General features: G+C 28.7%; 2 protein-coding genes across 2 annotated transcripts; both read right to left on the bottom strand.

Annotated features, from left to right (window-relative positions):
- Positions 1–25,667: 25,667 nt before the first annotated feature.
- LOC129974476 (uncharacterized) lies at positions 25,668–36,651 on the bottom strand. Its single transcript, XM_056087559.1, has 3 exons — positions 36,627–36,651; positions 27,157–27,291; positions 25,668–26,213 (listed from the first exon to the last, which is right to left on the bottom strand). The coding sequence occupies exons 2-3, from the start codon at positions 27,263–27,265 to the stop codon at positions 25,669–25,671; spliced, it is 654 nt and encodes a 217-aa protein (XP_055943534.1). The 5' UTR covers positions 27,266–27,291; positions 36,627–36,651; the 3' UTR covers position 25,668.
- Positions 36,652–43,543: 6,892 nt separating this feature from the next.
- LOC129980708 (uncharacterized) lies at positions 43,544–49,194 on the bottom strand. Its single transcript, XM_056091092.1, has 4 exons — positions 49,065–49,194; positions 48,604–48,855; positions 48,351–48,452; positions 43,544–43,792 (listed from the first exon to the last, which is right to left on the bottom strand). The coding sequence occupies exons 2-4, from the start codon at positions 48,846–48,848 to the stop codon at positions 43,546–43,548; spliced, it is 594 nt and encodes a 197-aa protein (XP_055947067.1). The 5' UTR covers positions 48,849–48,855; positions 49,065–49,194; the 3' UTR covers positions 43,544–43,545.
- Positions 49,195–72,089: the final 22,895 nt, after the last annotated feature.

The raw sequence follows: 72,089 nt of genomic DNA on the forward strand, positions 1-72,089 counted from the left end.
GCCTATATTGTTTGAAATACTTAATGAAAATTATTATTACGACGAAGCAAGTATTTGTAGCGCACTTCACGGTGAGATAGTAACAAAAAGAAGTAAAAATTAACAACAAATGAATTTAATACAGCGGTTCTTAACCGCTGTATTAAATGGGGTAATTATGGTAATGGTATTAATTATGGGTCGCGAAGTATATTTCTTGGGTCGCGCTGATTCGAACCAAAAAAGTTAGTAATACACCAAATTTCAGACATTTTAGAAATGACGACTTGAATAAATATCAACAATCGAATTATTTTCAAAAAGTTATAAATATATTTTAATTTGGTCAATAAAAATTATTAAAAACACTTGATTATTAATTAAATTTTCCTTGGATCGAAAAGTACTTTTGTTTATCTTTATTATTAAAAAAATAAATAAAAAATTTGTAAGTTAAAAAAAATCATCATCGTAGGATTGAAGATTTTTTAAAAATACGATCTAAAATAAAGCAATGAAAAAATTTTGACTTTTTTTGGGGGCCCGACATGAACATATTTCTCAAATTTGGGTCGCGGCTTAAAAAGGTTAAGAACCACTGATTTAATACAATATTATTTGTTGATTCTACTTTTAAACATGCCGTTTGTAGCAACATTAAAGAAAAGTTTTCCGATTTGTTTATCTTTCTTGAGTAAAGGGAATATTTCGTCACTCGGCTAGTAATTATCTGAATACCTATGCACATACTAACCCTGCATTAATTTTTTTTCAACGGTGATGAGACATTTGATGGAGAAAAAAAAATGCTAAGAATAAGAGCCAGAATCTGCTAATTTGAAAAGAAAAATTGATCCTGAAACTGCTAAATTGGCGACTAAACATGAAAAATGAATCTATATTTAGATATTGGTTATATAATCAAAGAAGGTTCTCATTGTGGAGTTTTGAGTTCTGAATCGTAAATAGGCCGATCAGCAAATGTATGTTGTCATCATGGAAAGTTTAAGCTTCCAATGTTGAATGAATGATCTGTGGTGTTTAAAAACTTGTTAACTGGAACTGAAGAACGTCGGGTATGGTATCAGACAGCTTAGAGAATCTATGATATATATAATTTAAAGTAATAGTTGTGGAACTTTATTCTTAATAATTTCAAAGAAATAGTCCAATTTTTATATCAAAATTATTTGTTCAAGCCCTGGCGATCACATTGTAGCGTAAGAATAAATAAACAGAAACTAGGAAAGAGAGGGCGTGAGAAAATATTCTGATTTTATACAGTTTTAGAAAAGAATTTGCTGACGGAGATTTTAATTTGGTAAAATAAAGAGTCCTTGAAAATCTAAAATTAAAAATGCGAGTATATATTCCCGTACAAAGTGAAGTCAGAACATGACTAACTAAGGAATTATTTTTAGACCATAGATTAACCCATTAGCAGCAATCATTTGGGGATTTTGGAATTTTGCGTACACCACTCGGTATCAAAAATATATTTGGTACGCCTTTGTTTCTGTCGTACAAATTTGAAATTCATCTGTAAGTTGAATGGGGCAGAATTACCATATTTGAAAGATTATATTTTTATACTACAATAAAATAGCATACATGAATATTTCATTTAGATATTATATTGTAATGATCTTTTATTTACTCAGTCTTTTGTTTTTTAGTGAAATTGTTTCATTGATAACTTTATAACGGCTGCCTGTTTCGAAAATATCAAATTTGTGTGTAGCAGATGATGTGTTTTCTGTAATTTGTTTCTTTCGTACAAATTTGAAATTCATCTGTAAGTTGAATGGAGCAGAATTACGATATTTGAAAGATTACATTTTTGTGTTATAATAAAATACCATACATGAATATATAATTCAAAGGCTATATTGTAATGATCTGTTATTTACTCAGTCGTGTTTTTTATTAAAATGATTTTTTAATAAAATACCGCACATGAATATGTAATTTAGAGGTTATATTGTAATGGTCTGTTATTTACTCAATCTCGTTTTCTATTGAAATGATTTCACTGATAATTTCACAACGACATCCTGTTTCAAAAATATCAAATATTTTCAAAACAAAGTATAATTCGAATATGAATACACATTTAGTACAATGTTACACATTTTTTGTGAATGTATGTATATATATATATATATATATGTAATGAAATTTTAATTCTAATTTCAATTTAATTAATTTCCAAAATTTTATCTTAATTTAGCCCATAGTAACTTCATTCTAACAATATTCTCTTATTTCTTGATCCAATTCCACTTTCGGTTTAATTAATCCCTTTGTAAAAATAATGCGCCATCAGAGCTGCATATCAAATGAAAGGGATATCTTCTGTGTACTTGAAAAGGTGTCAAAGGTCAACATATGTATTGAAGTGGCATGTGGCCGGAAATCCTGTTATATAAGGAGAGTGATCATTTGTTCGGCCCTATTTGCCTTTTTCCCTTACTTCTGCTTTGGTGCCCCACTGCGTCTTGTAAATAATATTGCTTTCCCGAGATGGATATTAAAGAGAGAATAAAACGAAATTAAAAATAGAACGTCTCATCTGTGTCTTCAAACCTCCACTCTGCTTCAACCAAAATAATGTTACTTTATTATTTAGCCGACAGGATTCGGAAAATGTTATATATATATATATATATCTTGGATACATATGTATGTAATCGAATAGATAATAGTAGGATACAATACTTTAATGCCCTTCATTTTTATTATTTACGAAACACTTTTTTTAAAAAGAAATAATCTAAAAGAATGAAATGACATGATTTTTTTCGATCTTTGAGTCCTTCTAAATTGGATGGACATATCAATGTTCAGATATTAGAATTTTATATTAAACAGGAACAAAAATTTTCTTAATAAATGTATGTTGTTATTTTTCTCTCTTTAATTTTTTTTTATATAAAAGGAAGCGTATTCAATTTAATCAGCGCATGTGGTCTTTCCGAAATTTTCTAATATATTTTCTAATAAAGATGTCACTCCTTGGTTGTTGACTTTATTTGAATTTGATGTATTAGCTTATTTAATAGTAACTTTGCTTTCAAGCATGTTTTATGTTACATTCTTTCAAGCAAAGTTGCAATTAATGTTTTTTACATCTTTTTTAGAGTCATACGTAATTAGTTTGATGTTTTATTTCATTCCTTTGATAGAAGGCAACGATATCAATTACAATGATATATTCAAAGTTAAGAATGATTCTAAAGTCGTCCGCACTTCTGTTGCGATTGTAGTTTTCAAGTTTCAACTTTATATCATTTTTAAAAAATTTTATTGCTGTGAGAGCATTTATATATTTTGCCTTTTATCAATGCTAAGATGTATTTTGATTATATAATGGTAGTTTAATGTTAACAAATAAAACTTCTTATAATGTTCTTCTTATAATGTATTTGAGAATTAGATAACCATTTGGAACATGCGGATGTTTTAGATTTTTTTTTTTTTTTTTGTTGCAAGGATGAGGAAATTGCATCTCAATGTAACTTTTACCCAAATATGAGCCAGAATAATTATAAATCTTAATAAAAACTTTTAGGCCACTCATTCCGTATTGTGAATTATTGGCTTAATTGTTGTATAGTACTGAGGCTTTTTTTAAATAATCGTAAGTGGTAGATCTATTTGATTATCATATTGTTTCAAATAAAAGTTTTCTAATAATGTTTATAAAATTCCATTCTATGAATGAATTACAATGGAACTTATTTACTGCCATATAAATTGCATATTATTTGGTTAATTAAGTAAAGTAAAAAATTTGGGTGTTATAATACTTAGTGTAAAATTATTGTAGTGCGAATGCTATTTTAGAAATTAGAAGTTCTTTGCTAGGTTTCATGGGCTTATTATTATTTCTTTCTGAATGATATTTTAGGCATTTGAAAGAATTTTCCTGTTTTACTGAAACATGAACTGGAGATTTGATTATGTGTTGATTTTAAATATCATTCTGTTACTAATCTATCTTCATTTGATGAGCTTATCAATGGAATTATTATTGCATTTTATTTTCTTGCTAGACATTTTTTTTTTTTTGAACCATGAATTAAAGCAACATATGCTTTAATTCATTTTTGCATAATTTGTATTATTTTTATATCAAATTTACAAGTTTATTTTATAAAACTATAAACATTAATTTTGAGTCTTGGTAAATATGAATAATGTTTTGAGAATCACTAAGATTTATTTTTGTTTGCTTTTATTATTTTTGACAAGTTGTGTCTATTTATGGTTTTCTTTAATGCAGTTTAGCCATATTGGTTCTTGTGCCAACCCCATCCCCTACCAACCATTATGCCTTTCTTTTTATATTTATTATTTCGGTCATCATTAGCTTTGGAATATATTTCAACCTGTCATGTAAGTGCTAAGGGTATGAATATTTTATTATAGTAGATTTTAGAAAGTAATCAATTTTAAATTGATAGAATGTTTTTCTTTTGTGTTTTTAAATTAGGTTTAATTTTAGATTGAATACAGCTGCTGTTTGAGAAATTTTTTTAAACCAAATTCTTCCAAAATGGCAGAAATTGGACAACATTTATTTAATTTTTCTTTTCTTGCGATATATATTTTACAGATTATTGAAACACAAACAGTGGCATATTGTCCAATGTGCCTGATGACAAGACAATGTTTGACCCAGGGAAGTCTGTATGAAAAGAAGAAAAGCAAGAATCACCTTTTTAAGCAAATTACAAATAATTTAATGTTATACTCAATTCTTCTGAACAAGGCCAAAAATGTCAAGAATTCTCGATTTTTCTGTAATTGCACAAAACGGATTTTTACACCATTTCAAATTAAAAAAAGAAATGTTTTTTTAATAATACAAATTTAGTTGTTGCTCAAATTTTTCTTGCATTTAGGTGATTTTTTAGAAAAGAATATTTTTTTTTATATAATTTTCAGTAATATATTTCACTATTGCAATCAAATTCAAATTACTTTAATCGCTTCATCGAATATTCAGTTGCATAATTTTCTTTTATTGTTGAAAGCAAGCAACGGAATTTGTTTATTAATTGTGCCAATTAACTTTAAATCTCATAGTGTTTCTATTGACAATACCAACTGATTGTGATTTTTTTCTGCTGTTATTGACCATTTTTAAAGACTGATACGAAATTTAAGTATTGGGAATGCCACCTCGTAAGTAAATAAACAAAATGCTGTAGAATTTCTAAAATATTGTCATTCAACTGGTATCGACAGGACTAAAGATAAATTAATATGTTCTATGTATGGAAACATAAACTTTTACTTAAAAAAAATAACAAATCTATTTAAACTAATTTCTAAAACACCTCATGCTTCATAGTATTTGTTAGCAAGATTTCAAGAAAATCTACATTAAATATTTTGCATTTCTAGAGCGTGCAAACTATTTTTTATGACATTTTATTTATTCTTTATAGAAATCGAAGGCTAACAATGTAGATGCAAGTGGGCCCCCATTGTCTCCTAACAACTAATATTTTCAGACACGCTTCGACATCGAACAAAAACATTTAGTGCGCCTACCATTTTTTTTTTCACCCCTTCCACCCTTCTTTCTTTATATGGCTCCCCCTTTAAGGGAAGTTTGGGGAGGAGAATTCTGGGGAAAAAGGGGGGCGTAACGTGAGTGACCGTCGATTGGCTGCGGTTGAAAGTGAAAACGTTATTGGAATGTGAAAAGTGCAAGTGAATGAATAGTCTGGGTCACTCAAGGTGATTGACCCAGTACTGGTATAGTCTTAATTCTATATACGAAATTCTGTCCGTCTTGCTTAAAGGGGTTTTGAATCATCTTGTTCTCAGTTAAACCAAAAGATATAATGTCAAAAATGTGCTTTTCGAGCTCAAAAAAGTCTAAAATATGGAAATTTTTCAAAATTTTGAATTCTGATTTTTCGAAAATTGCAATGCTTTCTCTATACTTCTAATACTTGAAGAGAAAAGTAGACAAATGTAAAAATATTATACTTCCATTTCTTGTGAAATATATGTTTCATACATAATGGTCAGAAATGGAGAAAGAAAATTTTAAAAATGTCGGTATGATTAGCCCATAGAATAAATATAAACAAAACTTTTCGGATTATCTTATTCAAAGAAAGACCAAAGTATGTGATCTAAACTGATGCATTTCGTTTTCTTCTCTTTTTCGGTAATTTTACGGTACAAAATTCCGTATCTCAGTAGGTTACATAATTAACCAGTGCTGCAAAACTTGTAGTTCCTCAATATCATAGTTTAATAGATAATGCATGATCATGAACATGTTAATTCTTAATGCATCATAAACATGTTAATGCATATTCATAAAACTGCATAACATGTTTAACATTACATAACATGTTATACAATGTTTTGCAATGCATTTATTATTGAAAAAAAAAAAAAATTCTTTGACGACCTTAAACAGCAGTATCTCTTCATGAAACGAAAGAAGAATAGGGACACTTGCTAGATTTGCAATTTTTATTCTACGCTTTAAAAATATTTTATATATCTAAAAAAAATTTTTTTTTAATTGCCAATAGAAGCTGATTTCATACAAATATATAAAATTTTCTTTGAACTAAGTTTCCCGTTGCATAAAAAAAAGACTATATCATTGAAATTTATTAATAAGAAGACAAGCATGACTTCTGCACTGATGAGTTCAAGGTTTGAAACTCGTTTCTGTCGAATGGCTGCCGAGTAAATGTGTTGAATGCACATTACGAGCTATAAAGTTGAGGGGGAACCAATTTTCTGTTATTGTCATGCGATAATTTCAAAATAAAGTACTGAGTCAGGTATCATCCTCAAGATCTGGAATTTTGAGATTTTCTCCCAAATGTAGCTTGCTGCTGCTTTCAAAAAAGACATTAATATAGCTTAGAAATCAAAGTGGAAGAAAATTACTGAGAGACGCTATGCATTTGCAAAAGAAAATGGTAGAAAATTTTATTCATTATAAATGTTCAGAATGCCTCTTATGCATTTTTAAACAGAGAATAAAAATCCGTTTTCCTTTTTTTTTTTTTTTTTTTTTTTTTTGTCTTACCTACCTACAGAACTTATGCATTTTCTGTTCCTAAAAATATTTTAATACAACCTTAAAATATACTGAATATGCTCTAAAATGTAATTTTAGAAATGCCTTTTATTATTATTAAAGAAATATAAAATATTCCGTATCGAAGTTAAAAAGCTTATGCATGTGAAAACAAGAATTGAATATGTTTGTTTAAAGAATGTATATTTTCAAAGCCTTGAATTTTACAAAAGAAATCGTCCTTTTTTAACCATTAGAGGCTGTAAAGCAATATTCTAAAAATCAGAGCTTAGAGTTTGAAATAAATTCAGCGAGTTTATAAAAATGGTAAATAAAAAAATCAGATTAAGTAGAGAATTTCATATAAAAAATCATGCTTCAATTTCTAGTATTTAAAGTATCATTTTTGATGTAAATATAATAACTTTCTATGTGAAAAAAAATGCATATGTTTGTTTAAAAATTGCATATATTTTTAAAGCCTTTAATTCTGCAAAAGAATTTTTTTTTTTAACCATTAGAAGCTCTAAAGCAATATTCTAAGTTATATCGTAGAGTTTTAAATAAATTTGAGAGAGTTCATAAAAGTGGTCAATAAAAGTTCAGCTTGAGTACAGAATTTGATATAAAAAAATCATGCTTCAATTTCTAATGTTGAAAACATCGTTTCTTAATATAAATATAATAAATTCTTATTTGTAAGCGTATTTTAGGAAAATCGATTGGTTTAAACATATTTTTCCAGTTAAAAGGATTTTCATAAAGTTTCTGCACACAAGATAAAAACATTATACTAATAACAACATCCAACTAATCAATTTTTGAGAGTTTCAAAAAATTTTGAATCTTTCTTAATTCTGATGTTATAATTTAAGAAGACTTTTTAGTCAATTAAACTTCATGCCTTTTGTTGGCATAAATTTTGAAGAATAATGTTTAATTAAAATGATATTTTTAAAAAGCCCAAATTTCGCATGTATTCCGGCAACCCTTTTTCCCTCCTGTACGTATATTCCCCTTTCCTCAAGTAGGGAAGGGGATTTGTCAGTGTCCGAGGGAGGGAAAAAGGTCATAGAATACTGAGTACTGACCACTGCTGTAAGGTAAAGACAGTCGTCTTAATTCGCTTGTCAATTGTGCTTGACGCTTGGTACTTCTGTGTTTGTTTTAAAACATATTCTTCAACTCATTGTATAACTTCTGCCTTGATTTCAGTAAGTAGAATCTATGTTTTTCTAGTGTTTTCCATCTTATTTAATCTTTCTTTTTTTCTCTTTTACATTGGTTATATATAAATTGGTTCAATTTAAGTTTCAATATATTTGTGTTAGATTATCCTTCAGACAAGTATTAATTTTAAAGTAATCGTTATTTTTTTCGTTTTTTTTTTTTTTTAATTTTTGAAAAAAAAATGCTTATTTTATTATAGTTAAAAAACTTTCGTATTGTTACTTACATATTTATACATCTGTGCTTTTTGTGATTCTTATAGAGTTATATTCTTCGAATGAGATGATTCAAATATTATTTTGACTTCTTAATCCAAACAAGCCCTTTATATCATAATAGAAGAACTCACTTGTGCCACAAACTTTTAAAAACTGTAATTTAGAACTTGCGTATGGAAATTGGAGTCAATTTCTGATAGTCGTAAGAGAATAAAATTATTAATTTATTCTATGATAGTGTTAAATCTGATCTATTATGCTTAGAATGATAATTTAAAGGCAAGAATTCCTAATCATTTTTTCTTCGTCAATTCCGTTTCTCTGAAAATAAATGCATTGTGACATATTTTGACAAAGATCGTAGAATGTTTATATATATGTATAACTACTCCAAATAATTCCCTTGCAACATATTTTTTTTGAAATTATATAAATTATACTACTTAATGATAGTTCCATATCTTCCATTTCATGGTCACTATAAATGGACAAAAAAAAAATTGTTTGATTTTAAAATTACCCGACGAAATGGTGCTGGAATTTTTAACGACATCATGAAAAAGAGCGGGAAAAATTCTCAACCGACTAGCGTTAGCAAAAAAAAAAAAAAAAAAAAAAAGTTGTCCAACTCGAAAATGCATTTTGAAATATTTTGACAAAGGTGATAGAATGTTTATATATATATATATAAATCTTCAAATAATTCTCTTACAATCAATTTTTTTTTTTTTTTTTTTTGAAATTATACTAGTTAAAGATAGTTCCGTAACTTCCATTCATGGTTACTATAAATGGACAAAAAAAGTTGTTTTGATTTTACAATTCCCCGACGAAATGATGCAGGAATTTTCAACGACATTATGAAAAAGAGCTGGAAAATTATCAACCGACTATCCTTAGTAGGAGAAAGAAATTGAGTTGTTGAAAACGAAAATTCATTGTGAATTATTTTGACAAATCCGGTAGAATGTTTATATATATGTATAGTTTCTCCATATAATTCCCTAGCAATCATTTTTTTTTTTTTTGAAATTATATAAATTATAATAGTCAAAGATAATTTTTTATTTTCCATTTCATAGTTTCTATAAATAGACAAAAAAAAAATGTTTTGATTTTACAACTCTCTGACGAAATGGTGCTGGAATTTTTAACGACATTAGGAAAAAGAGCGGGAAAAGTTCTCAACCAACTAGCGTTAATAGGAGAAAGAAATTGGGTTTTCAAAATGGAACATTCATTGCGAACTATTTTGGCAAAGGCGGTAGAATGTTTTTATATATTTATATATACAGTTTCTAAAAATAATTCACTTGAAAACAGTTTTTGAAATTATATCATTTTATTGTTTAAAAAATAAGGGAAATAAATGAATTTTTATGGAATTGTAATAAATATCAAATGCCATTATTTGGAGTGCCCAAGTTTCACTTGCGTAGAGCAGAACAAGTATAATAAGTCTTATAAATTCTTAGTTTAGTTTTCGATTGATTAAGTTGAATCTGTTGTTTTTTCTGTCCAAAAAAACATTTATTAGCCATTTTTATTCTGTTGTCAATTTCTACTCTGAGTTTATTATTGTCTTTAGTCATTTTCCCAAGGCATTTGAAATGATCTACTTTTTCGGAGGTTTGGCCATTAATACTTTCCTTGTGGCTTTTCATTTTCTTATTCATCATCCATTAAAAGTGTTAAAATATAAATCTTTTTTGACTTTTCTTTTCATTTAAAAATTCTTGTGTCGAAATTAGGCAATTAAATTTTAAAACTGCATTTATTGAGCTAGCCATCACATAAAAAGATGTAAATAATATTTCGTCCATCAAGTGATTCTTACTTTCGGGAGTGTCGATACATTCTAAACGGACATATTAATTAACAAATATTTCCTATTTAGCGATATGAATTAGGTCATTATAGAAAATTATGTAATTGTTGTTTTTTCTCTTGCCATACTTATTTTTAGATCCACTTTTTCTTGGTTCGAATTTTTAAATAAATACATTTTTATCGTATATCCGAGAGCGTAGAATTAGCCAATTTCAGTTCAAAAAGCATTTATTTAAAAAAAATTTTTTATTATGCTCTTTTTTCTTTTGAAATTGCATCATGATGTCATTGAAAAAAATGAACAAAAATTTATAAATATATTAGCTGTATAAAATACTATCGTAATATTGTTGCATGTGAGCAGTTAGTTATTTGTTACAAGAAGCCCATGAAAAGAATTTGTTCTCAAACTTCCGGCGCACGGCAGAGTTTACCAATGGACATTTTAGAAAAAGTGATGTTATTTATTTGATTTAATACACTAATTCAGTAGGCAATATATTAAAAAAAAAAAGAGCAATAAAATGGAGTTTGGTAGTTTAGTTATATTAACGCCCCGTTGTAAAGCAACACTATGCCTATTTGGGGACGAACCTCACAATTTGGAATCAGGTCACGAACTTGAAGCCCTCCGGTTCTGAAGCGAGACCTTACCTACAGGCCACCATGGAGCCCTTAAAATTAAAGAAGATAGTAAGCATTTATTTTTAATATTTAAGAGTTTCGATAAGTTAAAAGTTTTCACATATTTTTAAAAATACAATGATAATAATCATATTTAAAAGTTTAAATAAATTAAAAAATAATTATTTCAATAAATGATGAAGTAATTTTAAGAAAGATTGCAATGTACATTTAGCACAGTAATTATATTGTTAATTTTAAAGCTTTTTTTTTTCTAATTTATATATAAGCAATTCGATATTTTTTGAGAAAGAAATTGCCTATTAAAACATGGATAGTTATGATCTGGTTTTCAATACCTTTCTTATTAATTTAACAAACTTATTTAGAAAAAAGAAAAATACGCCGACAAACAAACTAACATTCTTTTTTAATAAAAATTACATTTGATAAAAAAATTTTTTTAATGATTTACATGCAAACTAAAATTACAATCAAAATCTTTTTAATTATTTGCATTTAGTTTAAGAATGGAATACTTTGCAAATGCCCCTTTCGCCAATTTAAATGGTCAGCAAGGAAAAGAGAGTATTTCTACTCCAGAGCAGTGCCGCGTCCTACAGATAGACGAAGAAGAAATATCGAAAGAAACATCCAGTCTTATGGAGTAAGTTTCAAGGTTTGATTCTATTATCAAAACTGGTTTAATTCATAATAATATAAAATAGCTATTCATTAAGATTTTAGAAAATATCTAAATCATCAGCAAAACAACATTAAGATATTACTTGGTTAATCTCAGGAAAATTGCTTTGATTTTTCAGAATCAAATATTAACCCTTATCACTCCTATGTACAGCTTGGCTGCGATGTATGCATAATGTTTCGTTTTCACATTCTTGTTGGATAATGATCAGTACAAAGGCCGTATAAAATCAAAAACTTTCATATTAATTTTCATGAAATACAGCAAATCTTCAAAGATTTCTTGAGCACTTATACTCATATATGAATAATAATGCATCCTATAGTTCTACAAAGTGCAAAGCGTTAACAGAAGAATGGCAATTGCATATTATACTTTTAATTTTAAAGATTTTTTTACAGCTATTATATAAGGAATTCAATACTTTACTATAGATTAAAATAATTTCTTTTAATGATTTACATACAAACTCAAATTACAATAAAATTCTTCTTAATTATTTGCATTTAGTTTAAGAATGGTAAATGTTCCGGTCGCCAATTTAAATGGTCAACAAGGAAAAGAGAGTATTTCTACTCCAGAGCAGTGCCGCGTCCTACAGATAGACGAAGAAGAAATATCGAAAGAAACATCCAGTCTTATGGAGTAAGTTTCAAGGTTTGATTCTATTATCAAAACTAGTTTAATTCATAATAATTTAAAATAGCTATTCATTAAGATTTTAGAAAATATCTAAATCATCAGCAAAACAACATCAAGATATTACTTGGTTAATCTCAGGAAAATTGCTTTGATTTTTCAGAATCAAATATTAACCCTTATCACTCCTATGTACAGCTTGGCTGCGATGTATGCATAATGTTTCGTTTTCACATTCTTGTTGGATAATGATCAGTACAAAGGCCGTATAAAATCAAAAACTTTCATATTAATTTTCATGAAATACAGCAAATCTTCAAAGATTTCTTGAGCACTTATACTCATATATGAATAATAATGCATCCTATAGTTCTACAAAGTGCAAAGCGTTAACAGAAGAATGGCAATTGCATATTATACTTTTAATTTTAAAGATTTTTTTACAGCTATTATATAAGGAATTCAATACTTTACTATAGATTAAAATAATTTCTTTTAATGATTTACATACAAACTCAAATTACAATAAAATTCTTCTTAATTATTTGCATTTAGTTTAAGAATGGTAAATGTTCCGGTCGCCAATTTAAATGGTCAACAAGGAAAAGAGAGTATTTCTACTCCAGAGCAGTGCCGCGTCCTACAGATAGACGAAGAAGAAATATCGAAAGAAACATCCAGTCTTATGGAGTAAGTTTCAAGGTTTGATTCTATTATCAAAACTAGTTTAATTCATAATAATTTAAAATAGCTATTCATTAAGATTTTAGAAAATATCTAAATCATCAGCAAAACAACATCAAGATATTACTTGGTTAATCTCAGGAAAATTGCTTTGATTTTTCAGAATCAAATATTAACCCTTATCACTCCTATGTACAGTTTGGCACCGATATATGCAGAATGCTTCGCTTTCACATTCTTGTTGGATAATGATCAGTGCAAAGGCCTTATAAAATTAAAAACTTTCATATTAATTTTCATGAATTACAACAAATCTAAGGTTTCCGAGCACTTCTACTCATATATGAACAATAACGCATCCTACAGCTCTACAAAGTGCAAAGCGTTAATAGAAGAACGACTATTACATATTAGACTGTTAATTTAAAAAAAAATTATTTACGGTTTATATATAAGGAATACAATATTTTTTAGTAAAGAAAATATCTAGCTTATTAAGGCATGAATAGTTATAATCTGGTTTTATTTCTAGTAATATGACAAACTAATTTAAGAAAAACACTCAGACAAACAAGCTAGCATTTTTTTAGTAAAAACTATTATAGATACATTTTTTATATGATTTACTTGTAAACTCAAATTACAATCAAATACCTTTTCTTTATTTGCATTTAGTTTAGAAACTGACAGTTTAGAACCCGGACAGACAGTCCCGGTTGACAGTTTAAATAGTCAGCAAAGACAAGGTGGTATTTCTTGTCCAGAGCCTTTCCATGTCCTACAGATAGAAACAGAAGAAAAGCAGAATGATCATTCAAGTCTTTATGAGTAAGTTTCAAGATTTGATTCTATTATCAAAAAGAGTTATATATGAGAAAAAGTGATAATATTTAAAAAAATATATATATTTACATATTCCGATAGAATAAAAATAATTTTTGCGCTATAATATTTTTTGAACGTTTTGGTGGAAAAACGACGAAATTTGCATAATTTTTTAATAATTAAAATTTTTATGACGATTTCGAAAGAAAAAATCTGTCGGAGATGTACACTTTTATCCTTCATGTTTGATAGTTCTAAATCAAAGCAGCTGGCTTGTAAAACGCCAATAGGTAGACATACTTCTTCACTGGCGCAGACAGCTTCAAATGGGCCCTGGGCTTCCTAAGAATTCCAATCCATGCTGTCTTGATAGTTAAGGTTTTCCAATTTGTCACCTTAGTAGTTTTAAAGTTGTTTTTTTTCCCAGGCAGTCAATATACTTAAGTTTTGGTATCCCTTTTATTCAGGTACCAAATGGTTTAGTCAAAAAAAAAAAAAAAAAAATGTGAGGTGACATAAAGGCATACAAATATTCCTCTTTATTGTTAGTAGAGATTTGAAGCCTTTCAATATGTTTAATATAAAAATGCAGTTTAATAATTAGTAAAAATAAAAGCAGAGACTAGATTCTCAGTTTCTAAAATTGCATTTTGAACTTAAAAAACAACTTGTAAGTATAAAAATATAATTAAAAAACAACCATGGCTAAACAACCGTAAACTATTTTATATTCAGACAGCAGATTTATGAGAGAATTACATGAACATACTGAAAACTAGGATGTCGTACATTTTATTTTATTATGCGTTGTTGCTGATATGACGCGAAAGTTTAGAGAAGAGGCGGGAGATCAGGTGTCGCTTTAATCACCTCACAAAATTATGCGGTCAGTTACAAAACAGCCCTAATATTGCTTCGGAACGGGAATATCATATAGCTAATTAAACAAACACAAACCACGTTCTCTTGGGAAGCTGAATTCAAGTTTTTTTAATGCCATATCAGAATATTTTTTTATTTCCTTTTTCTGTTGTTTAGCTTATTTTCAGATATATTAACTGATATTCTGAAACAAGCAATGTTAAGAAGAAATTTAGAAGAGTGGGGGATTTCCGATTAAAAAATTAACCAGCAGCCGAGGGCCCTTAGACTAAGAGAGGGCGGGGGGGGGGGGGTACAAACAGATCTATAAAAATTTTTTGTTAGATTACTTGCTTCATTATCTCAAAAGAGATTTTAAAAAATAAAATAAAGATTTTTAAATAGTAGGTTTGCATTGTGTCCTTGAATTATTAAAATTATGACTAATTAAATTGGTTACGTACTTATAATACATTGAAAAATTATTGATTTGTCTGGTTATATTATTTTCCTCTTTACAGGTTTTTCTTATGTTTTTATCATATTATATATCTATATATAAATATATAATATAAACGTTATAAATATATAAGTTGAAATAAATCACAATATCTTAAAAATTCGTTGAGATGTGAAACTAATTTAATCATTTATCAAATGAAGAACCCTCAATATATGTTGCCCAGGCCTTCAGTAAATTCAAATGCCCAGAAATGGCTTGAACAGAATTATTTTGAAAGGACGTTTATGATTTTGAGCAGAGGTTAAATGATGCGGACGCCATCTAAATGAGCAGGAAAATGCTGGGTTGAGAGAGGACGTCACCCCTCACAGTGAAGAATTTCCCAGTAAGTAACTGCCTAAGACGTCGGGCTAAAAGCAGGCCACCCAATTGAAAAACTTTATTTTCCTACTGCCAGATAAATAAAGTTACAAAAAAAAAATTCTGTGACTGATAAAATAATAAGATAATATTAACATATAATCAAGTACAATATTGTCCAGATTCCTATATATATGTTTCATTATATTTCATTTAGTTTTTAGATTTAGGATTTACTGTCCACCCAGTTGACTCGCAAGTCATTCTTAACATCTGAATTAAACTGAATTAATTTAAAAAGAAAAATTGTGATTATATGAACTAACATTTTCAGTTCTATTCACCTCAAATTTTTTAATAATGTCACTGCCTGTCAGAGGAATCTCAACTTCGCATAAGTGCTTTACTATTGAACAAAGGAAACATTTTTATATTTCTATATTTAAAGAGCCTGCAGTACAAGAGTACTATTTGCCAATTTATAATAGTTCTCGGATATTAGGTGCAAGAAAGAAAGTTTTCAAAGTTTTAATTAAAAATTTATATCAAAAACTTAATGTTTCCCTCAAGAATTTAAAAATATATCGCTTATCTTTCTTATATTTTCTTATATTTTAAAATATTTTCTTATCTTGCAAGCTTTTTTTTTTTTTCCATTTCTGATGATTTTTTTTCTGTGTGTGTATATATATATATATATATATATATATATATATATATATATATATATATATATATATATATATATATATATATATATATATATATATATATATATATATATATATATATATATATATATATATATATATATATATATATATATATATATATATATATGTTACCGTTAAAGTATATAATGCAGTTATTTCATAGAATACCTAGTTATTCCATGAAATAACTGATCGTGTCCGTTAAAGTGTGTAATATGTTATTCATTTGACACTTTAACTAGTTATTCTATGAAATAACTAGGTATTCTATAAATGAACTAATGAGAGACAGTTAAAGTGTAAAATAAACAATTTATCTAAAATGAAATTAAACTAATGATAGACAATTAAAATGAAAAAGAAGCAATTTATCTAATTTATGCAGCGTATAAATGGTATTTATGGAAACGTACCATAAAATCATTTGTTGCAACAAGGATTACTAAAATGACACTTGGAATTAAAAAGAACATTATTTCTGAAACAAAAACATTTTTTTTATTTCTAAAACAAACAAAGAAAAACATAAATGCAGTAAGGGTGGAAGATAAATGTATTTGTCGTTGTCGTGCGAGATATATGATATAGATTATTTTACACTGTAACGGGCTGCAGATCGTTATTCTATGTAATAACTAGTTAAACCATGAAATACAAGACAGTTTTACACTTTAACAGACAGGATCAGTTATTTCATGGAATAACTAGGTATTTAATAAAATAACGGATTCATATATATATATATATATATATATATATATATATATATATATATATATATATATATATATATATATATATATATATATATATATATATATATATATATATATATATATATATATATATATATATATATATATATATATATATATATATATTAGTATTTTTGTACACTTATGTTTATTTGTTTTCCTCTTGTTATATTAGGTGCTGCTGCACTGGTTGGCCTTGGGTGTTTTGGGTTTTTCTAGGCATTTCGACTGTCTTCTTCCTCGGAACTGTCGGATATGCTCTGATTGTCTACTGGACCACCTATAAGAATACCAGAGATCTTTTATACCATCTAGGACCAAATATTTTAAAATCAATCTCATTGTTTATTTTTTTGCTACTAATACTGTTCGTGGGATGTATAATACTTTGTGTTAAAAAGATAAGACTCTTAACTAATACAACACAGTAAGCTAAATTTAAAGAGTATTTTATTACTTCATGAACTGTATTAAACGTCTAGATTCATTACAATTGATTTGTTAAAATTCAAAGTAAACAAAGCAACAGTGTTGCATTTTCTATATTTTCAATAAATATTTTATCTTAATGTTTTCATTTCTTGCGTTTACTACTTTGATTGGAAAAGGTATGTGGAAATGTATTAGGGTGTCCCATAAGTTTCTTTCCTATTTCTAATATGAAATGAATACACAATGTTTACTGCTTAAGATATTATTCATTTTGTCATATAAGAACTCTTTTGCTCTATCACCTTCTTCCATCTCTCAGGAAGCCTCATTATGCTTTCTTTCCAAAATTGTTGTGTTTTGAACAAGAAATGATACTCGAGGTGCGCTTTTATTTCGATGATGGATTTAAAGCACTTATTGCAAGGAGAATTTTTTAAAGACAGGAAAAAGTAATAACCAGATCTGGAGAGTATGCAAGATGCGGTAAAACATCCCAATCAAACTGCAAGAGCTTGTCTCTTACGACTAATGCAATATTGGGTCTCGCGTTGCCATTAGGAAAAACAACGCCTCGTTGCTTCATTAATTCTGGTCGGTTTTTTTTTTTTTTTTTTTTTTTTTTTTTTTTTTTGCTATGGCAGCTTTCTGTTGATTCAGTTGATGTCAGTATTTCGTAGAATTTATTGTTTCACTTTGAGAAAGGAGCTTGTAGAAAATTACGCCTTTCCAATCCCACCAAATAGACAAAAGAACTTATTGATGAAAGTCTTAAATGAGACTGTAGCACAAACGAAACGTCCTGTAAAAGAACTCTGGTTCGACTGAAACCGGTGACATAGACGACTAATAGATAAGTCTGCATGTTTGCACAAGCAGAGTGAGATAAGACCATTCATAACGCGACGAGAAAGAAATTTTTTGAGACACCATAATATTATAATATAGAATGTCTTTAAAAAAATCCTTATTTTTTTTAAATTAGAATACTAAGAATAAATTTGAAATTTGCAGGTATGAAGAGAATATACTGATAACTCTCTTTAAAGTTTGAATATCAAATTTAAGGATTTTTCTTTTTATTTATTTTTTATATGAATTTATTTTAATATAATTGCAAAAAACTAAACTAAATTATTTTTAATATAATTTAACACCTTATGCAATGAAAATAAAATTTATTACAATTTAGCGTATTTAAAACATGATAAATATAAATATATTTGATTTAAAAAAAAAATGTTCGAATTCACAAAAATTGGAATTTACTTTTGGGATACCCTGAACTTTTTATTTTCTTTTGTCAGAAATATGCAAAGCGAAAATACCATAATTATCTAAATATACACCATTGAAATATTACAGATCTTCCAATTCTGTGCCCCCTGAAACTGAAAAAATAAAAATAATTAAATTTGTTTTACTTCTCTATCTGTAAATATGATGATTCAAATCCGGGGCGAATTAGAAGAAATTTCGCTTTTAAGTCTAAATTGGAGATTTTTCTGTCAAAATTTGAATACAATCTATGGTAGAAGGGATTGTCTATCCTGCGAACAAACCTCAATAGCGTAAGAAGATGGTGGAAATTCTTCTTATCAACAGAATGTTAGACAGTCGTCAAATTTTAGTCAGCTGGCTGTCAATCTATTCATTTGTATAGACAGTGACTCATTTCTGATTAAGCAGCAGCCTAAAGCCGCTGGAGGATCGAAAATTTAATTGTTCTCATTGCTAAATAAATAAATTTATTGAAAATTCTACTTTTTGGGTTATAAAATATTAAAAAAGTATGCTCATACTGAAGTATCAAATTCATTATTGAAATATAATTAATTACTTGATAATAAAAATAACTACTCGTGTAACTGGTTGCTCTAGGCAGGCAGTGCAAAATAATAATATTAATAAATATTAAATTATTAATAATAAATATTAAATTACAAGGAGATAACAAAATTTAAAATAAATAATGAAACCATTAAGAATTTTGGCTCACTTTTCATCAATTTAACTACATTAGTAATTTTTCTTTTTTCTACACATATTTCAAAATGAATAGATAAAAACGTATTTTCGCAAAATAACCAAAAGGAGAAATGTACTTAAATTAAATCATTAACATATTTCTTAAATTAAAGACATGCTGAGATGTAAAGCTGAAAAGACAAGTTATTGAAAGAAGGAGCTTTTTAATATACACAGACTGGCCGCAAGATACTGATATCCATTCTCTATGTATAGGTACTGAATAGAAATTTATATATATATATGCAAGCATATAATTTTTTAATCGGAAGGCATTTTCGAAGACAGTGAAGAGACTTTCGATTTTTTTAACGTCGTTTTATTTCATCACGGAGAAGCACGCATTATATACAAGCAGGAGCGACGAGCACACACACACAACACAGAGCGAAAAAAAGAATTGATGGTTAACTGATGAACATTTTATACCTGGTCTTATATTACATGACATGATTCGATTATGATTGGAATTTCTTACATGTGTCGACCTAGACACGAGAAATAGAGTGGTTTGGTTTGGTTATATTAACGTCCCGTTTGAAGCAACACTAGGGCTATTTTGGGACGGACCTCGTGATTTTGAACCACGGTCAGATGACGAGGACGACACCTGAGCTGGCACCCCCCTCTCCACACCACGCCACACCAGCGGGAGGACGTTTAGTCATGACGGATTTAACGTGCAACAGACCCCCCTTACACGACGGTTTTCGGTGGAATCGGGTCACGAACCTGAAACCCTCCGGTTCCGAAGCCGAGACCTTACCACCAGGCCACCGCGGCCCGAGAAATAGAGTGATCCTTTGAATAATCTGTTTACATCAGCGCGATTCTCCGTCCCTTCATTCGGCACGTGGGAACCACATTTTTACACAGCTTCGGTTGAATTAATTAGAAAGAAAAAGTGGAATAGGATCAGGAAGTAAGAGAATATTTTAGAATGACTTTGACAACATGGGAAATTAATTAGGATTAAATTAAATGTTAAAATATATCTCTTTATGTATATACAGAACTATGACCCTAGGAACCCCTAAGAACATGAAGATACCACGTTGACTCACCTGGATGAGACTACTACCCATAGCAATTCTAAACCAACATGACTCTGTGATTCGATCTTTATCGATTGAATAAAATTCAATGTTTTTTCTTTTTCAAAATCAAACTGGGTCTGTTGTTACGACACCTGCTTGTTATATATATGTATATATGGTAAAATTTTTAAAAAGTGAATTTTTTCACATCTCTCTGAGTGTAAATGTCAGTTTGTAAGATGTTTCTCCTATATTCCTTTCTGCACACACAGAGCTTCACATTTTTATCGACAAATTGTGCAGAGATATGAATCTTTTTCAATTTAGCGGGATTTCTCTTAAATTTAGATGGAAAACATTTATTTCAGAAATGCAATATTATTCAATATATAAAAACTGTCATAGGCACGAGCATGATTTCAAAACAGATTGCTAATCACGCAAAATATTGTTCATTTTGTTTGGTTAACAGTTTCAATATCGTTTTCATAAGGAGGGGAATTAAAACTTTGGAAACATAACATTTAAGATATCTCAGAGAAGTAGTGAAAAGCCAAAGAAGAAAATAAAATTCTTTGAGAGAAGTTGGGCGCATTTTAAAAACATGACATATTTTCTTGCAATAAGGAATGTTCAGCAATGATGACGACTTATATTTATGTAATCGTAATGCTTGTTTAATTGTAGAAGAAAAAGTTTCTGAATTCACTGCATCCTTCTAAGAAAGGCGCTTAAAAAACGGTTTAGAGATAACAAACTACAGGATCCTTACTTCCCCATAGGAAAAAGATGAGCCTTTAAACATTGATACAGTAGGGTTTTTTTCTCCCCCTTTAAGTAGCATAAATGTCAGAAGAAAATTACTTGTGAGAATAAATTGAATGAATGCTTTACGCTTTACTTGAATTAACTAAACCAAATTAATAATCTTTATTCATTTTAAAATGCATTTAAAGTCTTAAATATTTCCTCTTCGTGTGTCGTAAAATTCAATCACTTCTGTTTTTATAACAGAATATCATATACTATTTTACAATATTTTCTTTTTTCCAACAAAACTGAGACAGAATGAATATAAATTATTTTAAATTGAATGTATTAGATTATTATGACAGTTCGTATGCAAAATTCCGTGAAATAAAATATATTTTCAATTTAGAAACAGTAAAAAATGCAGCACTTTGAGGTAGTTAGAAACGGGCGTTAAAATAAATTCTGAGGCAATAAGTAGGGGTTTCTTTTATTTCTAATATATTCATTCAAAACAAAATCTTTATTGTGATCAGAAACCAAAAGCAGATTTTTCCCAATTACCCCCGTAGACTCTGACGGGGTGGGGAGGGGTAATTGAGAGCCTACTAGAGTAATTATGAATGTCACTGAGACTTGTTAATTAATAAATTTGAAAAAAAAAATATATGGTTTACTGAAACTTATAGAATATCAGAATATGATTATCCATTTACATAAATTATAGGCTCATTATCCATTCCATATAATCATCTTAAGTCGAAGAGAATGACAAAATATGCAAATTCTTTTCCAGTTTCACTAATAAACACTATGTAATTTACAGGATTGAAGTAAAAAGACAGTTCTTGTCCCATTTTTGGCGAAATTCGGAAATACGCGCAAACTGAAAATGCCCGAATATATTTGTTCATACTGTGTCCTAGCGAATGTCGACACATACCAGAACAGACATTTTTTTAGATTCCTTATTTCTCATCTGCAAAGATAAATGATGATATTTCCCATGCATAGGTGTTATAGTTAAATAAAATATTTCTGTTACGTTAAAATTCGTAAATTATGTGATTAACGTTGCACAATCTCATTTATTACAACAACTTAAACTGTTATGACAAAAGAGTCTCTTCCTTTTGCCACAGCAGGAACACCTCTTTCAGCAAAAACAAAGCGTATAGCATCTTGAACTCCTAAATTATTATTAGTTTCACAACGATATCTATAGTATGTTTCATTTGATAGTATTTACTTAAATTTAGACACAATTTCATAATAAAGTTATTAATATTTTGTATTCGGCTCGCAATGTTATACATATATGTATTATAACTCCACAGCATATTCTGCTAAAAGCTTCGGATTGTACATAAAAAAAACGCAGCACTATATATACATTTTTTTTTCTGTTTTTAATGGTACAATTAACTTTTCTTTATCATTGATTTTGAAAATTTCAAAATGCTTTAAACTTCTACAATCTAAAGGGGCATTGCAGCGAGTCTGAAGCAGAAATTCTTTTAGAAAGTATTTTAGATTACTTTACTGAAAAAATAATAATAAACGGGTGTGTTCTCATTTATTTACAGTTAATACAATAGCTGTCCAAGTAATTATAAAAAAAGTAGCTGATGTAATTTTCCAGAAATTTTTGCGCATACTTTCCAATAAAATTCCAGTCCCCCCCCCTACCCCCGCACAAATTTGTGGACCTTAGGTAAGGCCGGTTTTACTCCATCTATTGTGTGAATGTGCATTTGTAGCTCTTTTCCCGACTGATTAAAATCAAAATTTGACATCGAATGAACCACAAGATCGCATATCGAATTTCATTGATTTAAGTCATTGCGTTTACATACATGCGGAAGTACAGACAGTCAATCTTTTGACAGATTTGTTTCAAAATTTAATACATTTCAAATTCCAAACCTATACACCAAATTTCATCTATCCAGCTATTTATATTGTGTAATTATCAAATTCACTTGTACTTGAACAGCTAGACAGATTTTCTCTGAATAGTTTTCGTTCAAAATTCGATAGAAATTTATAAATGTAATATAAATTCCATATACCAAATTACATTCTTTTAGAGCAAAATATTTTTGTTATGGTGTTTATAAACAGACAGTCATAAAATATATTATGATTGTCTGTTATTATGAAAATAAAAATATGCATAAATATACTTTTCAAACTCAGAGAGGTCTAAAACATGAAAATTCATCAAAACCTCAAGTTTGATTCTTTCTTTTTTTTTTTTTTTTCTTCTTCTTCTTCTTTTTTTTTTTTTTTTTTTTTTTTCTTCTTCTTCTTTTTGCGACTACAATACAGAAAGTATTATGTATGGAAAGTACACTATATTTCGTATGCCAGAAAGTAAAAATATCAAGGTTCTTTGCAGTAGCTATTCTGTGTAAATTAATGAATGATTTGCCGTTTCTTCGCCTCTGGATGGTTTGAATGTATGCAGATCTAACAAAATTGACGGCCTACTACCAAATATTTGACATGTGTTCACATTCGTCGGAGAACATTGACTTTCTCCGGTTTCACTCTTTATAGAGAGAGGCATCCAATATTCTAATTTTGAGATTTTGTACACTTTCGTTTTCTCGATAGCAGTACAGTACACTCCCGATTATCCGCGGAATTGGGTGGCGCTGCCGCCGCGGATAACAAAAATCGCGGATTATCCGAAAAAAGCTAAAAACGGGTATAGCAAACAAGAAAACAATCATTCCAACTTTGAACAATCGTTTTATGTACAATAAAACGTAAAATAAACAGTAGGAAATGTTTAACTAACGCTTAATATTTTAGTATATCACTCAAAACTAACCTAAAATGCATTTTGAAATGAAATAATGAAAACAGAAAAGTACTTTGTATTTACGAGAGGCGTCAAGGATACACAGAAAAATGAATACATATGTAATGTTTTAATACTGTAATGTATTATGTAATTACAAAAGCATAACTGTAAAACTGCACCTTTTTAAAAAAATCAGTCAAAAAAAAAAAAAAAAAACTTTGTGTGGCAGGCGCGGATAATCGGGAGTCTACTGTACATTATTTTAATATTTTCAAAATATAATTATTAAGTAGTTTAATTACACGTTGAAGACTCATGCCATTCTGGAATGTTAATTTAGGATTTTTCCATATGTTAAAAGAAGGCATGTCGATCTTAAATGAGTTCAAAATCTGAGTCATCTTTAAGGTAAATGACTACTCTGAAAAACTGACGATTTTTTTTTTTTAACCTATTTAGCAATCTAATATTCTGAACAACTTTTTCTATAAAACTATTTGAATTTTTCTTCTAAGTTTAACCTTTGGGAAGTTATATTCATTTTTATATTTGTTTAATAGACATTTTAATGCTATTTTAGATCTGTAAATGCTATTTTCTCAAATCCTAAATTTTGGTAGAATTTTCTTAAGGAAAAACTCCATTAATTAAAATCCAAGCATATTTATAATTTAAATTTAGTACATTAATTTCTCAAGATGTTTTGCAGATCCTGAAATAGAGAATAAGCAATCTGTTCATTTAAAAAGAGCTTATAGTTGTTTCTAAGTTCCATAATTAAAAAAAAAAAGATATTTTTTGTAATCATCGAATTATAATATTTAATGATTGGATAAAAATACTGCCTATTTCTTTATTCGGAAATTAGTAATATATTTTTTAAATTATCTGCAATGTTTTGTATAAATCATTTTATAAGCTTATGAATAGAAGGATTTGCACTCTTTTCAACCTAAAAATCGTATTTTTTCAATGTTTTAAAAACCTTTTGGATTTATTTAATTGGTTTATTATGGTTTCATAGGTGTTTTATTTTTATTTTTTTTCAATCTAGTTTATACAAAAATTCAAAATATAAGAACGACGTTTAGTTTAACAAAATAAAATATCCTGCATTTTTGATTAAGGATACAAGGCAGAAAATGTAATAGAATGCTTTACATAAAGAACAAAAAGTGTCAGGTCTTAAACTAAAATGTGTTACATTCTTTTTAAAATTTGAAGTTTTAAAATTCTCTGCTTAAGAAACCGTTTAAAATGAACCAGCTGGTTGAAAAAGATGGTGAATTTATAATAAAGGCTAAATACAGGAAAAATCTTTTATTTTAGGTAGAATCTATTTACGAACAAAATCAATTAATCAGGAACAATGCAATTGGTATAATTATGGTTACGATAAAAAGTAGAAATACAAATTACAGAAACCGATTTTAATAAAATTTCCTTACTCCTTGTGGAGATTTGAAGAACAAAAATACAAAAAAGTACAACATAAAAGAATTAAAAAAAAAAGAATTATTTTATTTTACATTATATACTTATATGCCTTTTTATATTAGTCATTTAAGCAAACATATTAATTTAAATCAAAAAAGGAATAAGATTGTTTTAGACAATCAAAAGAATCTACGCACAAACAAAATTGAGTTAACAAGTGACTTAAATCTTTGATTGAAGCACCGCTTTTTCATTCTGATCACAAATCGATGAGTTTCCGAGACGATTATTGTTTTTTTTATGTCTTCTTTTTCCTTTCCTTCGTTTCTTTGATGTATTTTCTGTCTTTTTTCCTAGATCAGTGCTACAGCTTGCCTCCGGGTTCGATGTTGGAAGCGAGCCTACTTCATCCTGTTTCTTGGCTGGCAGATCATCTTCATTCTCTTTCTTGACTGATGGATCACCTTCGTTTTCTTTCTTGACTGATAGATCATCTTCGCACTGCTTCTTGGTTGACCGATCACCTTCATTCTGTTTCTTGACGGATGGATCGCCTTCGTTTTCTTTCTTGGCTGATAGATCATCTTCGTTTTTTTTCTTGGTTGACAAATCGCCTTCATTCTGTTTCTTGGTTGGCATATCACTTTCGTTTTGATTGTTGCTTGACGAATGCTGTTCAAGGCATTCGCTAACAAAATTCGCAATTTGTAACACTCTTGATGGCGCACAAAATGGGTTCCTCTCTTCATTTACTGGATTCTGCTCTCCTGAAATTGATAAAGATTTGTTATTATAACATCTATGCACATAGTGGAAGATTATTGATTTACATTAAAGCATTACATTTTGTTTTAAATAAGAAAATACTCAAATCAAGTGTACTATATTATACACTTGTAGAAATATAGCTTTTTGCATATTACTAAGCAAAGATGTTTTAGTTTAGTTATACTAACTTAAGTTTTAGTTATGTTAACACAAATGACACGCCGTGACACGAGATTTTTATATATTAGATTAAATTCCCCCTCAAAAAAGGAAAATAAAATGCTTCGAATTGCCCATGCAATCCTCCAAAATGTTTATTACCCTAATTTATAAAATGGTTCCTTGGCCTTCCCTGTAGAGACTCCAACAAACAATTTCGTTATTACTCTTAGAGAATACAATTTGATTCATTTGAGGGCTAAATTAAAAATTAAAAACGCTAATTTTATTTCCATATTGTGTGTCAGTTAAAACCATCAGAACTTAATATTCTTTGCAATCTTTTAAGATCCTTAATTCACTCGGCAAATTATGCATTGTATTTAATACAAAAAAAATTGTACACGTTAAATATGAACTATACAGTCTATTTTAAAGCGTTATCGTACAAATACTATATTTAAAGTTTATTAAAATAACTTTTATTATTTATTTTTTATTATTGTTTATTAAAACAACTTATTTGTACACTCGAATTAAAATGACCTTTATTTATTAACATTATTTAGTGCTTACTTCTTATCTATAACTATAAAAAATATTAAATATTAAGAACGTACCTAACGTAAATTTTAATTTTAAAATGATCGACTTTTCTTGTATTTATTTTTAGATAAAGGTTTTCATACTTTTATTTGTATTAAGGCCCATTTGAATTCCATGAGTTTCACGTTATATTATTTATTGGTTTTAAAAGCATAGCTTTAAAGATTAAATACTTACTACTTGAATTCAAAGGATTATTCAATGATGAAAAAAAAGATTGCACATTTATTGGTCTAGGCCAAGGAATATTCGGGAATGCCATAGAATTTCTATTACTTTCTTCCATTTTTAATCGAGAGGAAATGAAGTAATCTACAAGAAAGGAAAAAACAATTATTTTAACAAATTTCGTATAAAAAAATAAATAAATAAAAATAAAAGAGAAATTGTAAAAATGGCTTAAAAATTAATTTCTTCTTATTTTGAGTTTTTTGTACAAACACGTAGAACAATATATATATACATATATATAATATACACTCATGTCCAAAATTAAGGTCACAAAAATGTTTTTCAAAGTAATTCTAAATGGCTACCAGTAAAATTTAAACAAATTATATTTTATATATTCTGAAGGACCGGCAACACGATATTAACCTTTGTTGTGAGAAAAAATGTTGTTTAGCATTAGTTTTTGAGGAACTACTGAAATCAGACCGTTTAGGCATCTGGGATTTTTGTCTGCAATTTTGTGAATATTGAATTAAAACAAAAAATTTAACATGTTTCCAGTGAGAATGAGTTTTCATAATGGTTTAGACGATTCATTGAGAGGAGAGCCGTTGGCAGGCTTGAAGCTGGGCAGTCTCAAGCGGAGGTGGCTCGATGATTATAAGTGGCGCCGAAAGTGGTATCCAGGTTGTGGAATCAATTCCAAACAAGTGGTACTGTAACCAGGAATGCCGGCCAAGGCCATCACAGAATAAAGACGCCTGCACAGGATCGCTATTTGGCATTAAGTGCACGACGGCATAGGCTGACAACGGCTCCTCAACTTGCTCTTGACCTTGCTGCTGCGTATGGAATAAGAATTTCCAGACAAACAATATACAGACGTCTCGCAGAGAAGGTCCTTTATGCCCGGCGACCAGTTGAGTGCGTCCCTTTGACTGCATCCAACAGAAAAGCCCGGTTCTTGTGGTCTCTAACACAGCAGTCTAGGGCACAGCAAGAATGGGGGCGTGTTCCTTTCAGTGATGAGTCGAGATTTACCACACAGCGTGACACTCGTCGAATCTTCATCTGGAGAGAGCGAGGAGCTCGCTATAATCCCTCCTACGTAAAAGAAATCGACAGATTTGATGGCAAAGGAATCCTTGTCTCGGGTGGCATAATGTTGGGCAGTCGTACACCACTGCACGTCTTCGATGCGGGTACTGTCAATGCACATCTCTATAGAGATGAGATCCTTGAAGCCTATGTGAGGTTGTTCCGGGGTGCTTTTGGTCGAGACTTCATATTTATGGACGATAACGCGCGTCCACATAGAGCCCAGATCGTTGATGATTTTCCTGAGGAAGGGGATATTCGATGTATGGACTGGCTCTCGTGGTCTCCGGATCACAATCCTATTGAACATCTTTGGGATTCTCGGAAGAGCCATTGCACAGTGTAGCCCCCCCCCTCCTAATACCCTCCAAGAATTAAAAGGCGAGCTTTTAGATGAATGGGCTCTGTTGCCCCAAACATTTATTGACACCCTCATAAACAGTATGAAAGCTCGTTGTGAAGCCTGTATAGCAGTGCACGATGGTCACACTCCATATTAGACAGGTTTTTCCCGAGATAAATACTTTATCTCTGATTCATAATGTAACACTTTTTGATATACCCTGTTTTGATATTCCCAATTAAAATCTTTTCCATGTTGTTATATGTCTATTTCTTTCTTCCATTGTATGTACCTTTGTGCCAAATTTCGTGGCAACACAATGAATAGTTTTTCATTTTTCTCAGATTTTATGTTTGTGACCTTAATTTTGGACATGAGTGTATATATATATATATAGGAAAAATTATCTTACCTGAGCATTGCTGACAACATATTTAGCAAGACTAGCAAAACTGACGTCACAAAACATTAGAAGAATAAGAAAGGTAAAATCAAAATCTAGTCTAATGGCTGAAACATTTTTCGTGAAGTATCTTGGAAAGAAAAATTATAAGTCGAAATACTGGTGGGGACTAAATTCAATTAAGTGAAAAATAATATTGCAAATTCAAATGAGTTTTTAGCTACCTTATAAAATAAAAAACAAAACTTTTTTTTTTTTTTTTTGTAAAATGGATTGTTTATTAACCTTTTTAGAATTTTGTTCTCCTTTGAAGGCATTAAAAAATTGTTTGGCATTGCGCAATTCGCTTAAAATAGTAAATAGCGTAACTATAAATAGTATAGTATAGTAAAAACTATAAATAGTATAGCATAGTAAAAACTATAAATAGTATAATAATATTAAACTTGATAACTTAAAAATGTAGCAATCTAAAACTTGGTAAGGCAGACTGGGGCAAGTTGACGCGCGAAGCAACATAAACATCAATACATTGGGGATACACTGTTTACGCTGTCAGACATGAAAAATTCACAGACGTCTTATATTTCGAGTAACCAGTTGTTATTTTCAAAGTCTGAAACGTAAGAGATCGCTTACTAGCAGAGAATGTATATGACTAATCTTTGCTATATGTAACTACTTTAGACAGCACACTTTTGATTATCACTGTCTATTTATACCTTACTCCTACCAAAAAAAATCAGTTTCATAACGTTCCCAGTCGGGCCAAGATAACAGGGGTAAGTTGATGACTTTGCCATTACACCTCAGATGCTTCTTATTATTTTCTATATGGCGTTCATATGTATTTATTATTCCGTGCGATTTTCTTAATCAACAAGATCCATGAGAAGTTTGCAACATATTATTTGTTTCTTAGGCATACAGATAATTATAATTTCGCCTTTGGAAAATATTCCATATGTATTTTCAAAGGAAATACATGAGGTATAACAAAAACATTTAAAGCGACAAAAGTAAGGTGCTTGAGATGCAAAAAATAATAATAAAAGAAGATGTTACTAAAAATTTGTTTCCTGACACTCATGACATTAACTCAATCTTCCAAAGAAAGTACAGTGCGGTTCTTGCACGTCGTGGGATGAATTTTAAAGAAAGAAGCACCGAATGTTGCAAGCTACCAAGCAATCAAGAAACTAGCATCGGATATCGCAAAAACTACATATGATAACAGATGGAATAGCAACATTCGATGCTAACTTATGAGAGAAATTTGTTTAATTTTTGATAGGAAAACACACACACACATCGATTATAGTCTGTGCATTTTCTATAGGCAGTTAGGTGTATTTTCTATAGAATAGTCACCAAGTCTTTCCCTGATGAATAGGACAAGGATAGATGTCTCTATACCAGGATAGTTTTGCATTATCTTTTTATAATACTGAAATAATATTGATTATATTAAAATAAAAATGTATCTAACTAGGTACAATATAAACCAGCGGAGAGTCCTTCCCAAGACTTTCTCTTTTACTTTCTAATAAACTTGTCATGCCAGGGAACGCCTTAAATGATATTGGCGCCTTACATGTAAGTTCCGAAATATTAACTTTTGAAGTGAATTTAGCTTTTTTACTGAGCCTATCATATCATCCATCCGAATTATTTGGCGATTAATTCTTGATATGTTGTTAATACCATATGAAAAATGAATTTATGTTTTAAACCCGTTTTTCCAATCGATTAAAACAAAAAAATGTGGTACAAAACTACACTTGTAGTAACAAAATCTCATTTCAAATTTGATACATTTAAATCACTGCTTTTTTGAATAATCGCGCATGCATGTTTTTGAAAATACAGACCGACAGACAGTTAACCTGTCTTTAGATATGGCACAACATTTGACAGATGTCTACACTATACATGTTAAATCTGTGTATCGAATGTTATCTATCAAGATCACTTGGTTTTGTAATTACCGTGTAAATTTATATTCGAACAGCCGGACTTGAGATTTTACTCAAAATATTACTGAAATCTGCTAATTCAGTATAAAGCCGCATACTAAATTTCATCCATCTAGCTCAAAGCTTTTTTGAGTTATCTTTATCAGACAGACAGACATTTTGCAAAAATGTGTTTTTCGAACTCAGTGAGGTCTGAAACGTGGAGATTCTCAAAATCTCGAGTTTGACGATTACTCGAGTTTACGAATGTTTTCACGGTTGCTATACTTTCTCTACACTACGTACACGAGAAAGTAAAAATGGGCCCTTCCAATAATATATATAAAGAAATGCTAGGTTGTCACGAAGTTTCTCCCCGATAAAAATCACTTTAAAAACTATTCGGTATATGGTTGTTTTGATATAATATAAAATTTTTAATAAAGCCACCTACATCAATAAATTCCATTGTGAGCAGCCTTGGTAGCTCGAAGAAAGCCGTGATTTTATTCCAATTCTCGCCACAGTTTGCCCAACATTTTAGCTGTTATATTAGACATAGCACCGGCATTTCTAATTTTGAATGTATCTTTAGCTGGCGTTGCAAATACTCTGTCTTTTATGTAATCCAAATATGATATTGAGTAGTAAATGCTAGGTTGTCACGAAGTTTCTCCCCGATTATAAAAAAAATCACTTTAAAAAACTATTCGGTATATGGTTGTTTTGATATAATATAAAAGCGGTTATAAAATTTTTAATAAAGCCACCTACATCAATAAATTTCATTGTGAGCAGCCTTGGTAGCTCGAAGAAAGTCGTGATTTTATTCCAATTCTCGCCACAGTTTGCCCAACATTTTAGCTGTTATATTAGACATAGCACCGGCATTTCTAATTTTGAATGTATCTTTAGCTGGCGTTGCAAATACTCTGTCTTTTATGTAATCCAAATATGATATTGAGTAGTAAAAGCCGATTAAAATTCATAAATCGAAAGAACATATAGCTGACGTCATTTTGATAACAATCTAATGTAAAATCATTATTTTTGCATTAATTGTGTTATCTCTGGATTAAAAAATTAAGAACACGAATATTCTATAATAAAAAAAATTTACAATATTATATTCAATGGATTTTTTTGTAGTAATTTTTGTATCCAAGGAAAGATTTTATGAGCATCCTGTACAGTTTACTATTAAAACTGGATTTATTAAAATTGATCAGTTGATAGCATCATCATCTTGGCCCGGTCTTCGATAAATGGTTTTTGTCACAGAACCGATCTTATCTCGTTGTTGTTACTTATGGCACTTTTGTAATCGCTGAAGAAATTTCAGGGGCAAAGGGAAAGGTCCCTGAGAGTAGGAGTCTGACTTCTAGCTCATATGAAGTGACACACACAATCGCTTGCACAAAGGTGACCTCCGAATTTGACCTTCGTGAAGGCTCACGGCTTGGTCTAGGATGCTGGACATTATTTCTGGGCCAATGACTCGAAGTCACCCCTTCCCTTAACGGCGCTTCCTTTTATACTCAACTCCCCCCCCCCACTAGCGGTCAGTTCCCTCTGTCTTTACGATGTATAGAGGTGACCTCTGAAATATAATATTGGACCGGAATATGCCACACATGAGCCCCACGCTAACGACCCACTTGTCTTCTCGTGGGACTTATGTGTTGCTTTAAACAAACTAAGTATTTACAGTTTCAAAAATTATAAAATAAATATTCTAGAAAGAGATTTTTCTCCGTTTTTATTATTTTTATCACCTTATGTATCATTGTGTGTATATAATTTTTAAAATAATGATAATATATATATTTTTTTAAGAATAAAACCAAGTATTACAGATGAGAAATATAAGTTTTGTCTAGACGTTTCAAACATATTTTTTTATATACATAAAAATATACTGAGTATTGAATGTTTCATAAAAAGATTGTAACGCATGACATGTTTTTCATTAAAAAAAAATTCTATTAATAGTATATTAAGTTTCAAAAAAAATAATAAGATTTTATGAATTAAAAGCAAATTGAAGTGTGTGATATTTACTGTTAGCAATATTAAGTCGGAATTTTATCCGTAAATTTTTAATTACAATAAATACTACATATTAAAGAAAATCGCATAATTGTTTTAAATCAAAATAATCTTTTAAAACAATTATTTAGTCTCAAGAAAATAATGAAATAGAATGTCAGCATTAGCTTCGAAATAAAAAAAAAAAAAAAAAAAAAAGACGTTTAAAGGATAAAAAAAATATTGTATGTAATAGTTTACGAATTTGATGGAATAATATGCTAATAATTTATTTACAAATCTTAAAATTTTTACTCACTTTTTAAGATTTTAAAAACTTTTACCCTAATGATAAATGCTGGCTAAGAAATATAAATATGTATAAAATTAAATTTTAACGGATATATCTGGTTGTTTCGCAACCCTTCCTATTTTGTCAAAAAAAAAAAGGCCATGATTTGTTTTAAATTTTTCATTAAAAATTAAGAAATCTTTATAAATGCCTTGCTTTACATTATAAAATTTAAAACTATATGAATTACTTTCAGTTTCTATGATCCTCTACTCATTTAACCCTTTAAAGGCCCATTTTTTTTCTAGTCATATTATGTTAAAATATTTTTAGGCTTGAAATTAGAATAAGAAAAGGGATTCATTTAGCTTATTAGATAAATTTAATTTGATTAATTAATAATTAGGGACAAATCAAGACACATCACTTTGTGTGAGATAAAGAACAGAAGCATCTAAATTTCTGTCTTTCTAAAAAAATTTGTCAGAATTTATGCCAACCTACAAAATTTCATACAAAGATTGATAAATTTGGTGGGAAGCCTACTTACAACGGCCCTAGAAAGGGTTAAAGAAAACAGACAAATACTTATTTGAAATATTTTTGGCATATTGCCAGGAAAAATTTTTCTGCATAAAAAATCTACAAGAATTCATTTAAAAACTTATAAACAGAAGAAAAAAAGGATGTCACAAAAGAAAGATATATTCGAAATATTTCAAAACATTTCTAAATGCTCAAGTTTTTCTGTGAGTTACTCATAGTTACTTTTATTACGAAAAAAAAAAGTGATTGAGGATGTGATAGAACAGAAATATAGAGTTTTCAGTTTGAAATATCTGAAAGTTCTTGTAACTGCATTTCCCTTTATTATTAATTTAAAAACAGAGATTTGAGCATTTTAAAAGAAGCCCAAAAATATAAAATAATATTTTAATAATTTCACAGTAAAGGAACTATACAAAAGTTATAGAAAATATTTTTAACTATTAACATTTCGAAAACAAAATAATAAATAAGCTTAAATGTATTAGCAATAGACAATTCTGAATTTGTATGAAGTCTCAATGTGCCACATTGAAAAACGATATGATTGATATCATATATCAAATGATTGTAATGTAATATATATATATATATATATATATATATATATATATATATATATATATATATATATATATATATATATATATATATATATATATATATATATATATATATATATATATATATATATATATATATATATATATATATATATAATAAACTTTAGTCGAAACTCTAGCGTATAACAAAACGCAAAAAAAAAAAAAAAAAAAAAAAAAATGCAGCTTACGTAGTTAAGATCACGATTTAAACGAGAATAATTTGAAAATGGCTAAAATTACACAAAAACATGTGAGATACAGTTATAGTTGTTAAAATAATTTTAATGGTATAGCATTTCGTTGCCATAGCCGAATTCATTCAACAACTGTGATTTGCCACGTGTATGGTTAACAGCAATCAATTTTTAGGACTTATTTGATTAATTAGAAGAATCATCGTGTCATCGGCTGTTATGAGTGAATTGTTGCGATACCGCCATTTCTTGAAAGTCATTCAATGACTTCCATTCCAGCGGTCATTATTCTTTTCATTGTTGCAAATGGCAACAAATGCTGCATTGAAAATTGCCTCTGTTGGTGATTGGTCAATCGTGATATGACATCTCCGTTTGTTCGGAAAATTTTCGGTTTCCGACTTGAGCTTAGATTTATTAGAGAATTCAGAGATTTATTAGATGAAGTTTCATCCGTTTTATTTTCATCATATTGGTTGCAATAACTTAACTTCACACAAACAGTTAAAAGTAATAAATTTTAATAAAACTAAAATAACAAATATTTGATTTCGAGTCATTTTGCGAAATCTGGCAAGAGAATCTCATTTGTAAAAAAATTCAGTTTCTTTTTTTTTTTTCTGTTTGTTTAATATTAAGCATAGATTAACTTGGTAAGAATATTAATTATAGCATTTCTCATTTTTTCATTCTTATTTTATACTACTTTTGCATCTACCTTTAAATCAAATAATTAAGTCAATATAATTTAATTTAGTATTCATCTCTTCTAACTTTAAGCCTCATTGTAAATTATAGTTATTTATTTGAAAGTTGTGCCCAAAATAAGTTAGCTTTGAAAAAGCCATTTATATTATCAGAGAATAAGATCTTGAAACTGTTTGGGTAATACAATGTACTGTCCATTTCAGTATCCTGAGACGATCACTTTTGGACGATTCCATCTCATTAAGGGGAGATACGCGGAAGGATGAGCGCATTTCCGGAATTCTTCGTCATTCTTTGATCTTTATTTTCGCCCAAATAGATTTTTTTCCACATGTATGTGAGTATCGTGTCGTTTCTGATTGTATTATTTTAATTCAGTCTTCGAGTAATCCGAGTTTATTTTATTGTTAAATGTAAACGTCTCCTCCTTTCATCTTTCCTCTCGCCCCTATTTTGACGGAATTAAACCCATCCTAACGCATGCGCAAAAGGGCGGAGGGTTTTAGAATCCATTGTCAAACAATACTTATGTAATTTCAAAATCTTAATAATCATATGAATTAACTAAACTCATTATAAAATAACAAAATATAGTAATTATAAAACGAATTACTATGTCTATTATCATCAAAATATACGCAATTATATTATTGAAAAACAATATAAATGGCAAATCGTTATATATAAGTATATATAAGTAATGCTTTCATAGGGCCTCAAGATTTATAGTTCGAGGGCATTCTACAAGTTCAATCCACCTTTGCTATTCAGATACAATTTTAATCTGTAATTTCATACTAAAATAACAGATTAATCTTACAAAATATTTTTCTAACCTTCTGATGTATCAAAAACGCTAATTTTAGTAAAATTTTAAGTAAACAAAAATTTTTTAGGAAAATACAGCATTATGAGAACATTTTCAAACTACACTGCAAATTCAAGCCAACTATTTTCATTAATAAATCAAGAAAATTAAATTATATATTTTCAATAAAAAAAATTAAGAAAAAAATCAGTTTCCAATAATTACATAAGATTAAAAACCAAGCCTTCTTTTTTAAGCACGTTTAAATAAATATTTATATTTTTATCACTCCTTTTTTACTATATGTTCATGTAAAAAAGATGAAAGAATAACATTAAGAAAAAGGGTAAATTGTTCAAATTCTTAAGGGTAAAATTTTGTGACGGAAGACTTTACTCATTAAATAAAACAAAATACATACATAGAAAACAAGGAATAAACCTCATATTTACATGTTAGAAAACAAATTAAAAAAAAAATGTTTACAAAAACTTACTTGTAAAGACACAAAACAGCAAACTTTTTAGATTTTACCACGTGTTTCTAATTTATAAATAAAATGGCCACAGAACTGAAGAATGATGACGTCATGATCGTCTCGAAATCTTTTCTCCAAACAGGGTTGCTAAGTGAATACTTTTTCCGCCAAATCATATTGACCAATAGTGGGGGGCAAGGATATGTCAGTAGGTGGGGTAGTGGATTTCACCCCACGAATAATGACAGTCCCTCAAAGTTTGTCTGGAAAGTTTCAACTCCGCATCTGCCATTCTTGGCGCATGATCTTAAATTGGCTGCAATGGTCATTCTACGAATCGGAAATATGTTTTTTCGCATTTCATCAAAGGATTCTAATTTACGTTATTAAATTTGGTTCACATATCAGCTCATTCTTGGAAGGTGGGGGGGAGGGGGAATTAGGCTTCCTTTGAGACGCCATAGGCTTCGTCAGTCCCTGGCATGCAGTTAATAGTATCCAAAATTCAAATTTGTGCTTCAGACTAAATTTTTTTTCTACCGATTAAAACAAGTAATTTCCACAGAGCTACACTTATTGCCATAAAATCACAAGCCAAATTTAATACATTTAAGACATTGCGTTTACATGTTTTTGAATGTAAAGACAGACAGACGTTTAACTCGTTGTTGGATTTGGTTCAAAATTTGAAAGACATCTACACTATAGATGTTAAATCTATGAACCTAATTTTATCTAAGTAACTCTCCTTGTTTAGTAGCTATCGTGTTAAGTTATATTCGAAGAATTGGACAGACAGACTTCCTCTGAACGAATTTGGCTCAAAATTTTACTGAAATCTACAAGTTTTATATGAAGACCGTATACCAAATTTCATTCATTTAGCTCAAAGTGTTTTTGAGCTATCTTTGTGACAGACAGATAGGCAGACGGAATATTTTCTAAAAATATATTTTTCGAAGGGGGGGGGGTTCTAATACGTGGAGATCCGTCAAAATCTAGAGTTCTAATTTTTTGGCGATTGCTATACTTCCTCTGTGCTTCGTATACGAGAAATTAAAAAAGACAATCATTAGAGCTTTACAGCAAACCTGGGTACTTGTATCAACCTCGTAATGGCAATTGACTGCTAGAAACTTTGCCAAAAATGTCAAACTAGTAATTAATTACCAAAAATGAAATATTAGTCTATTAAATATGTTCTCCAATGACATGCGATTAAGTTACAGTTCGTTTAGGACATGCATTTTATACATAAATATTAGTGTAATTTTAAAAAAAATGATGCATTTGCTTTTATTCAAATTTATAGTTATAATCGGAATAATCGAACGCGTAACAGATAAGATTTTAGTTCTAATATTAATTAAGAATTCAGACAATTTTTAGCCCAACATAAATGAAAAATCAAAAGATAAATTATGAATTTAAGGTACTAAAAGGTTATTACTTGCATTTAATTGAAAGAAAAATAATTGTAAATTTATTAAATTCATTAAATATGCTTAAAATGCAAACGATAAATTTTTAGTTATTGCTGACTGATATAATATTTTCTAATTTTCTTAAAAATTTCAAAACTTTTCAATAATATTAAAATAGTTTGTATTTTATTTGCATAATATTTGCTAATACAATTTATTTTGCAATAAATATGGAATCATGCGATGGCAATAAAATCATTGTTTATGGTTGCTTCAAAATGTAATTGTTTTTGTTTAAGGTATATTGTTTTTTTTAAAAGAAAATTTGATGATGAAAAATTGATTCTACCTTTGTCCTGCAGTTTGCAGAAAGTTTGTCTGCAGTTTTTTTTTTTTGTGTGTGTGTGGGGGGGGGGGGGGTTGATAAATGTTATTCGAATGAGAATAAAGTCTCAAAAGTTTTTTGACTTAAAACGCTGTCGCGCTTTAAAAATCCTTAAAAGTTAAGAATAAAATTGTTAAAAATTTTTTATTGGTTTTAACTTATTATTTCTCATTATCATCAAAAAATATAATCTCTGTAAAATTCTTCTGTGTATTTTTTCTTCGTTTTTATAAAACGTACAAAATATTCTTGAAATTATTTCTGTATTATTATTTTAATTTTGAGTAAATTGAAACTTATAAAGTAATATCTTGAGTAACGATTCTGGAGATTGTTTGAGTTAAATAACTTAAAGCCATACAAAAGTATATAAAATGCAGAAAATGAATAAAAAATATTTATAAAACTTTGTGTTATGCAGAAATAGAGTAATCATAGTGGAGTAATTTTAAGGTCACTGGATAAGTCAAAGGGTTTGGCAAACAGAATAGGTTTTGAAATCTTACCAGCGAACCGTGGGAGGAAATAGCACGTGATACACAATTGCATTCTGTGACATATTGTGCACTTTCTCATTGACTTATAACGATACTTTGACTTAACTCTACTAATTGTTGTTGCCAGCTTAGCTCAGGAAATTTTCCCAATTTTTTTTAAAAACCATTCTCAGCATGGTTGTAAAAAATTCTTCACCAAAAAAATGACAGTTTGAATATTCATTGATTTCCAAATAATATAATATAAGGTACCGACATTTTAGCCAAGAACAAAATACAATGTATTATACAATATCCTTGTGTTATACTTGAATCAAATGCAAAATTTTATCTATCAAAAATAATAAAGACTTTTAAAAAAATTTATGAATATTAAATAAAACAATCAGTCAAATGAAATTGAAATAGAAAACAAGTATACTATTTTGCAATGTTAGAGAATTTCTTTAGCATTTTGGAAAAAATTTACTTTTTAAGCAATTACTGTTTACTGTAAGTTTTCGAGAAAAACGCTTTTATTTCATGATCAATCTATATATTTTCAGTATGTACTGACATATTTAATATTTTAAAAGAACATAGAATTTTTAAAAATATATCATTGCCACGTTTCCATATATCAGGAAGCTAATTAAACAAACTCTAAGTAAAATGAAGCGTATGAAGAAAAAAAATCAATTAATAAGTAAAGAAAATAATAATAATAATAATGAAAAATGGTGAGAATTTGTTTAAATTGGACTGCTTGTACAAGCTAGTTGAAAATATTGGATAACAAATCAATGAATTTAATAAATAGGGAAAGCTGAATGTTCATTAAATTGTAAATTTCATTAACATTAATTAAAGAAAACTTTTTTAATTACATTAATTTCTGATTTCAAAATGGAGAAAAATAATTTTCTTGTCTTGACCGAACCTGGGTTATTGCGGTCACAATGGAATGCACAGTAACCATCGTATAATTAATCCGGAATATTTATACTGCTTTGAATCTTAGTTTATATTTTACACTAAGGATTTCGAACTTAAACATTAACAAATGTTTTTTATTTAAATAAACATTAACAAATTTTTTTTATTTAAATGTTAAATGATCAAATTTTTAATGTTCTTAGTTATATAAAATTTATTAACAATGAATTACATACTTTATCAAATTAAAATATTCAAGGTACAGGTAAACATTTCGAAGTTTTAGTTTAGTTATATTAACGCCCCGTTTTAAATCAACATTAGGGCTATTTTGGGACGTACCTTGTAATTTTGAACCGCGGCATATATCGGTCTCGTAATGACAAGGACGATACTTTAGCTGGCACCCCCCTCTCCAAGCTTCTACACCACACCAGAGAAATATTTCGAAGAAAGCTGTGTCAAAGTGAAAATCGTAGGAACTTTTAGACATATGACATGAACAAATGTTTAAGAGGATTTTCTTTCCTTTTTCCCCTCCTTTATAGATACAGAAAAAGTAGTAAACCAAATGCAGATTCAGATTTGGAAAAAAAAAAAAAATCAATAAAATTGGGATGCGTGAATTTGACAAATATTTACTAGTTAGCCTTGAAAACATTCGAAAATTTGCATATGAAACGGTTTCCATGTTTCCATTTATAAAAGACAATGAATCTCATATCAGATTCAGAATTACTGCAATTCATCTTGTAAAAGTTTTGAAAGTTCGCATTGAGGACCAAGTATGATGATATGAGTACACCCTTGATATGAGTAAGGCTTTTTGTAGTTAAGAAATGCTAAATGTCAGGAAAACTCTTATTCCGTTGGCATTTTTACACTGTATTTTCTACCCTCCCCACGGGGGTGCATCTGGAAAAGAGGATGAGATGCTTCCGATATGATAGTTGGATCCCGCCACTCTGATGGGTACACAAATAGGTGGGGGATCTGGCCCCTTCCGACGATGACAGGACGTTCTTCCTTCGGCAAGGGTTGTACCGTGGCCGGTGATGGCCCTTAAAACTCAATCACAGTTCCCACCAATGTTGCTGTTGCGGCGGTCCGGTAATTCAGTTTTCTTTATCCGTGTGCTTTCGGGTGGATCGGAGAGTCAGTGATATGACTTACACTGTACTTTCTGGAGCCGACACTATTGGGTGGGGTCATGACCCCCTAAAAATCCATTGACACTATTATATTGACATAATATATTATGACATTATATAATTTATTATTATATAATCCAGTGACACTATAGACTGGAAAAAAATTGCGGTAAGTTTAATCGCATTTGGCCAGACGACAGTTTGATAAAAAAAAAATTATATATACAATTTTTGTTGCCTTATAAGTCACTGTTAGGAACTAGGTGTAATACATTCTATACAGATGAGTCAAAATGGCGTGTCTATAAAGGAACACTAAATGTTAAGCATCATCGAAGAAGTTGTAATATACTCAACATATAATACATGTATTCTATATATTATACATAGAATGTTATATCATTGAATATATATATTCTGTATATTATACATGGAATATTACATGATCAAAGCTAAAGATAAATTTAGCGTCAACGATTGACAATCGTGAGAGCTTTAAGAAACTATTTTATTTCCTACAACATTAATGAACTAAAGTTCTAAAATATCGGCTTTAATTTTGCACACAATATATAATGGTTATTTCCGACCTATTGGGTGCTTTTTATTGACTTCCAAATTTTTTTAGAAAACTTCATTAACCACGAATACTGCACGAATATGAGAATGAACCCCTTCCTTTAAAATGCTAATTTGTATTCGCTCCTGTGCATTTTCATAATTAATTTATGTATTAATTAAATAAGAATGGAACATGTTTTCCCTTTGCGGCTCAAGTAACCTTAAGCCTTGTTTACTTGGTGCGTTCTACTATTTGAGTTAATCACTCTTCCTTTACATTTCAAGGACAGATACAAAAAGAGTTTCCTGCAAACGGAGGGTGAGTTCCAAGGCGAGTACTCATAGTTTATGGCTTCACTTCCTAGAAAGGCTTTGAAGAAATCCCCTCTGAAACTTCAAAAGTGGCCTTAAGAATGCCCAAGAGACAAAATCTTTTGTGATTCTGAAGAGGATCTTCTTATTATAAATCAAAATGCTGGCGGAGAAATGACATTTAGAGTGTACGTATAACATTGTAATTGTCATGTGACATTGTTGATGGACACATAACGAACCCATTTTACAAAAAGAGAAAGGCTTTGTAGTCAGAGTATGAAGAAGGGACAGTCTGGGATAACTATCTATTGTTGGTGTATACCACCTGTACTTGGAAAAGACGACTCTAATTTTATATCTACAATTGTACCTTTCTCCCCCTTCGGTTGCTGGACAATGGTCAAATAAAGACCAGTCTTTTCATTATTATTGGAAACCAATAGGAAATATTTCGAATGCAAGTTTAACTGATTGTTAAGCTGATGTATATTTTCTCACGGGTACGAAAATCTTTGGGAAAATCCTAGCTTCTTAAACTTTTTCCACTCAAAAAGGAAATTCGCAACATATTTTTGAAAAGAAAAAATTTTTGTTAGTGATTTTAAAATACAAATATAGTAAACTATAATAATTCGAACTCCTCGGTTAATCTAGTCCCCCCCCCTTCCCTCTAGGGATTTGTAAATAGCATTATCTCTCAACTGTTTTCTTTCTTTAAACAAATCTTGCCTTGTGTCCTAAATGATCGCAAGCGAAAAATCATATCAAATTCTCAAATCATTCAATGTTTTTGCTGCAGTAGCTACAATGTACTCAATCAAGATATCGACATAAAGTTTCTAATTTTTTAAATTGAACATTTTAAATGTCCATTTAGAGTGTATTTTGAAATTTTATTGTATATAGATTTTTAATAAAAAATATTGAATTTTTTGAAGAATAAAAAGATTGTCTAGTTATTAATTACGTATTCATTATTAAAATTAATTTGCGTGAAAAATAAATATTTTTTGTTTGAAAACTGTGGCTTTTTAAATTCGGTTCTGTTAATTCGAATCTTCCGATAAATTGAGTTTTATTATAGTTTTATGTAAGTTAATTTCAAATTCAATAAAGAATGAAAACAATCCAAAAAATTTTAAATCTTGATTTCAAATTAATCAAAATGTATTCAATGTTTTAACTTGCAGACGATATTTGAATATTTGTATATAGAAAAGTCAAAGGATAAGAAGAAAGAAGCCGATTTTAATTAATTAAAGTTTTAATCTTTAGAGGGAAAATTTTAGACACAACAATGTCTCGTATAACTATATATTAATTGATTGAGGATTATTAATTAAAAAGTAGGAAAATGTTATGTTTTATGAAATTTCATGCAATAAATTGGCACAGCAGCTCACAAATATATAAAAAAGTGATAAGTTCCATATATATTTATTCTAAATTATTCTTAAGAATGTAAAAATGATAATTAATATTTTGCATTCTTTTCCCATAGATTAAGTCATGCATCAAAATAGACATTTTTGTATAGAAGAGAAAAAAAACTAATAAGAACAAAATCTTTATTGGCTTTTAAAAATTACATTCATACTCAAAAATTAGTAAAAGTATGAACTAAACAATATACAGTATAATATATAAAACGTACAATTCATAACATTAAAAAATAATCATGGCAATGTTCTAAAAGTCAAATTCAGCTGTTTCGTTGGTACATGGAAGCGTACATATCTTACAAAAAATTAGAAGAATATATAACGCAAAGCAACTAAGCGCTAAAAATAAAGAAAGAAGAGTCACCGAAACGGAGGCCGTAGATTTTGGTTCTACGAAATAAGCTATACAACAAATGATAATAAATAAAATCATCAGACCAAGAATAGCTCGGACACCGATTTGTAGTTTTGTAAACTTTCTGTTTCTGCTTTGACTAAAAAAAAAAAAAAAAAAGGATTACATTTTTAATTTTTTGAAAAGAAATTATCCTATTTAATATAATATACAACGCTTATGTTATACTATGCTAAAAAAAATTCTGAAATTGTTAAATATTTTTGAAAATGTGAATTAATTGTAACATTTCTCAGAGAAAAAGCGAAGAATAAACCATTACTGATTAATTAGAATAGTTTTTATCTAATTTAATTAATGTAACACTGAAAATTTCCCTTCAGGCAATAATGTTGTTGTTTCTTATGGCACTTGCCATGGACAAGCCCGCTGTTACGAAGGCAGCGATTTTAAGCCGGAGGGGGAGCGTCACTTGTTTTTATAGTAGCGCCATCTCGGGCCAAGAGAACGACTTAGCTACACACACTTCACATCCCTTTTTACGGGGCGGACTTCATTCACGCATTTCATTTAATCACCCACAGATCGTAATTTAGACTTGAATCAGAGAACGATCACCCCTGATCCAGTACCCCCAGTGGTATTACTCTCGACATGGAGGACTTTGTGACCACGACAGATTTATACGCGCGTCAGCCATCAAGCACGCGGGGAATCTTCGGCCGGCGGGTTCGAACTCGCAACCTAAGGGACGCGAATCCAACGCTCTACCAACCAGGATATTCCGGCAATAATGTAGGGACTTGGGAATGCAAATGCCCTGGGAGTCAGTTTTAATAGCCTACATCGAGACAAAACATTAATGAGCGAAAAATATTGCCGTGCTGCACTCCCTATCCATATCCATATTTACTAAATCACTAAAGACAACTGGGGGCAAAAAAATTATAGCATGCCCCGGGCGTCTGTCACCTTTGCTAGACCAATGCATTGCGAAGGAGGCTAAGGCGTAAGTTCTCCATCAATATTAGATACAGGTTCAAAGGATTCTCTTAGCACTAAATTAATTATCAAAACATTCCGGTCCGATGTTTCAACAAAACTGGGGGCAATTCCCCTGATTTCGACTTATATAATTATTTTCACAGATGAAACTTGCTTCTGGAACAATAATTCTTAAAGAAATGCAGCAACGAAGACACTGGAGAAAATGTTAAGAATTGGTTTACAGACAGCATTTATTTGTATAAATGAGGACAATGATGCAGTAATTGGTAGTTATTTCGAAGAAAATTTAAAATGAGCATTTTAGGTCTAAATTTATTTTTCCCAAACTAAAATTTCTGAAAGCTTATGAGCATATATTAGAGATGATTTTATTTTAGCATTAAAGTAGGAACAACAATTACTTGATGTTTTAATCGAATCAAGTAATGTAACCTCTTAATAGCTTCAAGACAGAACTGCCCATATCATCAACTGAATATTTTCTTACGCATTTCCTCTGACAATACTCGAAGTGGGTTCCAAAATTAAATAGACGATACGAATTTTATGAATGTTACAAAAACGTGATTTGACACTATTACCTCAGTTGATTACCTCAATAGCAACGTAATGTTTTTATGCAACGTAACTAGATCAATTCGGAGCTGTCTAAACGAGGATAGCAGTTTTAGTAAATAATATACTCACATTATTAATGAATAGTGAATAAATTTTTATGGATTAAAAAAAAAAGATTTTTTTTGCGAATAATTAAACAAAATGGCTCGAAGGTCCAATCCAGTTCAGTTACATTAACGTCAGGTTTAAAAGCAATACTATGACTATTTTTGGACGGACCTTGAAATTTTCAGCCGCGGTCAGGCGACGAGGACGACACCCGAACCGACAACCTCTCTCCAAGCTTTCGCACTACACCAGGAAGGGGGACGTTTAGCCCTGACGGATTTAATATGTACCAGAATCGCTTGGATGGAGTTATAGAGTGAACTTGAAGAATAACGTGACAGAAAATAAAATTTCATGAAAAAAAAAGCCATAAATGTATTTAACTGCCGAAAAAAATGAAAATTAAAATAATTTTCGGTTTTCACTACGAACTAGCCTAGAGATAAATTTGAATTATAGACGACGCGAAACAAAAGAGGGTATAAAAATATTCGAATTATTGAACAATTGGAATTAAAAATGAACAAATTAAGCAGTTTTTTAAAATTCCTCATTTTGATCTTAGCTTTATTTAAAACCAATTTACTAACATTATAAATATCTTTTATGCATATATCTATACGTAAGAATGTCATAACATTATTATTTTCCCCGAAAAAGAAACAGTACATGAAAATCTTTTAAAAAGAAAAAGAAAGGAAAAAATCTTAAGATGGCCATTCACATTATCCATCATCTTATCAAATTAATTATGACGGAAATTGAAAATTTCAAAACAAAAATTAATAAATGTACAATCAAAGAGAGCCCTCAGAGTCCAAAGTCGAGAACTTACCAGTAGGCCACCCAGGCCAATACCGATTTTAAACCAGCGAGAGTGGTCTCGCTAAAACTTTCTCGCATACCTTCTAATAAAGCTGTTATACCAAAGAACGCCTTGTATGACAATGGCGTACAATATTTACGAAATATTAACATTTAGCCTTTTTACTGTATCAATCGTGTCATCCTTGGCGAGTTATTTGGCGATTAAGTCTTGACATGTGGTTAATATTCAAAAACGAATCTGTTTTGAATGCATTTTTCCCAATCGATTAAAACAAAAATTTATTAAAATAAATAAAATTTGTAGTCAGAAAATCCCATACCAAATTTAATATATTAAACTAATTGCATTTTTGTGTTAACGCGTTTACATGTTTCTGAAAGTACAGACCGACAGACAGCCAATCTCTCATCGGATTTGGCTCAAAATTTGATAAGTGTCTACTCTACAGATGTTAAATCTACGCACCAAATTTTATCCCTCTAGCTCTCTTCGTTTTGTAGTTATCGCGTTAACTTATATTCGAACAGACTTACTCTCGACGGATTTTGTTTAAAAATGGAGAAAATTCTGAACATTTGGTGTAAAAACTGCATACCACATTTCATACATCTAGATAATAACAATCCTTACAATTCATAAGGATTATAATTAGTACAATTTTATTGGATGTAGTTATATATCTAAATTTTCCCGTTGCTTATATATATATCTTGTTTTTATATATCTTGATTTTTCAATCAAAATCGGATTATATTTGACTTAAAATTCAGTATTTGAAAATAAATGTCTCCTAAAAACTCGAAAGAATTCAGTATTAAACATGTTTGGAGATCACTATAAACAAAAAATTACAATGATAGCCAGGCATGTGGAACACCTTTTAAATTATGTATTATTTATAATTACAGTTCTTTTCCATACCCCTTTATGAAGTATTATTTCACAGCAATTGCAAACGTTTATATATTATTTTGAAGACAATAAAAAAATTTAGTAAAGAAACCGATTTGAAATAATTATAACGAGAATAAAAGATGATTGACATTTCAAAGATAATAAACTATTAAAAGTTAGCAAATCTTTGAATCTAAAAATTTTATTACTTAATACAACAATACATTGGAAGTAATTAGAGCTAAGAATCGTTTGTTAGGTGCCAAACACTCAGAAAATATCCGTTACAAGACCAAGGAAGTTTTGATACAGATTTCTAATCCAATTTGACTCTTATTTGTGTATTCTAAAATAAGCGCAGTAAGTATCTATTTTACAACACTGGTGTTTAATTGTACACTAAGTATTGCACTGCGTATGCAGTTTTCTTTTAAATGAGATTCAAATAATAACATTTTATGAAATAAAGTCAATCTTTATACGAGTTTTCTCTAACAATTATCATCAAAGTTTCAGATTGTCGAACATTAAAAAAAAAATAAAAAGAAAAAGAGTTTTAGTATTAATATAAAAGATTGTCGAACATTAAAAAAAAGTAAAAAGAAAAAAAGTTTGAGTATTAATATAAAATTGTAACATACACAGACTATTTTATAGTTCACTAAATCCAAGAGTCTTGATGTGTTGCGTAAAAAAAAAATCTTTAAAATACGAGAACAGTTTAAAAGTTCAGTTTATTATTATTATTATTATTTTAAAAGTTTTTTCTCAATGTTCAGTTTTTTTTTCAAAATCTTAATTTTTAGTTTAGGTCAAGGCATCTGTCATTTAATATATCCAGAAAAACATTGTTGATGACAACGTTGAAACTATTTCTTTTGAAATAGTGTAATATCTCAACTCGTTTTTGGTTATTGTATTTTTGTTCATATTCGTCTGTTGACAACAAGAATAAATTATAAATAGCTATATCGATCGAATGTCTTTATTTTAGAAGCATCAAATTAGTAAACATTATTGTTAAAAGAATGCTAGCTTATTCATTTTGAAAAATTGAAATTCCTAGTTTAGAAATACAATTCTCAAATGAGTCAAGACCTTATAGCCTTAATGTGGTAAAAAGCAGTATTCTGCAATGTAAAAAACATTATGGATTATCTAAACTGATCGATCATTGGTCATAATTTTAGCTAGTAAATATTTAATTTCTGAAGAAAGGGGAAAAACATGTCTTTTAACATTCATCTTCTTTTTTAATTTCATTTGTTGTTTAATTGTTTTAATAAAAATGATCGCTTACCTTTCAGTAGCATTATTATCAGCAGAGTAATGTACTCTCAGACTGTTTGGTTCAGCTCGTTTTTCTAATTGGAATTCAGGAGGATCCATAAGAGCAGAAAATCTAATATGATATGAAAGTCTTGGTTAGCCAACAAAGATTGTGTGATATTATATTTTAAATAAAAACTAATTTATTTGAAAATTCTTATCGCAAAATTTCTTTTTACTAATCATCTGCTAGTTCGATGTTTTAGTAAAAATTTTTGACTTACAACTCCGAAATGGCGATAGTAGATTGTGGAAGAATCTGATGTACTTCAGTATTAATGTTGATATTCGAATTATGTGCATTTGGTTCTTCTTTTTCACGTCTTGATGACTGCTTAGAACGTCGAGGAGCAGCGTCCACAACATTAAAATTTGAAACTGTAGTATGCTGAAGAGAACTTGGTAAATCTTCAAAAATTCTTGGCTTTCGCTTGTTACCTAGGTGATATGAAGTATTTCTGGAATCCATACTATGTCTAAAACATTGAAAGAACTATATTTATCATGAGCGAAAAAGGAAAAACTATAAAAGGATCTTGTTATTATATATTTATTAGATGCAATTCAGAAAGTTTTATAATCAAATTAATAAATTTATACAAATAAATAAAAGATAGAACGTGGACTTTAATCGTACTGAAAATTTCTGAAGCTAATATTTAAAAAAAAGTGTTCTATACTTCACCTTGAGAAATTGTAGTTACTGTGATAGTTAAAACACTCTTCTTTAAAAATAACGCGCTCACTATAATAATAAATCAATTATAAAAACTTAGTAGATAAAAAAAGTATCAATAAAGAAATGGGAAGCTTTGATTGATTCAGAGGAGATTACACAATGAACCGACTAATTAGCGGATATAGAGACTTCATTGAAATCCTAGTGCATTTTCATTTTTTACTTAAAAAAGTTTTTTTATTTATTTATTTTCTGTGTGGTGATTCATCAACTTATCGAATCTAATATTTAAATTTTAACTCTTATTAATAAAATATATCTGAAAAACTGTGAAGCATCTTTTTATTCTGTTTCAGGTGGAACTCATTTGAACATGCTGTCTCTGGCTCCTTTGTAATGAGTAGAATTCATCTTAGCTACAATAATTTGTAACTTGCTCTAATCCAATTAGTTGGTCAAAAAAAAAAAAAAAAAAAAAAAAAAAAAAAAAAGAAGAAGAAAGATGGGAGAGGAGTTTTTTAGGGGGAAAATTAAGTTTGTATGCAACTTATTATTTTAATGATATGATGCTGCATTGCTTCATACATATAAAGTACCACATAGTATTAAAATGTCTTTCTCGGATTCAGCTGAATTAATTTAATTATACTTTTTCACTCCTATGTCCAGTCTAACTGCATCGTTTTCGCATCATTGTTGGATAAAGATTATTATAAAAGTCATATAATAGCAAAAACTTTCGCATTTATTTTTAGGAATTATAATGAAACTACAACTATTTCTGAGATTTCTAAGCATTAAAAGGAATCCTTATACTCATATGTGTATAATAATGCATATCATTACTTTTCGGAGTATAAAGAGTTAGCTCATTTTTTTTTTTAAAATAACATGAGAGATATTTTGGAAAAGACATTCTAAATTTTGAACTGCGGTTAGACGACACTTTAGTTAACACATCTCTGTCCAAATTCCCATGCTAAACCCGCGGACTTTTCGTTTAACGTGAACGAGATCATTATGCCCGACGAATCTTTCGGTGCATGTTAAATCCATCGGACCCAAATGTTCTTCCACTGGCGTGGTGTGGAAGTTCGGATAGGGTTTGCCCGCTCAGATCCTCGTCATCTGACCGCGGTTGAAAATTATGAAGTCCATCCAATAACAGCTCTAGTGTTGCTTTAAAACGGGACGGTAATGTAACTAAACTAAACGACGAATATTTCGTTGGAATCGGGTTTTGAACCGAGAATATCTGTAACTGTGACTTCGCCATCCATTCAAAAAGGCGTTTACCCAAATTCGTAAATATCGTTGTACATTATAATGTACATGACTGACGTTTGCTATTTTGTGATCGGTTTTTATTTTTAATTGCAAATGTGTTAGTTTGCAACAAATTGTGTGTAATAAGTAATATCCACGATACGTCAAAAGACTGCATTAATATCTTTTGATTAAGAAGATTGTTATTTGATATGCGTTTATTTTTTATGTGAAAAATAAAATGCTGTTTTATTTAATGTTGCGTGTATCTTTTACTACACTTTCATAATTACTTGCTTTTTAAAAATATAGTGACAGTAAACAATACTTTTTCATGCATGAAACCTTTTCTTTTTTATTTTATTATACTGTATTATGATCTAGAAAATAAAAAATTATAACATGATTAAGTGGTGATTGATTAATTTCTTGTAAATATTTAATAAACAGTAATTATAAAATGAAATAATTCTTTTAATCAAAATGTACATTCATTTCTAGGCACCAAAAAGAGAAAGAATAAAAAAATAAATAAAAACAAAACACTGATAAGTCTTTTCTTGAATATTTTAATTTTTTTTTATAAATTTAGATTATATATCTTTTCTTAAGAGGTCTTAAAATAAATTAATGCTAAATGAACATTTCGTTACTGTATTAATTTCTGGAACTCCCTGGAAAAAATTGCAAAACTTTACCAGGGGTTAATAAACATCAGAGGTAATAAGAAAAAAAATTGAAGGATAAGGAAAAATTATTAGTTGAAATAGGACAAATTATTCAAAAATTCTATTGTACAGCCAAGAAAATCATTAATAAATACATCAAAAAAGGACATATTAAGAATTTTTATAGATTAGGCTTGTAATATGATTCTATGATAAGCGTATCTGAAACTTATCCGCATTTCGCTTTCTCTATGGATCTCTCAGATTCCAAAGAGAGAGTAAATATTTGTGCAGAAGCGCAGTTAGAATTCAGCCTTTCTTGCTTTAGATACAAAAAATCTTTTCGTTGCAATTTTTTATCAAAAGGAATTTACATTAGTATTAAAAAAAATAATGAAAAGAGGTGCTGTTTTCAATTAGAAACATTGGTCAATCCTGATTCTCTACCAATATACATCAATTTTTGCAGAATCATAAGATTAAAAGAATATTCTGTGGTAAATTTCATATTTCTATAGTAATATGTATAACTTACTTAAATCAAATTTTCATTCGCAAGTATGAACTAGAGAACGTAGAATTAATTTATTTACATCATCAACGTAGAAATTTTATACAATTCCTATTACGAGATTCACTCTATTTAGAAATCAAATTAAGGATTGAAATTAATTTCGGATTTCGAAAAGCTGCCACACTTCTGTCAAGCTCTCAACTCGCAGCAATATTTTATATTAGCCGCCTTTGACGACCAACTGGTTCCGGAATAAAATTTTCAATTAAGTATTTTATGTAACTTGGTATTTATAGCTTCTTCAACAAAATATTTTTTAAGATTCAAAATTTAAGAGCCTTACACCTCTCTCTTCAATGTATTTCGCATTTCCTTACTTTTTTTCATACAAACATAACGTGTTCGTGCAAGTTAAATTTTATAATTTATGTGTAATATGTTATTAAGAATCATACTTAAAATGTTTTTAGAAAGTTAAATAAAAAATGCAAAATAAATTACAGTGCAAAATAATAGATATCCTTGAAAAGAAAACTTTTTGAATTTTAAAATGATATTTATTTATTTATTACTGTAATAATTTTGGAAGTTATCACGGAAAAACGCTTACACTGCTTGATTTTTAATTAAAATTTTAATCAAACTTTCAAACAGATAGCTCTGAGGTGCATTGTTTCACCCCTTAAAGAGTGGATGAGCCAAATTTGGTATCTCTATGTCAATGGTCTGGCCTATAAAGCTCTAACACACACGCGCAAACGCAAACGCAAACTTACATTTATTTTTATTATAAGTAAAATAAAGATTTACTATAGTTCGTACTTAAGACGTTTGGCTCGCATAATACAATGAATTTTTTTTAAAGCAAGTTATTTAACAGCTTTTATACAATAGAGCACGAAAAATTCGTAACCCCCCTCCCCAGATAAAACAGATGCCATCTTCAAGGAGGCTTTTCACTGCTTTTCTTCTACTGTCATTACAGAACTCATGTATTCCATTTCTTTTAATGACCCTTCCATTTCTCAGAAGAAATAAGATGTGCATTCTAAAAGAATGCTATTTTTGCATCTTGTATTCTGAATTAGTTACATTTGGTGAATAGTTGGTTAACCAAGAGTAATGGTTACTAAAAATTTCAATTAAATATTTTGTATAATTATGTTTAAATGGCTTCCCAAGAAAAATATTTTTGAACTCTTACTACAAACCCGGATGAGTAACTTCCACAACGGAGATCAGGTTTTGACCGTAGAGTTGAAATAAAGTTTATGGTTTTGACCATAGAGTTAAAATAGAGTTTATATATCAGCTGTATGGTTTTGACCGGTTTCTGCTGTAAGCAAGGGTTGTAAAGCCAGTTATTATCTTAGTATTTTCGAGAGAGGGGATTGTCAGCTATTCTATTTGAGTGATAAATTACTTTTGGTTGCGAGACACTTTCAAAAGATTACTGAAAAGATTCAGAGTTAATTTTATGAAGTTTGTGAATGTGATTGAAAATTAATTTCCAAAATAAGAAATATTATTATAAAATAAGTTATTATTTTTAAAACCTTTATTATTGTTATTATTATTATTAAACTCTTTTTTTTATTTAAATGAGAAAAATATTAAAGAGTAAAAACGCCATATAAATTTAAATTTTTACTAACGTTTTTTTCGGAAATATTATATTATTATTTGTAATTTTATATTATTATTACTATTATTATTATTAATAGACAAGTATTATTTGTATCGGTAATTGATGTGTAATACTTTTTATTAGCTGAGTTAATTTTTATTTTAGGAAGTCAAATAAAGACTGTTTTACGAAGAAACTAATTGTTTTTTAAGTGAGCAGGCTTTATTCAAGTAATCAAAATGTAAAACTAAAAAAAAAATTTTTTGATAAGACATTATTAATAATTAAGTATTAAATTTATTCGTAACATAGCAAAGCCGTGTGATTTCATGCGTATTTGTATTCTCAAGGCATAATTTTAATGTTTTCATAATCTAATTATAAATTAATAAATTTCCATCGTATACATAAGTGATTTCATGGTTCCGAATTTGATAAGAAGAATGATTTCAAGAATTCATTATACTAAATTTCATATAAAAACTAATCTGCAACTAAGTAATTAAAATAATTTTTTAGTACACTAATAATATTATAACTTTAAATTTTTTCATTAAATTGGTTTTCTCTTAAAATAAGTGCTCCACATTGGTTAAACAAAAATATATAAAATACAAGACCTTAAATTTTAATTTTAAAGGATTAGAATCCATATCAACAAAGCACATTATCAATGAGATAGCTTCAAAACAAAGTTTTGATTTTTTTTTTTTTTTTTCATGGTCTTTGAGGGATCTATAATTAAAATTCCTTTGCACTAAAAAGTTTTCTAAAAATTTTCAAAATTAATAAAGTTTGAAATTTCTGAAAACATATAATAAAATTTGAATTATTTGACTAAATAACCAAAAAAATCAATATTAATGAGAAAATACAGAATCTTACTTATTTTTACTAGCCTAATAAAGAAAATTTTGAAAAAAGAAAAATGCTTTGATTAAAATATTTTGAATTAACATTTTTAAATATATATTTCGAAATATATGATAATTCCCTACAATTATTAAACATTGATTTTCTATTATCTGAGAAATATTTAAGTCGATTTCTTTTATGTTTGTTTTATTTAACAAATATATAAGTTCCTTTATAGATAATCAAATTCTAAAAAAAGAATTTTAAATTAAGATTACAAAGACTTTATTCTACAACTAAGCATTATAGTGATATAATTTACATATTATAAATCAGATATTGTAAATGACATGCATTCACTATATTCCATACATATTATACATGTAATTTGCTTATATATGAAAATATATTATTTACTACGAAAGTGTACAGAAGTATGCAATTCTATTTAATTTACGAACAAAAACCTGTGCTTCTTCAAACATCGAATCCGTTCTATTGTTATTATTTTTGTCCCATCGAAAGAAAGCACGTGTTTCCCATATTGAATCGTAGCTTCTCTATCTGGAAGTAATCATTCAATCTGTTTGTATTGTTAATACAAACTCTACAATCAAATCAATCAGTTAACTATCGGTAAGATTAGTATTAAAAGATGCCTTGGGTATTTATATATTCGGAAGAGAAAAGGCAACATCTGGCAATAATAATCAATTTAAGAAGAAATTGGATTGTGAGAAGGGTTGTATGGAACATGTGCGATACAAATTGTATAACATTAATTAGGGTTCAGCGCTAAAATGGAGAGTATTTTCGTATTTTCCCGTGCTTAGTTGGCATTCAACAAGACACAAAGGATTCCCTGTGTATCATTGTTATATCTCCTCATGTATCTTTTATCGCTTAAGGTAAAGCAATCATAAAGCATTGATGAGTGTCAGCCACAGCTGTTTCGGACAATTAGCGACATGTGAAGACGGTCGAATCCTTTTCAGCTTTCAATTATCAAAAAAAGAAAGAAAAATCGGGATACAACTGAATTTATATTTAAGTTCCTTCAAGAGCCAGAGGATTAAACTTCAAATTTTGATAGACATATAATTCAAATTTTAGAATTTTTTTTATTTTAGAAGCTTTACACCGTTTTAATCATTGTGCTGTGTACTTCAATAATTTCCTGTCTATATTTTTACCCATTTACTATTAACAGTATCATAGGAAAGAGCAGTAGTATTTACTGAAGCAGTATTTCGAAGTTAAACTTTAATTGTAAGTACAACTAAATAGAAGCTATTACCTTATACTGAAGTCCTCAACATGAAAAAAATAATAAGCAAATTAAAACTTACTGATGATATGAATTAATCAACCGTATGCAGAAAAGTGAAGTGAAAACTAAATAACTGAATAAATAAATAAAAACTAAATATATTATCAAGTGGTGCAAATGGAAACAATCAAAGTATGTACTGAAAGCGTATTAGTAAATCAAAGAAGTATTTTAGAATTTTAGAATTAAAATCCTAAATCACTTCCATTTTCCTATTTCACAGCTTAGATATTTGAGGGGATGGTATTCTTTCCTGATGACTGCGTTTTCTTTTATCTTCTATTGCGTTTCTATAGCATAATACATTTTCTTAATTTCTTAGTTTTTAGAAAATTTGTTTAATTAAATTCTTATGGCACACTGGAATTTTTAAAAAAATTCTAAGAACATAGAAATAATGTTTAATTTTATTATTATTCCATTTAGAAGTTATACGAGAGCTATTTTCAGATGGAACATGTAATTTTGAACACTTTCAGACATCTAAGATGAGATCAAAATTCCCTTTTCCAAACTTGCGTCCATACCGACTGGAAAGCGTTTAACTTTCGACTTTAAGTTTTGAATCATAGTAATCTAGGAATAAGGTTCGTTTTGGGATTGACAGTTAATAAGTTTGAAAATAAATTACATCGGAAAATCGCCGAACAAGCGGGCTAAGTGCACTTGTTAGGAAAAAAAAATGCTATTAACTTTATTAATAGGTGTCGTCTCCGTCATCTGACCACGGTTCAGATTATGAGACCCATTCCAATATAGTCACAGTTCTGTTTCGAAATGGGACATAAATATAAGAAATTTATCGAATTCATAATCAGTGTGCATCAACCCTATATACAGTGGAATAGAATTTCAGATCTGGAACTTTCCGAAACCGAAATTTTCCTTTTGGGCATCACTAAAACTCACTAAAATTTTTATCTGAAAGTACTTCCGGCCTCTTTTAGTTTTTTTTAAAATAATTTTTCAAAGTAATGTATTGTTATTCAAATAATTGACTTGAAATAATTTGTTTCGGATAAAATTATCACTGCTTCAGAAAAAAAAGTAATTTGTTTCAATTCTCATAAGAAATAAGATTTCTTAAGCCCATATAAAATAACTTCTAAAGGTATTCAAAACGCGGTCACTGATAACCAACGATTTAAAATTCAAATGGATACCCGTAATATATGCCTGAAATATTCACTTACTAAATAAATATGTGAATAAAAAGAAATGCAGAGCGTAATTCAGCGAAAATGTAACTAATCAAAATAATCAATGTAAATAATCAAATCAACATTCAAAAGTCATGTCATCTGTTTCAACAAAATAATAATTAGGTTAGCGAAGAAAGTGTTTTTAATTCAATATTTCATATATTTACATCGCTTATCGAAAACAGGAGTGGTCTCTGCAAAATATCCTCTCTCATAAATTACTGAGTATTATTAGCCACGTGGTATTGGCAAATAGCAATTACTAACAAGTCTATTAGCATACCAATTTTTGCAATTTTTTCTGGCGATTAATTGCTGAAATTCGGCACCAGAATATCGAAATATGTATCATTCCTTTCCGGCTGAAATCGACATTTGGCACAGATCTGCTATGATAGTGTCAAAATCAATCATTTGAGTCATTGTTTTTTAGAATTATCACGATTATATGCTTGTAATATAGTAAAAATATAGACAAAGTAAGTCGATGGATTTGATTCTAAATGTTATATATCTATATTTTAAATGCGTGCCAAATTTTATGCATTTAGCTATCTCCATTTTGTAGTTATCGTGATTCTTATAATGGTACGGCCGAACAGATAGATTTTCATTAAATGAATGGATTTCGTTCAAAATTTGATAGAAATCTACAAGTGTGGCATAAAGTCTATTCACCAAATCTACAAGTGTGGCATAAAGCCTAATCGCCAAATTTCTAGCTCAAAGCATTTTTGAGCAATCGGATTCTCAGACAGACAAGAATCATTCCAAAAATGTGTTTTCTGTAAGTCTAAAACTTGGCGATGTGCCAAAATCTCGAATTTTAATTTTCTGACGATTACAATACTTTTCCTTTGTAAAGGGGAAAGAATTAATAAGTGATCTAAAAAAATTACTTATTATATTAAAGTTATCAATGCCCAAATATGTAATTGATTTTCTGGAAAATTGGATTTCAGCATATAGGAGAACATACAAGCAATAGAAAGAAGCAGGCACGCATGATGATTGATAATGTGCTGGAATTCAAGACGCATCTGTTTGGATAAGTTGGGTTCATTGTTATTTCGAATGCATGCACTTCTTTCTCGGACATATGTCCTGCGTTGCCCTTTCCATACAATGCTTTCCCTTTGACATTGATCTTAACCTTCAAGCACTTTCACACGAACGAACAAAGGCATTATGCGAAACTCTGATAAAAAGGAATTCCAAACTTACCACTTTAATGCTGTGACTTTAGATAAAAATAGATGCGTTTTTGGAAAATCCCTAGACACACAGAAACGGTATCTATATGATTATAAATAAAAACTCAAAAGTCCCCAACATTCTCTTCAGCGTTAGAACTTTAACGAAAGCTTGTGTTAATATCTTTTGCAGCAAAATATAAACTTTTAACATCCATTTTATTCAGATTCTGGTGTCCCAATTTTTCTATCTGTCATTGTTAGAATAGAAGATGTCGTTTTGGTGGAATTTAAGAAAAACCGTAAAAAAAAACACATCTCATTTCACTTTTCTTTTTCCACATTGCAATCACCTCGCAAAAAGGAGGAAACTTAGATTAGTCATATTGAACCGTAACTGAAGTGTTTAAAACATAAAACATTATGCATAATTTTTTCCCCCGATTTAAACTTATTCACTTTCTCGATTTAATTCAGGAGCAGCTAGTCAATGCCCAAATTGCTAAATTGCAGCTTTTGCCAACCCACCGCAAAATAAACTTGGAAAGCGCACAATAGAATGTAGGCAATTTTTGAGACTCTATTTATAATGATATAATTAAGGTTTTTGAGATGAAAAAAAATTGGCTTACAATTTATCCGAAAAAAAGGACTTAAGTTACTAGGAAAGCTGTGGAAGCTTAAAATTCCATTACAAGTTACCTAGGGAAACTTTGTTGTAAAATAAAATTAAACACATAAAATGGTGCTCAAAGTATTTTCCATGCCTGCCCAACTTTAATTATGATTCTGAATGAAACTGAGAATAGATTCTATTTGGCGATCAACTTAAACAGAACGGTTGGTCTAATCTGCACAAAACTGACCCTGAATATACAAGTAATTCCAATAACATATATAATTGATTGAATACACAAATCATTCTAATCAATAGATAATTAATATGTCCGACTTTTTGCTCTCTTCTCTGCCTCATTCTTTCTATTTTGAAGGAAATCTTGTTCGCAGTTCAAGACTGAAAAAAGATTAATGCCAGTAATGTTTGATTTGACAGAAGATTTATTTTCTTTCAATAGTTGCTCTTACCGTTAAGTGTTACCAAATACGGAAAAAATAATATATGACACTTTTCGAATGTTTTCAAGGATGACTTGCAGTGATAGTTATGTATAATTAAGAATTTCAAAAATTTAAAATGTTTCAATTTTAAGTGCTTTGATGCTCTAAGTAATTTGCAGTCTGATGCCCCCCCCCCAAAAAAAAAAAAAAAAAAACGTACAGACATTTCAGATTTATTTCGTTTCAGCTACAACAGTTTTCTATTTTAAAAATACCCAAAATGACAGAGTTCTCATATATTCTTAGTACCTTGATATAACAATTAAGAAAGCTGAAAAAACCCGACAAATGTCTGTTATTATTATTATTATTATTTGTCATTATAAAAGAAAGCCTGTTTTCTATAGACAGTAAAAAAAAAAATCTGTGTAAACTTTCAAAAGTTTTTTTTTTTTTTTTTTTTTTTTTTTTGTAGTTTTTAACAAATAATAAGAACACTACATAATATAAAAATATTAGAAAAAGTCATTCTTGTTTTAAGTAAAATGAAACATTTCATGAATTTTCATAAAGTTATTTTTCTCTAAATTTAGTTATTATCTGAAATAAATAATTTTATTTAAACAAGCCTCAAGCATATTTACTCTTCTGTAGAATTATATAATAATAAATGTGCAGAAATATTAAAATATGCTTATTAAAAAAAAATGCTATACAAGTTGAGGTTTATGGATTAATGTAATTCATTTGGACAAAAAAAGGATTTGATTAACTTAGTTAACCTCTTAACAACGCGAAGTTTAAAGTTGTTGCAATCTGCAATTATATTATTTTAATATTAATAAATCAATCAACTGAAATAACATTAGTGGTTAATTAATTATAATTAATTACTATAAATTATTGAAGTTGTAGATTTTTTAATAAATGAATTTCGTATATATTAAACTTTAAAAAAAAATTGCAAAGTAAGAAAAAGTCAAAATAAACATAAGAGAAAATATTTTTGTAACTAGAGTGGATCTTTTGGTATCTAGCTTGGAAACTTTAAACATTTTCAATCAAAACTTTCTTAAAATAATAATTTTTTATTTCTCCTCTGATAAATTGTTTTAAATTTCATATAGATAAAAAAAAAACGCATTTTACAACATTTCGATATTATAAAATGTGGTGAAAACTCAGAGAAATGTATATTTTTTTAACGCATACAATATAAAATCGAAACAAATAGGTAATATAAATCAATCAATGATACATTAAATTATCATTGGAAACTTGACAGTATTCTTGGAACTACTGCAACAATTTTTATGGATAGAATTTTAAACTCCCTTTTGTAATCTAGATAAACAGAGAACATTTAAATAAATTATTTGAAATTTCCTTAATAACATGAAATAAATAATCTTTAATATGCAGGATATCTACTTTAAATGTGAAACAATAGTTAATTTCTGAATCGTCTGAGAATGACAAAATATTTAAAATGGCATAGAAATTTATATTATTATATTTTATGTCTTTTGATTCAATAAAAGAATTACTGAAAAATTACGAAATTGAAATTTTTAGCATCCTTATTTTTGTTATCACGATCCATTATTTATTTTCGGTGTCTAATTTTCCAGATGATATGGCAGCTAAAAATTAATCAGTTAAAGTTTGCAGAAATTGGATCCTGAGGGGCTCGAAAATAAATAATGTCCTCTCAATTTAGAAGCTAAACTGCCATTAACAGCAATAAAAAAAGATTTTTAAATATTCTTCTTTTTCTGTTTAATGCAGGCTCGAATTAAGCCGCCAAATAACCTTTTTATTTGCAAATCTTGAAGTATATATATATAAACTTACAAAATCTCTTTATTTAAGAATATTGTTAGAGTAATTTTCTAAAATTTAAACAACACTTGAATTTAATTTGAATAAGTTCAAATTACACAGTAATTCTAGATTTAATGAAAGTATCAAATTAAATTATGTAAAAAAATAATGCAAAATAGGTCTCGAAGCCTTGGAATCAACCAAACCAAAACCATAAACAATTGTCTATTTAATATTGAGGCCCTGGTTCGTGGGTCATTCCATTTTAAACCCGAATTTAGGGGTATACGTTTTCATGGTTCCTTTACATCTCAAGAAAGATCAACCAATCACGGGTAAAACTGGTCACGTGTTTCCTTCCAGCGAGGGTTCGAACTGTGAAAAATTCATTCCGTTCTTAGGATAGCGTTATCACGTGCTTACCTGTAATTATTCTTTAAAGAATCTCTTGTACCATTGATTCCTATAAATTATTATTTTCAGCCAATATCGTAGATAATTATTAGTTTTCCTGCTTGACTAAGTAAGTTTAATTTTTTAATTTTCCTTCTTTTACTGCTATTTTGACAGTAAAAAATGTCATTTATAAAAGTTTTTTTTTTTCTGTAGAAATAATTTTACGGAATTCTTTTATTTATTTTTTAATTCAATGATGCAACATTAATAGCATATAAATCTCTTAAATATTATTATGTTTTAAAAAATAAGTTTTAAATTGAAAATATATTATTATTTTTCTTTTTATTACAGTATGAATTGTTATGTTAGTGACTATTTTAAAAGTTAATTGTTTAGTAGAATCTCCCTTTTTGAAATGTAGAATTTTTTTATATGACATTCACTTTTTTTTTTTAATTGGAAGAGCAATCTTAAATAAATAATGAAGCTCCCATTATGTAAAATTTAATTTCAAAAAATGGCGCATGTTTTTTTTTTTTTTTTTCTGCCTAAACTGATTTTTTTATTTCCAATATTATTTAATTTCCAATAATTAACTTGCAATTTTAAAAAATTTCTGCAAGAATATTTTTAAATAAAAATAATTTTATTTTGCATGTTTAATTAAAGCCTTTTATTTACTTTGTCTTGTTTCAAATTCGTAAAAATAAAAGTTTGTGATCAATTTTTTCCACACTTTCTAATGTGCTAGAGGCATAAAATCTTTTGCCTTTTTTGTATTTTTGAGGGATATTACATTATTAATATTTTTGCAATTTAATTATCAAATAATCGATTAATTAAACTAAATTCTAATTCTTTTCTTGTCACCGCACTTTGTACTGATCTTGAGAAAAATGAATTTAAAGTCTAAAGATTTAAAAAAATTGATAAAAATATTTCACTATTTAACACTTTCAACGCTACCGACGAGATATCTCGTCTTTCAGATACTTCCTTTGATATTTGTCTTTTCATGGAGTTTCAGTTTAATTCATCCTTAGCGATGAATGTATTAAGATTCAAAAAATAATCTTTTTAATGGTACCAATTTAATTTTCAACTTTTTCCAATTAAATTGGAAGTATCTGAAAGACGAGATTTCTCGTCGGTAGCGTTGAAAGTGTTAATAAACTAATTACAGTATATATTCAGAACTATTTTTGTTTTAATTTATTATTATTATGCATATTAACATTACTATCACTTAGTTGAACGATAACATTTATATTTTTCTATCATAAATAATATTTCTATCATAACATAATAGTTATTTTCATGCAGAGAAATTAAAATAAAAAAGAAAGAAAATTTTGGAGCCCATTTTATAAAACACTCCATATTTGTATTTATTTTTATTTCTAAGGACAAGATAAATGATAAGCTAAATTTCCAAAATAATCAAAAAATAAAGATACTATTTCTACTATTTAAGTAAAACATTAAATTTAACTTAAATACTACAAAGCGCATTTATCCCATCCGGTATGTTTGTCCTATTATAATTCTTGTGTGTTACCCTATAACTAGCATATTTGATGAGAATATTGTTTCGTCTAATAAAATAGTCCTATTATAATTCTTGCGTGTTACCCTATAACTAGCATATTTGATGAGAATATTGTTTCGTCTAATAAAATAGTCCTATTATAATTCTTGCGTGTTACCCTATAACTAGCATATTTGATGAGAATATTGGTTCGTCAAATAAAATACTCCTATTATAATTCTTGTGTGTTTCCCTGTAACTAGCATATTTGATGAGAATTTTGTTTCGTCTAGTAAAATAGTTAGTTCTATTATAATTCTTGTGTGTCTCCCTATAACTAGCGTATTTGATGAGCATTTTGTTTCGGCCAGTAAAATAGCCTTATTATAATCCTTGTGTGTTTCCCTATAACTAATGTATTTTATAAAAAAATTTATTTTAAATATCAATAATCGATGTTCCCCATAATAAGAAATTAACTTTAAAATCAAATCGTGAATTATATAGAAATTATTAGTTCCCTCTAGCGACCAGCTGGTTTGCCCTGAATATTTGTTATATTTGTATTCAGATAAATCATTTAGATATAACCTTATATCCATAATTCCGACAAATATCTCATGAAAGTGGTGTTATTTTAACTGTATTGCTTTATTTCTAATTATTGTGTGCATGAGCCTTTCTAATGGAGACAGTCCAATGACATCATAACGTTGTTAAAACATAAATATCCGGTTCATTTATTTTCTAAATTTCGTGATATTGTAATTTAAATTTTTTATTCGTTTTGTAAACTACTCAGATATTAAATAGAATATTCCTTCATGAAAGTATCCTCCAATTCTGGAGATTAGGCAAATATATGCCAAAAAGGCAATTTTTTAGATTTTGAAAGGATGTAAAATTAATTTTTGTGTTGTAATATTTTCTGGAATTAGCCCGGAAAAAAGCTCAAATTACTTTAAATCTTTATTTAATTGAATTTCTAATTTAAATTTTTTAAAAATTGCTCCAAGTTTCGCGTTTCCAATCCATAAGGTACATATGTTCTAATTTTGGTACTGTTGGTAAACGGTCTGGTCTGTAAAGCGCCATCACACCGATATTCTTCTCTATTGTTAGTAAGACTTTATCACTTTTTCTTGAACTCTGCGAATAGAGATTTGACCTTAATGACCTTGAATAGAGATTTGACCTTAATGACCTTGAATAGAGATTTGACCTTGAGCTCCTGGGAAGAGCATTCTGCTCATCTTGCTCACCCAAAAATTTACATATGACGTTTTATTGTTTTCTGTATACTAACATAAATTCGTTCATTTAGAGTATTCGGATAGCTTTATCATTTATATTTCACAGTTATTTTCCGTGGGAGTCCAAGTCCCCTAACAACGATTTGAATTTTTTTTTTTTTTTTTTTTTGTCGGAATGAAGCAAGAAAGGTAAAAAAGAACGTAGCAAAACAGTGCAAGAATCAGAATTGCAATCAAACTGAGCTTTAATTGCAATCAAAGCATATGTATTTCTATTACAATTGCCGTGCGGAACTTCTTATTTTGTGAATAAGATAATAAATTTCAGATTTTTTATTGCAAATTTAAGAAACCGCTTTCTTTCTATTATTTACATTTTTTAATTTTTTTTCTTTATCTTGTTTTGAAGTTGATTAATTCGGGTGATTTTTGGTAATTTTAACTCGTACTCTTTTTCTGGCAGTAATTCTATCCACTTAAATTTAATAACCTTTAATTGTTCTTACTTAAATATTGCTGAAATTTTAACAGGCAAAATGATTTAGATGTACTATAAAATTATCCATTTTTAACCAATATTGTTTTTTTTTATTCAATTTTTCTGGTATATTGTAGTAAAATATAATCTCTTTACTTATAATTAGAATTAATTAAATTTTTAAACGTAGAAAATACGTTTTGTAAAGGTAGTGATATTTAAGATTTTTTATTAACTATCCAATGCAAATATTTTCATTTTGTATTATAACTCTTTCTTTAAATTTTATTATATATATCTGATAATTGACAATCGGATATATTGTAACATATTGTATCTGATATAGTGACTAACATCTACTCTAATATAAAATGCAATAAACTCTAGATTTTACGGACTAAATGTTGCGAAAAAAAGTGTATCCATAAAATCATGAATGGAATTATTGAGAAATATCCAAAATAAAGCTTGAAACTTGCAATTGTTTTGTATAGTACAAATTCAAAATATTTAATGCAGTATAAAATACTTTATATTTCAGCTTACTAAACTCCGTAAAATTTTTAGAGTAGAAAAAAAAAAATGTTTATTGTACCTATAATTTATATTGAAGTTCGAAATTTATTAACATTTAATTCAATCAAGCAATATGCATCGTCTAATTTTTGTTATGCATTTTAATTTATAATGATTCAAGAGAAATGTTTTAATTTGTATTATATATTGCTTTTAATAATGAGAATATTTTTTTTTATCTTCATATAAAAGATAACGATATGGCAGAATTATTGAAACTTCTGATTGATATATATATATATATTGTACAAAAGTTTCAGCCGCTTGCATTTTTATAGGTGTCATATTTCTATTTCAATCAGCATTTCTTTTTAATTCACAGATTGCGTAACTGTAACGTGGAAATATAAATATTCGACCCACTTGAATGCTTTTTCTTTTTCTTTATAAGCAATGCATTACAAAAAATATTTAGAAAGCATGATTTTATTTATTTATTTATTTTCTTTTTTGAGTGTGCGAAGTCTAACGGAGAGTCAGTAAACTAAATCTCTAATAAATTTGTCATGCCAAAGAACGCTTTGCATGGCATCGGCGTACAAGTTAAGAAATATTAACTTTTGGCGTTAATTAAGTATTTTTACTGAATCCATCGTGTCATTCTTGGTAAGTTTGTGTGTGTGTGTGTGAGAGAGAGAGATTAATCCATGGCATAATATTAATAGTATCCGAAAATCGAATTTGTGCTTTAGACCAGAGCCTGACTAAGGCAGGGGCAGTTGCACCGGGTCCCCACGTCAGAGGGGGAGCCCCCAAATAGAATAGAAAGTTTATTTTACGTTTTAAAAACAAGCATACTCATTCAAGGTCAATATAAATTTTATTATTCTCGGTTTTTCGTACATAGTAATAATTTCGATGAAGGAAGTATCTATGAAGTAAGATGCAGAAATGTTTAAGTTGTTTTGAAAAAATAATTTTTATTGTACTTTATCGAAGGTTATGATATTAGCATATTGTTTTTTTTTTTTTTAGTTTTAAAAGAAAATTATTTTTTAATCCCATTGTTGACCGTTTTATGCATTTATGCTATATCCTTTTAATGATGGACATAGAATTGTCAGAAAAATTAGTAAAATAGACAGAACAATATTTCGTCAGACCATTGGCGGGGGGGGGGACTTTATAGCTATTTTAGGTTCTAGTCAATTTTCTTGTTATATATCTATAATGAGGTGAAAAATTTAAATACCTCCATAAAGTTCGGTTCTTCTTTAGTGAAGTAGTGTAGCAGAGGGGAGGGCCCCCAAAGTAATTTTTGCCCCGAGCCCCAACCAGGCTAAGTCGGGCTCTGCTTTAGACACGTTTTCCTCAATCAATTGAAACAAAGATTTAACACAAAACTGCAGCTGTAATTAAAAAAAAAATCCCATACTACCTAATTTGAGATATTTAAGTTTTTGAACTATCGTGTCTGCATGTTTCCGAAAGTACAGACTCAACAGGTCGTTGGTTTTGTCTCCAAATTTGACAGGTGTTTACACTATACATGTTAAATCTGTCCACTGAATTATACCTCTCCATCTCTATTTATTTTGTAATTATCGTGTTAACTTGTATTCGAAAAAACCGGACTTCCACTGAATAGATTCTAATCCAAATTTGATGGAAATCTTTAATTTTAGTGTAAAGACCACATACCAAATTTCATCCATCTAGCTCAAAGTTTTTTTGTGTTATCTTTGTCAGACAGACAGACATTTTCCAAAAATTTGTTTTTCGATCTCAGGTAGGTCTAAAACCAAACGATTCATCAAAATCTAGTAGCGACAATGAAAGCGATTTGAGTTTCACTTCAACAGAGTTGTAAAATACGTTTAAAACATTCACTTATTAAGAATTTCAACATCGCAGTTTTTATTTTAGGAATTCATAAATTAAAAATTTAGAAAATGCATTCATTTATGCATTATTTTATCTTTGCATATGTATAATTTCAGATATATAGCTTCTAAATGAAAAAATGAATAAAATTAATTCTACTTGTTGATTATGGTTTTATTCTAACTGTAAAAGAATGATCGATGATTATTTACAATTTAACCCTTTAAAGGGCCATTTTTTCCTAGTCATATTATGCTAAAATCTTTTTAGGCTTGAAATTAGAATAAGAAAAGAGATTCATTTAACTTACTAGATAAATTTAATTTGATTAATTAATGAATTTGGTTAATTAATAATTAAGTAACAAATCAAGACACATCATTTTGTCTGAGATAAAGAACTGAAGCATCTAAGTTTCTGACTTACTAAAAAAATTTGTTAGAACTTATTCCAACCTACATAATTTCATACAAAGATTGATAAATTTGGTGGGAAGCATACTTCCCACGGCCCTAGAAAGGGTTAAACATAAAGATGCATTATTAGGACGATATAATACTATCGCAGTATTTTTTAAATTTTAATATTGGGATTTTAGTGGTATTTTATGGAACTATATTTTTTAATTTTAATTGTATTCATTGTATGATGTTTATATATTTTGACTAATGCGTTGTAATTTTCAAAATCTGCACGTAAGGTCTTGGTGACTAACAGGGAATATATATTTTTATTTTATTATTATAATTAACTACATTAGACAATATACTTTTTATAATGGCTATTTCTTTATATCTTATCCCATCAAAAGTATCAAAATTTTTTAATCAATCTAGTCCTGTTGAAACAAATGTTGGCGACCTTGTCATATTGCTTCAAGTACTCCTTATTTTTCTATTTAGTTTTTATATGTATTTATTACTTATTTTGTGCCGTTTCCTTGATCGACATGTTGCTCAAATTGTTTCAAATCATACAGAGAGTCACTTGGCTCTACAAATATTATTTTAACACTCTCATTTTTTAAAGATATGTTAGTTTCAAAAGAAACACGTAAGGCGCAATAAAAAAATTTTAAAGTAACAAACGCAAGAAGCCTGGAGTATAAAAAAAGGTTTGCTACTAAGAAACAGACACTTATTTTCCGACTATCATTATATGATTTGAAACTTCTTGAGAAAATACAGTGCGGCTCCTACATTTCATGATGTCTACTTTGACCCTCTATCAGGAAACTAGAATAGAATATTGCAAAAAATACACATGGTGGCAGACGGAATTTTCAAAGACTTAGGAGAGAAATTTGTGTTGTTTTTTTATAGGAAAAAAAAAAAAAAAAACGGGAGTAGTCTTGGCGTGCAATAATTAAGAAATATTAACATTTAATATCTTTACTGAATCAGTTTATTATTTTGGAGAGTTATTTAGTAATTACTTCCTGGCATGTGTTAATAATCTCGAAAACTTGAATTTTTGTTTTAGACACGTGTTTTCAACCGAATGAAACAAAAATTTGACGCAAAACTGTACTTGTAGTTAAAAGATCCCGTATCAAATTCGATAAGTCACCGTGTTTTTGAATTTTCATGTTTACTTATTTCTGAAAGTATAGACCAACAGATAGTGAATCCGTGGTCGGATTTGGCTCAAAATTTGACATCTGTCTACTCTATAGATGCTAAATATGTGTACTGAATTTCATTTTTCTAGCTTTTTCAGTTTTGTAACTACCGTGTTAGCTTACATTCGAACAGGCGAATTTACTCTGAACAGATTTTACTAAACATTTGATAGAAATCTGTAAGTTTGGTGTAAAAACCGTATACCAAATTTCTGTATACAAAAATAGTTTTTGAGTTATCTTTGTCACAGACAGACGGATGGACATTTCGAACTCAGAGACACAATGTCGAGTTTGAATTTTTTTTTTTTTTTTTTTTTTTTGACGATTACTATTTTCCTCCATAGTACGTACACGAGAAAGTAAAAAATAATGTAGAGTTATATTAATTTACTACGATATTGAATTTTTACCACAATTATCAGAACTGTTATGTTGCCGCGAGGTCAAAATCCTCTTGGCCCAGTGCCAGGACAAAGTGCTTTTTTTGAAATATGATACTGTTAAAATAATAAACTAATGCTGATTATATTAAATATAAATTTATCCAACTGAATACAAGGAAAGGTCATTCTAATAATAAATGCAAAGAAAGACAATTTATCTGAAAAACTGAATTTATAAAAAACTGGTCACTTGTTAACAACCCAATTTTCACCTATCTCATAATATGCTACTTAAAACTTTGTATGGATTTCCTTTTTCTGCTGATATTCGAGTTTTTTTACAACTTCTTTTATTGTTTATTTTGTTTTTAAAAAAACTACTGCGCATTTTAAAGTTAACTGCATACATTTTTCCACCTACCTTCTATTCCAACCTTTGATAAAAATAAAATAAAAGTAAAAAAAATCGCTTTCCTGTTTCAATTATTAAAAGTCATATTAATGTTCCGAAAAATAATAAACGAATGAAAATAAATGGAGAAATACCAAATTAAAGTTTTCATTCCTCCAACTGCATGATATAAAATCCATAGAAAGTCTTAACTTTTACAAATGCTGATTCTTGACCTGTTTACCATTTAAAAAATTGAAAGAATATGGGGCAATAAAGTTGTAGACATTTGATTTTATGTAACAAATAAAAACACGTTTTATAAATCTTAATGTTAACAATAATAAAATATATATATATCCTAGAGATAATTCTATGCATTTTTTTTATTATTATTAAATGAAATGCACATCAAACACAAAAACATTTTCCCTTTTTTCCATTATTTTGAAAACTTTGTACGCGAAAAATCGTTAAAAAAAAAAAAAAAAAAAAAAAAATGAAGCTTATTTTTTTAATAAAAAAGGAAATTTTTAACTAGGAATCTCATTCGTAGAACATGTTAAAATGGATGAGTCTCTCCATCAAGCTATTTAAACAACGTTTAAATAATATAAAAATAATTGTGTCTTAAGTTTCTGTATTTATCCGGTTCTTTTCTAGAAGACAAATTAAAAAGTGGATATGACAGTGTTGTTTACTGTTCCGTTATGCATCAAAAATTATGAAATAATTTAAGATAAAATAAAGATATATCCCTGGAATTTTACAAGTATATTTAGAATGATACAAGCCATCATATGAACCAATAAAAAAATACATTTCTATGAATTTTTGGGTACCTCATAATCTTCAAAATAATTGAGTTTAATCAAAAAAGTAAAATAATAAAAGAGATTATAGATACCATTTAACAGCTATTTGAACAACAGTTAAGAAAGCTAGCTTTCTTTATTAAATTTTTAAAATAGCTCATCATTTTTTTAAGGGTTTGGTAGACAAAATTTGGAAACAATTTTTTAATTACTATTAAAGTGATTTCATAGATTATCGAAAAATTCTTCTGAATTTCAAACATTTCAAAACTGATAAAGAAAAATTTCTATAACCAATATAGCTGGACCACGTGTTAAAATGAATACTACCTTATTTGCACTGAACTAATGGGAAAAAATCTATATGCTGTCGTTACTTAATAAACATTGCTACCAATTTCAGCTTTCAAGTTTTGCAATAGGAAAGAGAGAGAAAGTAACAGAATTTTTCCTCGATCAATAATGATGACTCCTAACTTTTTTACGTTTTCTTATATGAATTATATAGGAAGAGAAAGTAGTGTAATCATTAAAAAATTCTAACTCAAGATTTTGAAAATCTTCTAGTTTCAAACCTCCCCACACATATTTTTGGTATTTTCAGCCTGTGAACTCTATAACTCAAAAACGCTAGACAGATGAAATTTGATATGCGATCTTTACAGATCTTATTTATAGATTTCTATCAAATTTTGAATGAAATCCATTCAAAGTAAGTCGATCTATCCAAATGTAAGTAAACATGGTAGCTGCAAAGCTTAATAAAATTTGGTACACAGGTTTATCATATAAAATGTAAATCTGGATCAAATTTTGAAACACATCTGTTAATGGATTGACTGTCTGTCAGTAAGGAGTATCTGTCAAGGGAGTACTTTCCAAAAACTTTTTGTGTACAAATTAAATTTTCATGTACTACAGTATAACTCGACGAAAACATCGCCAACGATCACGTGATAGATCTAATAAAAATGCTAAATTCACGCCAGTGGTTAATATTTAGTAACTAATGTCCGGCAACGCCATGCAAAGCATTCGCCGCCTTACATAAGATGTACCATTTTATGTGGGAAGGAGAACACTACCATATTTATTAAAATATATACGAGAGAGTTTTGGTATTACCACTCATGCTGATTTTAATTAAAACTGTTTGTAGATGCGTGAAAAGAAGTCAAAAACATTCTTGAGGTTGAATTCAAAGATACTTCCTCTTAGTCTAATCAAATTGTCAAAAAAAAAAAAAAAAAAAAATCAAACTATGGGAAAATTGCGCAACTGCCATTTTATTAGTTTAAATTGTTGAGTTGGCCATCCAAAACAAGTCACTATGTTTGCTTACGGTTATAGGACCGCGGTTTTTCGTGTTTAAATAAAAGGCTATTTAACTGAAAAGAAAACTTTAACTAAGAAAATTATGGATATTAAAGAGACCAACACATTGGAGGGGTCAAGTATTAAAATGCTGTAAATAAGTAGGAGTAAACATGAAAGAAAGTAAATTTGGAAAAATATTTTTTTTTCTACTGAAGAGATATATTTTTTCTACTGAAGAGATATTTTTTTTCTACTGAAGAGATATTTTTTTATTCCATTTGAGTCTGTATCAGGAGAGGACATATAGAAATATACTTATTGGTCTTATTGGATTAATCATTTTTTTCCCCCGACAAGGTAGATTTTTTCGAAAGATAACGTAAACATTTTCTCGTGTGTAACATACGTGAAATTATAAAAAATCAGTTCAATATATATATATATATAAAACAATAAATTGTGTTTTTTTTTAATTTACATTTTTTAAAAATTTATTCAAGACTTAAGCTATTTTAATATTGGAGGACTCATTGTATAGATCTTCTAAACTCTTGTAGCTTTCTTACTTAAACTTTTTATCTCACCTTAATTAACTTTTTACTTCAATTGAAAAATTGAACTTTGCATTTAACTATGCCCTCCCCCTCTTCCATTATTTAGTTTGATATCAAGGAGCAAATATAGTGATCCGTTTCGGTCACTTAACCCAACAACTTAAACCAATAAAATTACTGTTATGTATTTTACATGTTTTTTTTTTTTTTTTTACTTTTTTTAAAAATATCCTTTCTGTGAACAAGAAAAACAAAAATTAAATTTATTCCGGTTGATACATTTTTAAAATTTATTTTCTATCCACTATTTTATAGATTGCTTGAAAAGATTTGTATGCGTGAAACTAAAAG

Source organism: Argiope bruennichi, chromosome 1 (assembly GCF_947563725.1).
Source record: "Argiope bruennichi chromosome 1, qqArgBrue1.1, whole genome shotgun sequence".
In the NCBI taxonomy this organism is placed as follows: Eukaryota; Metazoa; Arthropoda; class Arachnida; order Araneae; family Araneidae; genus Argiope; species Argiope bruennichi.

Excerpts from the sequence above, each read along its gene's own strand:
- LOC129974476 (XM_056087559.1), bottom strand. The coding sequence starts at position 27,265 with ATGGAAGAAAGTAATAGAAATTCTATGGCATTCCCGAATATTCCTTGG. Across the intron at positions 26,214-27,156 it reads TAATCCTTTGAATTCAAGTA|GAGAGCAGAATCCAGTAAAT; the intron begins GTAAGTATTTAA and ends TATCAATTTCAG.
- LOC129980708 (XM_056091092.1), bottom strand. The coding sequence starts at position 48,848 with ATGGATTCCAGAAATACTTCATATCACCTAGGTAACAAGCGAAAGCCA. Across the intron at positions 48,453-48,603 it reads ACTATCGCCATTTCGGAGTT|ATTTTCTGCTCTTATGGATC; the intron begins GTAAGTCAAAAA and ends ATATCATATTAG. Across the intron at positions 43,793-48,350 it reads GATAATAATGCTACTGAAAG|TCAAAGCAGAAACAGAAAGT; the intron begins GTAAGCGATCAT and ends TTTTTTTTTTAG.